Source organism: Mytilus galloprovincialis, chromosome 6, assembly GCF_965363235.1.
Source record: "Mytilus galloprovincialis chromosome 6, xbMytGall1.hap1.1, whole genome shotgun sequence".
NCBI classification, from domain to species: Eukaryota; Metazoa; Mollusca; class Bivalvia; order Mytilida; family Mytilidae; genus Mytilus; species Mytilus galloprovincialis.
In genome coordinates this window covers 56352762-56424850 of record NC_134843.1, presented here as the reverse complement: position 1 = coordinate 56424850, position 72089 = coordinate 56352762, and the positions used below count along the sequence as shown (strand labels likewise).

Below are 72089 nucleotides of genomic sequence, written 5' to 3'. Positions count from 1 at the left end.
TGGTCTTCTATTTTAATTTTAGTTTCTTTTATATATTTTGGATAGATAAAGGAAGATGTGGTATGAGTGCCAATGAGACAACTCTCTATCCAAGTCACAATTTATAAAAGTAAACCATTATAGGTGACTGGTCAAGGTACGGTCTTTAACACGTAGCTTAGGCTAACAACAAACAGCAAGCTATAAAGGATCCCCAAAATTACTAGTGTAAAACCATTCAAACCGGAAAACCAACGGCCTAATCTATATAAAAAATGAGAAACGAGAAACACTTAGAAGTTTAGTATGACGTCCATTATCGCTGAACTAGTACATATTTTTGTTTATGGGCCAGCTGAAGCGCGCCTTTGAGTGCGAGATTTTCTTGCTGTATTGAAGAACCAAATATATATGAGAAACAAACCTTATAAAACATGCGCGTCTTATAATTATTTTGTACATTAAATACATTTAAACTATACCTTTATTATCGTATCTAAAAAATAGACCCATTCTGAGATATATAAAATTGACCAATAAACCATGAAAATAAAGTCAAGGTCAGACAAATATATATACATTACAATCATTCCATCAAACAAATAAAGTTCACTTATTCCTTATAGTATCTGAAAAACAGACCAAACAAGAATCAAATAACACGAACCATGAATATAAAATCAAGGTCAGATTAATATTACTGAAAGATAGACAATTACACCATACAAACATTCTGTACATCAAATATATCTAGCTAAATGCTTATAGTATCCGATAAATACACCAAAACACAAAAAAATTACTTTGCCGGACCGCCTTACCCTGAAAATGAGGTCAAGGTCAGATGACACCTGTCAAGTTGACATTTCATACAACCAAATATAGAAGAACTAGTGCATTTGGTATCTGAGATTTCGTCTAAACCACGAACATTTAACCTCGTTGAATGATCAATAAAATGAGTTCATGGTCAAGTGAAAACTGTTGTACTAATTTTGGGCGCACACCATATCATATTGTGCGCACAGTATGTTTAAGTTGTGCGCACGAAATATTTAAATTGTGCGGACAATATATTTAAATTGTACGCACAATATATTATTTCGTGCGCACAATATATTATTTTGTGCGCACAATATATTTAAGTTGTGCGCACAATATATTTAAAGTGTACGCACAATATATTATTTTGTGCACACAATATAATTAAGTTGTGCGCACAATATATTTTTTTGTGCGCACAGTATATTTTATTTTCTTTGCATGTCCCTAGTGGGGCTCCGTAATTGCAATAATTTTGGAATATTTAATAATATTCAAACTGACAGAGGAAAAAGGCATAATTCATGTACTTTTTATATAAATTTTGCGGTCGCATATTGGTATCAGGTCGTCGTTGTCGTCGTCAGCGTCGTCCGAAGAAATTTGGTTTCCGGACAATAACTTTAGTATAAGTAAATATATTTTATTTATTAAATCTATGAAATTTTAACACAAGGTTTATACATGTAACCACTAAAGAAAGGTTGAAATTGATTTAGGGGGTTATGGTTCTAACAGTTTATGAATAAGGGGCCAAAAAGGGACCTAAATAAGCATTTTTTTCTAGTTTCAAGACAATAACTTGTGGAAGGGTGTATGGATTTCTCTGAAATTATACTACAATGACAAAGGGATGGTTAGGATTGACTTTTAGGGGTCATAGCTCAAACCGTATAGAAATTAGGGGCTTAAAGGGGAAAACAAGGGTGTCCTGGTTATTTTGATGGAAAATAACATTAATTTAGTACAATGTTAAGTTTGGATTACCTCCGTTACACTAATTTTAAATTATGTATAAAGAAATGTTGTATTGTCATGAGGTGATTAGCTGTCAATTTATTTTTAGAAGTTACTATTTTAAACATGCTGATTAAAAAGGGGGTAAACATTTTTTTGGGGGGGATGTTCAAATTACAACAGCATATTGTATTGCACATAAGTAAAAAAAAAGGTGGTAAATTTATTTATTTTTATTTTTTGGGGGTGGGGGCAATTCGCAACATCATAGTGTATTGCACAAAAGCAAAACATGGAATATAAATTCAAATCATATAACCAATTCAAAGTTCTTTGACTACAGTTATTCTTTGTCAGAAACCTATTATGCGTCAAATATTTAATAACAATCTAAATCAGACCTGTATCATGCCCGAATATTGTATCCATTTTTGCCCGAATTGTTTAGGGATTGACCTCTGAGGTCGTATCCAGCTGCGCTTGGCGAAGCAATTCATGTAACCATTTTGACTGTAATAAATAAGTCAGTTGGAATTTTCTTTTAAATTGTTTTAATTTCATCATGAAATATTTATAATATTATCAAAATTCACAATTATCAAAACATCCTATGTTGCAAAAATATATAAATCATCATATATAGAAAGCACCATGCATTTAGAATACAATTATTCTATGTTGCATCCTTTACAGAGAGTTGACTGAAAATGGACAGCAAAGTGTAGAATTCAGTATAAACTTATTTTGAAATGTAACAAATAAATACTAATATAGCAGAATGTTTTTCATGTTTTTCTCTCAAATACATGGGTTATAGAATAAATTTATTACGTTCTGGTCCGAATATGGCCTCTCATTGCCCTTGTCAGAATTTAAAGGGAAAAAGAGGAAAATTGGTTTTTTTTTCGTTTTTTATTCTGCTCTCAGTTATAGAAAGATTCCAATAGAGGTACAGAAGGACTTATTGGGGTTGCATAGGTTTCTGTCGAGCTATAATGGTATCTCTATGATGTCTCAAGAAAAAAAGATTGTTTCCAGTTTGTTTTTGATTCTGAGAAAAAAAAATATGCTTGTTTCCCCCTCAGCTGCCACTATATGTAATGCTAAAATTGAAAGAAAAAATTGTTTTCGACTTTTCGCGAAGAAAATCAAATAGTTGCTGCCTTATAAAAATAAAAAAAAAAAAAAAAAACAGTTAGAATCATATTTTATGTTTTGTATATATTTTGAACTTAATCCTGTTAAAATTAACGTTCCTGCTATAGTTCATGTTTTGACACTATATGCACAGTTTCCAAGCAGAAGTTTTAAATATGTTGATCTATAAAGAATTATATTAGTTCAGTAAAATATCTGCATTTACTGTTAGAATTAGAATATCCACATTTTGAAGCTTTTCATTTGAGATTAGTTTTAAGAGGTTAATGAAGAATTAAGGCACATTGCCTAAAACAGACCTTGCCAATTACTCCTCACATTTTACTTCAAATTTATAATATTAAGCTAGATATGAATAGTGCGCATGATGCTACTATATGGTGTTTACTTTTACATGTCTTTTTTCTTATGTTTAGAAAATCTAATTTGGTTCCAGATCCGTTTCTACTTTTGATCAAAATAAAGCCCCAGTCCCACTAGACCACGATCGCACCACGCTCACCGCGATCTAAATTAAATTCAGATTGTGGTGAGGTCACGGTATGAGCGGCATGAAAATGTAAATTTTCGTTGCTTTCACGATGATACTACGTCCTCATTACGCTTCTACAACGATCCCGCTACAATTATAACACGTTCTCACCGCGCTTATTCTGCGACCTTACTACGCTTATCAAGATCTTTCTACGCTCATCACGTTTTCACTACGACCATACCACGAGTTATCTGATTGCAACACGATCTTACCACGCTTCTACTGCGATTATAGCACGTTCTTACCACGATTACACTACGTTCAAACCGCGATCTTACTTCGTTCTCAGCAATAACGTCAACATCGTGTTCCATATCAAAACAGTATCATTCCTTCAGTTCTATTTCTGATTAATACGTAGATTTCCCGACAAAAATACAGTCATGACACCAAAATCTACTAGAACACGTGGGAGTGGTGTTAGGGTTGATGTAGAGGCAGATGGAGCTCTGATAGTAACGAATCTTGATCAAGTAGAGATGTCGGACCGACCAATCCGACCTAAATTACAACCTATTGCTGGTCCATAAAGCTGAAATGACGATTTTAGTGAACGATAGCAGATATGAAACAGATGTGTCAATAGATATAGGAAGATGTGGTATGAGTGCCAATGAGACAACTCTCAATCCAAGTAACAATTTTTAAAAGTAACAACTATAGACAAAGATACGGCCTTCAACACGGAGTCTTGGCTTACACCGAACAGCAAGATATAAAAGGCCCCAAAAATTACTAGTGTAAAACCATTCAAACTGGAAAACCAACGGTCTAATCTATATGAAAACAAGAAGCATGGTTGAGCCGTTAGAGAAAATGGATAAGAAGTCCCAGTTATATACAGACAAACAAAACCTGGAAAGAATTAATATATTTTATGGGAAAATGACAATGAGAATAATGGTCGTAGTATGAACGTAGTCAGGTCGTGAGAAGAGCGTGATGAGGACGGCAAGGGCGTGCTAGAATCGTACTATGGTGGTGAACAGCGTGGTATAGTCGTACTGGAAGCGTAGTTTGGTCGCGGTGAGAACGTGATGGTCGTAGTGAGGTTCCCATAACGTCGCAATGAGATCGTAGCGCAGTTTCTCCGAATAGAATCACGCTTTCGCCATGCTCTCACTACGATGGTACAGCGACCTTTGCGATCTTACTACGATCTTAGTGCGCTCTCACTACGCTTCTACTACGACCTGATTTCGCCACGACCGCACCACGATTGTTTTGAACATGTTCAAAGTTTGCCACGCTCATCACGATCTTGAAGACCTCACCACGACTGTGATACGACATTACTACGATCATCAAAATTTGCATTTTTTTACAGATCGTAGTGCGATCGTGGCCTAGTGGGACTGGGGTATTATAAGCAGCTTTGTTGGGATAGTATTATTTTCGATTTTAAGCGTAAGTTATTATTGATAAGTGTTAAATGGTCGAAAACCATTCAGTTTGGTGAGAGAGAATTATTGATACCTCTATTCTCAATACCAGATTCTCCATTGTGTCCCGTTTAAGCTTTTTTGAATATGAAGTCTTTAGTTTGTACTTCTGATAAGAGTCCAGCTTATTGTTTTATGAAAAAAAAATTATGTGTTCCTGTCACGTATAGACAATTTCAGACAATATTGAAACAGCTAATTACTGAGATTGCTTTAGATGCGTCTTCATATTCTACACATAGTCTTAGGCGAGGGGGTGCTAGCTGGGCTTTTGCAGCCGAAGTACCTACTGAATTAATTCAATAGTACGGAAATTGGAAAAGCGATGCTTACAAGAGATATTTAAAATTTTCATTAGACGATAAGATTTCAGTAGCAGAAAAGATGACAGCACATATTTCTGATGTTTTACTACAAATTTTACAGGGAGTTTCTTAGAAAAAAGGGCGACCATTGTGTCAGCGTCTATTACTAAATATGTTAGTGGAATAGATGGGTGTACAACTCAGGCCTTTCCTGGTGCCACTATTGGTCGTCTTACTGAATTAATTTCATCTGGGAAAGCAGATTTAATTTCATTAGATTTCGTTATAGTACATGTTGGTACTAATAATATTTCTTCGTCTTAATCCGTAAATACTACTATGTCATATTTCGGAGATTTAATTCAGTTTAATTAGTTTTAAAAGAAGACATTTGCTAAGTTGATATTTACTTCTATTCTTCCTAGACCAGATGATCACATGAAAATTGGAGCTAAAGTTAATAAAGTTAATACTGAGTTAAAAAGATTGTGTAAAAGAAATAATTTATTATATTGTAATTTGTATAGGAGTTTCTTACTCGATAATATTCCAGATTCTTTCTTATTTGCTCCGAGAGCTGGGCTTCATTTAAATTTTGCTGGTACAGAACTTTTCAGAAAAAGATAATCAATATTATTAAGCATCAGAGTATATAAATTGTAATGTGTTACAATTGTGTTATTATTTACTTCATACATGTATATTGTTTATTATAATTATTAGGTCTTTCCACTTTTCTGTGGAAAGACCTATTGTTTTTCTTCTGATTATTTTTTTTTCTTCCGCCTAATTTTGTTCTTGCGATAAATATTTGTTTCGCAATATGTCGCTTAGATATTTGGTATATGATATCGAACAGTTTACGCGCTTTTGAAATTTACCCTGCGTAACCGAATACTTTTCTTTGTAGGAGTTATCTCCTCAAACACTGTTTTCCTTGTGTCCACGACTCCTTCGCAACCGTAAAAGATTACGACAAATTTATTTTATAAAATTGCTCGTTATATCCTTGGCATGATTTGTCCAATTTCGACCGAAGCAATATGAACGCTCCATATGAGAGTTATTTCCCCTTTTGTATTTGAAATTTTGAAATGTATTTTAAACTGGAACACCATAAGTGATAGAGACCTAGGATCTTTTGATTTGAGGTCCTTGGTCCAAAAAAATTAAAATTAGGTCAAGGTCAAAGGTCAAGGTCATATTCTAATTAGGCTTATTTCCACTCATTTCCAGAAACCGTATAAGATATCGACAAATTATTTTGACTAAATTGTTAGTTGCGACATGTCGTAACTTAATAATTTAAGTTGAAAGGGTGCGTAGACAATGAATAGGAGTTTTTGCCCCTATCATATCTAAAATTATGTGTAAAGTGATATAACTTATTAACTATACATATTAGAGACCTAGGGTCTTTTGATTTGAGATCCTCAGTTTGTGACCTTGAAATTGAGGTCAAGATCATAGGTTAATTTGACGTTCTAGATTTTGACCGTTGCTTTAAATTCATATCTATACATCATAAAGCCATATGAACTGACATTTTAGACTGATTTTTAATATTTTAATATAGATATTAACTGGTGGAAAGACCTTCAATTGTTCTCTGAACAATTGGTTTTTAATTCTTTTTTTTCTCTTTTCAGAGAACTTGCATCCTGAATATGATGTTGATTTTCCTCTAACTACTCAGGATCTACATATATATGGAGTTGGTTTGCTGTTTTGTCCTTTCATTATCTATACACATTGTGAAAGGATGGAGCTTATTTGAAGAGAGAAGAAAGAGTGATAATAGTGTGTCTGATTTTTATCATGATTAACTGTTTTGATAGTTATTATTTTATCTTTATTTTTTTGGCGGCCTTGCAGGCTTGGCGGATGTTTGCCAAAAAAATTGGTTATATATTTTATGTTTATGTATTTTCATTTGTGTATTTAATTATCTATGGTATATTGTGCTTTGTAATATATTGAAAAAATATTTATACCAGGCAATACAAATTATACCTATTGACTTCCTTTTATTTCACCCACTTGATAATTCAAAAAGAATTTCTTGTTTATCAAAATCCGTTGATTTGAAATATTATATCACGTTCGTCTTAATAATCAAGCTTAATATTTCTTGATTTTGTTTTATATATCACTAGAGTAATATAAAGTATTTCTGGTTTAAAGAAAATCATTAACTAGAACTAGAGAATTTAACATAAAATATTTAGTGATGCGTCTAGACAATAAAGAAAGTTGTTGTTCGCGTATAACAGTATAGTTTATGTATGAATTCTAGAATTAACTGTACCCTTGATAGTCTGGATGAAGTTATAATGTTTACAGATAAGAATACAAGATTGATCGATTATTGAGTCTTTTGTGCTTTACGACTGGATCGCAAATATTTCATGCATATTCAGGGCAATATCAAATAAATAAAAATTTAATCGGGGCCTTTTATAGCTGATTATGAGGTATGGGCTTGGCTTATTGTTGAAGGCCGTACGGTGACCTATAGTTGTTAATGTCTGTGTCATTTTGGTCTTTTGTGGATAGTTGTCTCATTGGCAATCATACCACATCTTCTTTTTTATAGGTTCTTTCAATTGGATTGACCTAGAAGAAGTGATTAGAACTGCTATGGTAAATGAGGATATGTTGAATTTTGGAGATATAATTGCACACGCACAGACAAACATAAAAGACAATTGTAATGTATATTTCTATAATGTAATTTGTTTTGGTATGTATTAACGCATTAACTGGCGGAATAAAAAAATAAATTATGATAACTGAGCTATTTTCCCTTTTATTTATCCCACTTATTTCATCCCGAAATTTGGAGGAGGTTTGTCGGTCGCTCAGTCTTATTTTTCTTGTGTTGAGGCCTGTTTTTATTCTAATTTTGATAGACGTATTACACTTGTAAAATGCAACTTATCTATTGTTACTTAAATTCAAACAAGTTTCTGCATAGTTTTGAGGAATAATTTAAAACATTAATTATTCAACTTGCATGACACCAGAGGTTAATTCGGGGACAGACCTCCATGTAGGGTCTTTCAGAAAAAACTTGAAGCTAAGTTTCCAAAGGTGTACTCACGTCTATTGGTCCCTTTGTGTCTTCAGCTTAAACACACATGCACTTTAATACATTGCCATGATACCACAGGAATAGAACCAAATACTTTAAAAGATAATTGTAGTCCATCCTTTTATCGAATGAAAAAACTGTATCAACGTATATTGCTCAAAATTCGTCAACAGTGATGTACATGTTGGATGTCCATTGGAATGACATGAAAAAGGTTAATATTCGTTCTTTGTCCCAAATATGTAGAACTATTTGCCGCTGTACGTAACTACAACATTTCAATCAATCAATGAATTGATAAATCATTGAATTTACACAAATTCAGAAATAATTTAATTTTTCTTCATATTGTATCAAAGCAATTTACTAAATGGATTTGAACATGTCATGATTTTCTTCATTATAAAAAGCAATCTTAATTAACGTCAGATCTACGGTAATGCTATATTAACTTTTCAAGTTTCTTTTGGAACGTACATGTATTATCCATTTCCAACTATTGCTTCTAGAAAACAGATAATAAAATTGGGTGGATTTCTCCAAGAGAGATATGATGATGATTTCTTTCATGCATGCAATCACTGAGACGGAGAAATGCGATATAAAACAGGTTCAAAAGATAATTACAAAGTGATGTTTCTAGTACAATCGAGTTTTCTTTTATATACAGTTTGTTTTTATTTGTTTTTCTTGAGCTGAAAGTAAACATACTTAATAAAATGATTGTTCAATTATTATTATAGTATTAGGTGTCTCTTATTCCATCTACATAATACCTGCTTAAATACAACATCGTTCTTATATAACTATATCCTTGTATCCATTTGTATAGCCGACACTGACTATTATTTTATTTACCCTGTGCAAGAGGGTCTTGAAGGGCAGTGGCGGATCCAGAACTTTCCCTAAGGGGGGCCCGCTGACTGACCTAAAGGGGGGGGAGGGCACCAGTCATGCTTCAGTGATTTCCTATATAATCAAGCAAATTTTTCCCACGAAAGGGGGGCCTGGATCCGCCTATGAAGGGGGAGTTTTTATTTCTTGTATCTTTTTAAACTCTTTTTTGAACTCTCTATATCATTGCACATTATTCTCTTTTGTCTATATTTCAGATTATTTTCTATTTCCTTTTGCACTCACTTATTCTGCATTCTTTAATGTTATCTCTCTATTCTTTATTGGTCGGTTAATTATTATTTTTTTCTTTATTATTCTGTCCATTATTGAATTAAAATTTAATTATGAAAACCCCATACAGATCCTCATTTGAGCACTCAGTATTCACCTCAAAAGCTTACAAAACTTTTTAACAGACTATTAAGGGATATAGTTACGATACTGTTGTCCGGTCATTAAAGATTGCATATTTTGGCTTTAATACTGATTCACTTATAGGGTCTTTGTTTCGGAACTAAACACATCTTTTTTTACAGTTGTTGGCATGACACGGTTTATGTTCTTCTCATATATTTTATGATAGTATGATACTAAAGCCCTAACGAGAGGGATTGTGCTTGATATTCATATGATGAAGACATAATCTTTCAATCAGTTTAATTCAGGTCTGGAGCTGGCATGTCAGTTAACTGCTTGTAGTCTGTTGTTATTTGTGTATTAATGCCATTTTTATTTATTCTCTTTTGTTACATCGGACTCGGACTTCTCTTGAACTGAACTGAGCGTATTGTTATGCGTTTACATTTCTACCTTGGCTAGAGGCATAGGGGAGGGTTGAGATCTCATAAACATGTTTAACCCTGCCTCAATTTTGCGCCTGTCCCAAGTCAGGAGCATCTGGCCTTTGTTAGTCTTGTATGATTTTTAATTTTAGTTTCTTGTGTATAATACGGAGTTTAGTATGACGTCCATTATCACTGTACTTGTATACATATTTTTTAGGAGCCAGCTGAGGGACACCTTACAGGTGCGGGAATTCTCGCTACATTGAAGATCCATTGGTGGCCTCGGCTGTTGTCAGCTCTATGGTCGGGTTGTTGTCGCTTTGACACAAGCCCCATTTCCTTTCTCAATTTTATTCACAACCACGCGTAAATATTCCATTCCTTGGCAATTTTAAAATGATGGAAATAAAGACAGATTTTCAAGGCTTGGATTGTAACCTGTTTCATTTTGAAGAATCACTTGCTGCAATTGTTGTTTTTTTTTTTTATCATTTCTGAATCAATTTGCTTATTTCGGGGTAAACCGAATAATCCAGTCACTATAATTGCTAGTAAAAAGAAACAGAGAGAAGAGCACCTGTCAAGTACTCTTTTTATAACCTTCATCACGTACGGTCTTAACAGAAAGTGTGGAAAGCTAAACATATACATGTAGTTTATCCACGATTTTAAGCAACGCAAATTGTATTAAATTTTGTATCTTTAAAAAAATATATATATTATATAAAAAGCAGTCACGTATATAACAATATTGTGAATTAAAATCATCAGTGTATAGGGTGATTGCCACTTTCTCGGCTCGGCAATGAAGCCTTAAAACAACTCCTTAGGGTCCGTATGTGGCCACGTCAATGGCAATTGTTTTGTCACTATCTTAAAATACCATAATTTTGCAGTTGCAGCCCAAATTTCACATCCATCATTCCAATTGACCTACATGTACCGTGTTAAAGTACCTATTGTTTTGGTTGTTTCTTTGTTTTTGTTTTTATATGTTTTAAAATACCGGTACATACTGTAAGTATTGTTGAGAGCGGATTCTTTTTATTTCACTGCAATGAATTTGCACATTGAGATGCTTCTATTTCTGTTTACATGTCTTAATTTCACTTGAACTTGGCTTCACAGTATATAAGGTTATCCTACTTGATGGCATCAAACGGGCATTAAAAGGATATCTGAGTGTTTGAATATGACTGTAATTATCTGTAAATGATAGTCAGTCTTATAATGCATTACTAATAAATCTCTTTGCCTCTCAAAGTCTAAGATATCGATAGCCTGATGATTTCCGTTTCCCGTTATACTATTTGTTTTTCTTTGCTAATTTGACAGTCTTTGTCAAAATTATTTGAAATATTACTAAGTTCGATGTTCTTGTCTATTGTCATCAGAAAATGGGATGATATCTTTCAGCTGACATTATCAGTGTCTGGTACAAAATCACGTCTTTTATCATAGATTATAAAGTTCAATAAAGTAAACACAAGAAATGTCTTTTTTGATATTTGATTATAAACTCGTTTATTATGGGTTTAACACAACATTGTGATTTTTTTTTAAACTTTTCATGATGTTGCTACGTGAGAAGTATTTAGAGAAGCAGTATCCGACACAAGAATCACAATTAAAAAAATAAAAGTACTTATACAGTTAGAATTTTATAATTGTATAAATTATACATGTAATGCGTTTAGATATTTTTCATAATTGAATGTCTATTTTGAAGTGTTTCTTGTGTTCCTCAAATAAAGGATGAATGTATTTACTGAATAGTCTTTAACGTCCAGTGGTAAATATTACACATACACCTTGACTAAAACATTCTGAATATGAACACACTGAGGTTGATCCTTTCGCACTAGTTTACAAGGTAACATTATATAAAATGATTTGCATATCACCCTACCAAACATGCTATTCCGAGTTTGAGACAACTCTTACTCCTTAATGTCGCATGAGCGGGGAAATAATACCAATTGTAAAGTTCCTTTTGAATGACATGATCGGGACTTGATCCAACTGATTTCAAGAAACTAGCACAGCAACTGATATCAATAATAAATTTATTGGTTGGTGTTGCAATGTAGGTAACCATGGTTGAAAGGATAGAAGTTTAAAAAAAGGGTGCACTGATCGAAACATACACAAATTTTGACCATCTACGGACCATTTCAAGAGGGTAGTGGAATGAGACCGTAAACTTATCGCGGGAGTCTCTATCTTCCACCACGAGTCTGAAGTTATTTATAATTGTAAAAAAAACGTCAACTCGTTGCGTATCTCTATAATGGCCAATGCGGACACCTAAAGATTTCTCACCAAGGGGTGTCTTGCATATTGGATTGGCCCGGGTTACCATAAGTATTCTACATTCATTTTAAGCTATGAGGTAATAAAGAATCTTCAATTGAAAGAATTGCAAATAGTAAAACGTGTTTAAAGTTATATATAATTGAGGCCTTCATTTCAATTGGCAAGAGAACATGGCCAATTAAGTCAAACTTATCGCTATCAAAACGGAGAAGAAATTTTAAATTTGTAGTCATTCTGTTGAATGTATCAATTTCCAAAATCGTTTCAGAAGTTGCAATAATTAAAATCATTTTAATATCTCGAAGCGAGAAATTGACAGCCAGCAATAAATGAAGGAAGAATTTGTCAATTAACTGTACAAAGTTTGTCTGTTGAATCAATCGGGTTAAAGCAACCTTGATAACTGTAATGTCGTTGATTTAAAACACAATTAGGATAAGGACAAAGAGGTATCGAAAATAGATATACAATATTAGGTCAATGTCATGAAAGTATAAACTTGTTTGTATGAGGCTGAAAAACTTGGAAAGGGCGAGGTTCTACCGAGGCCTTCCCCTAGTTTTGTGCCGAGTACAAAAAAGTTTATATTTCTATTACATTGACCCAATATTGTTTTTATACTGCAACTTGAATTAATACATTGATAACTTTTGAAATCGTAACACAAATGTCAAACGTATTTTTCATCCCCTAATGGACCTCTGATGTAGAGAAAGTGTTCCATGATGAAATTGACATTATACATGTTATACAAAAAGTAGCTATGTTACTATATTTAGGAAATAAACACAACTAGTTGCAGTATAAAGTACTAATACTGTTCATTATCTTCATTTACGTTTAAATAATTACTTTTCAATTTTTATTAAATTAATTTTCACATTTAAACGTTAATTATGAAATTAATTATCCGAGTGATGGCCCGTTTATAAAAGATAAGACGAGTAACAGTCTATACTCATGCAGCTATTCCTTTTATTTCTACTTGTATCAAATTCATTACAATTCTAATGTTAATGAAACATGTCTTTGAATTTTTGAAAAACTAAGGTCGATGCTGGTGGAGATTTATTTCCCAGAGGGTATCAGCAGCCCAGTAGTAAGCATTTTTTGTGCTAAAATGAATTATCATTTATATGGTAATATTTATAAATTAACTGTTTACAAAATTTAGAATTTTTGAAAAACTAAGGCTTTTCTACCTCAGTTATAGATTACCGTAGCTGTATTTGGCATAACTTTTAGGAATGTTGGTCCTTAATGCTCTTCAACTTCGTACTTTATTTGGCTTTTTAAACTTTTTTGGATTCGAGCGTCACTGATGAGTCTTTTGTAGACGGAACGCACGTCTGGCGTATATACAAAATTTAGTCCTGGTATCTATGATGAGTTTATTAACTTAACTGTATAGAACACAATCTTTATAACATCTACAAATCTTCAGTATTTCCACCTAGATGAAATAGTAATATGGTTTTCTTACGAAAGGATCACATGAATACAGTATGTAACGAGAGGTCTAGACTTAGAATCTGATACGTCTTTTCTAGGCATGCAATGAAGATATTAAGCAAATATTACCATGGACATGTTTGTTCTTTAAAATTACAAAGACAAATATCATATCTGATTAATCACATTAGAGTGTAACCAATGTAATCATCTTGCATGTTGTGTAGATGACATTCTGTATTATTTTTACTTTGAGATAGATAATAGATTGCAGCTTATTGACTGTAAAGTTTCAACCATTATAAGCATAGTGTCACGATGTTTGTACTATGTAAATGCGATATGAATATACTGCTAGACCAACTGTCAAACTATCAGTGGATGTCACTAAAAGATAATGTGTTTTTCATTCATTGTATTGCAAGTACGTTTTCTCGTTTGAATTGTTTTACATTTTTTTATTTCGAGGTTTGTTGGTTTTTGAAGGCCGTATTGTGACATGGAGTCTCATTTGATATCATAGACATCTTTTTATTTCTATATCAAACTTAGAAACGTTGTATCGACACCAGTCTTTCTGCTGAATGCAGCGATCTTGAGAGAGAAGCCACAGAAACCATTACTTATTCATGCTAATTGAATCAGACGTAAGACTTATTGTGAAAATGAAATATGTGTCAAAGACGTGTTAAACCAACTTACATATTAAAATGTAGATATAAGTATATACGAATGGTTAAAAAAATATATAACCAGACTGTACAAGTGATTGAATGTATACTGAACTTCATCAGATATGTTTCAGAGTTCATATATACACGGGGGTAATGATATTGTTTACACAAAAGAGTCAATGACCATAACTGTTGAAAATAAGAATTTTGTTATTTACAACTCTTGTTAACACCCAGATAAGTGGAACATTTTTAATCATCTGGAAAACTTCTAAGAACGCGAAAATGTCCGTCTTTCTAGCTGGTGAAATATATGCATTTTGTTTATACATACATGTACAAAAAATGTACTATGTATTGATATTCTACTACAGTAATATCATATCACACAGTAACATATGGTTACACGAAAGGTTATATCGTTCATATTTCATATAAGTCAATATTCAAAATAGTTTTGTTGACAATTTTAAGGTGTCATATACCAAAATGTTTGTTGTTCGTGTTTTTAAACAATTCTTGAAAAGATTTAATATTATTTTCCTTCATTCGATCAGTAATAGAAACAATTTATATCATATTCAAATGAGCAGAAATAGTTCGTAGTACTATTAACAAATTTAAAAAATCTTATACAAGTAGATATTTCCAAATAAATGGTTTTTTTTGTTTAACTGTCATACCTTTTTAACTTATTTATCCGTTTTAAATTATATATTCTTATGGACTTCACGCTTATAATATCGACTGTTTTGGCAATACAAACTGATCATCTTGATACTGTCATAGAAGCTGAACAAAGAAAAGCTGAAAATTCCCTCTTTACGATTTTCAAACAATAGTGTGTAAAGTGGAAATTAAAAGAAAAATTCACAAAAACTGAAACTATCACTTTAAGACAATTTAACGAAAGTGTTGAAGTTGTCGATCAATATTCTTATCTAAGTATATTTAATTTTTAACTATTACGGGCGATTTACAAAGACCACAGTCCGACAAGACAGTATGCTCTATTTATCACAACATTCGTAATAAATTCCAACCAATCGACATGCAAATGAAAGCTTTTCGACCCACTTGTTTTAACCATAATTACATATGGCAGTGAATTAGTGCATTAGAAAAGCTTATTCTACAATTTTGGAATTCTAAGGATCGATAGTTTACGTTCAATAACGTTCAATTATATATAGGTCAATGTAGAAAATAAAACTTTTTTAACATAAAACTATGAATCGTCGAGCTTAGATATAATCCCTACATGTATGGCCATGTTATTACCTGATCAATATCGTCCAAGACAGAAAGGTTAAAAACTTTTATACAAAGAACCAAAATATTGTCCTCCATCTTAAATATATAGAAATATATTGGAAACAGTGTCGTCAGGTCACAAAAGACGCTTTTCACCGTCTTGTGAAAAATTGTTGTGAACGGGAAAAATCTGATAAAACATTTTCTTGATTTTTATTTAACCTAAATGTATGGATGTTTTGATTATTCAAATATCACATTTTGAAAATAATCCAGAAAAAAAGTAGATCTACATAATACACTAATTTCAAGAATAAGAAATGAACTTCGAGAATTTTAACAGCAATTTGTGTTTGTATCGGCCGACAAAGCAGACCTCAATGTGGTGGTGGTATGCCATAAATACTACACGGCGTTCTAAAGAAGGAAATTTTGAATTCATCTGTATTCAAGTCCTTGCGCTTCACAGAGAGTCATATAATAAACAAAAATAGTATAACCAAGTCACAGCTCAGGCAGGGCTTGCTTTTTAACATTAAAATGTCATAACTAGAGTTTTCTGCCTGTGATTAGAACATCCTTATTATTTAGAATAATTCATACTTTTGCAAACAGTAAATTTTATAAAATGATTATATGATAGATATACATGATAAAACTGAAGTGTTGACTAACTACAGAATAAAAACGTATACATTACATAAAACTACACACAAAAAACAGAAAAAAAGATCGTCTCATTTTGGTTTATAGTATATGTTCTACAACTAATCTTTTAGTGCTTTTCACCAATACCTTCACTACTATATGTGTACTACCAAACGACTTATCATAATCGCTTGTAATGAACTATATGAAAATAGTTAACTAAAAAAATCTTTGGATATTTTAAATATAATACGTGCTTTTGATGGTCCTTTTTGTTGTTGACAGTTTTGACTTTTTAACTTATTACACTACACTTCCACACAAGCTTTAAATAAACTTTTTCTACTTAAAAAAATGGTCGTTTGGTAAATAAATTTACTGAAATTTAAACTCATTTAAAGCCTTCTTCTATATGTTGATTTTCTGTTAAAAATATCGACAATGCAATATTCTATAAGGAGTCCTTGTACGGCTAAAACTATACAACATTTACTTTTGAAAAAAAATATGTCCTAGAATGGTAAGTTCATATGCACTACTATTTGTTTCAAAGAGCAAAATAAAGGGCTGTGTAGCATATTTTCGACATGAACTTAATAAACGTCAATTCTGTACTACCACTATGTTGTCTTTAGGGATTACACATATTTCAATTTGACAGCAATTCATGTGTATATATACTGGTGAGATGATTTCTGGGAACCGGTACATTAATAAAGCTAAATATCTATGAATATTATATATCTTCTGAAATAAAGCATGGTTTGTGAAACAGCTGTATTTACAAAGTGCATCCTGTACTAACATTTTTTTTTCAAATAAGAAACTCTTAACAACGCGTTTGTTCACAATCATAGTCGTTTATCAGAATCATAGCCTAAAAGAACCTACTGCATTTGCTCGAACTTTTCTTTTACAGTACGTTGTACACCCCCACCCTGTATCAATTTTGTAAAGAATTTATAAAAAGACTCAAATTGATGTCAGCTTACCATATGAGTATGTTTTCTTGTATGAATGCCTATAACCTGTATGAAACTATTCTGATAATACATTGAAATTACTTAAAAATACTAAAAAATGTAAGATTAAGAAGTTATTCATAACAACATTCAAGATTATGTAAAGTATCCAATCCTACCTCTGTCTCCAGCCCACATCTTACTGAATGGTTATTGATCGTAAAAGATCACAATTTCTGCCTCAAGTGGTCAGTGAATAATTCTTGTCGCAATAATATTGTCTCATAATTTGAATACATCCAATGTAAACTGTAATAACTATTCTGTCCTAGATACTTCTGATTTACACTCCACATTAAAATTACCGACAGAAGGGAAATTTTTTTGTTAACTATTGTTAATTTTCCTTTTTTTGTTTGGATGGCGATGTTCCTTATGCACCATCTTACGGTGGTGATATTTTACAACTCGTTCGCTATGCCTGTGTCTGTTGTCGCGTTTTAGATTTAACATGTTTAAAGAACTTAATATATGTATTACTTGCAAATTATTAGGTCTGGGATGTTAATACCACAAATTGCTTAAAATATTTAGATATGAAGATTTTTGATTTTGTAGTTTGGTTGTACCTATAGAAATCTTATTTCAAACGGTAAAGCACATTTTACTTTTATGGAGATGTTGTTAACCGTGCTAAAACGATCCTGGTGAACTAATCATCCTTTAAATGAACTTATTTTGGAAGATAACCAATTCACACTGTAGTATTTGCATATGATTAGTATTTACTTAATATATAGTTTTATTTGTAATTCTGATCGGATAATGTTTTATGTTTTCCCGTTTGTACTTTCAACTCCATGTTTTATTTTTTATTTATATGTAAAAGTGAAAATAATTTATCACCCCGTTCATTTATATGATTTTAGTTTAAAGCAACTATGTGCTCATGATTTATTTGTTTTACACAGTTTGGTTTAGAAGAAAACCCGACATAGTAATATATTACAATTAATCACACAATCACTAACACAATTGAATATCAGTATTATTGTAATTGTTATAAAATATATCAAATAACATGGATAAGACAATAACAAACTTGCACATTCCCAATTTCCGTTCTCAATTTTATTGATCTCGATTTATATCCATTTTTTTTTTTAGAAATTTACCATACTGATTTTTAATCAATTTTAGGAAGTCGTTGTTATTCTACGGTGAACATGTCGAAAAGTACTATTATATTGTATTATTATGAAACTCTGTACCGAGTGTACTTGCATTTATTTGAACTGTATTCCTGCCATGTAACGTTGTCATATTAGCGGTATTTTTAACTTTGCCATCGAGGTTCGGCTAGCCGTAAAATCAGTTTCAACCCACCATTTTTTTCATAAAATATCCTGTACCAAATCGGGAATATGACGCGTAGTTGTAGCATAGTAGTTAGTTTCTATTTATGTTGCACTTTAGTTTTTCTGTTGTCTAGTTGTTTTCCTCTTATAACTGATATCCTCCCTCGGTTTTAGTTTAGAACCCGGATATGTTATCTGTCAAGCGATTTAAGACTTTTAAACAGTGGTTTACTACTGTTGCCTTTCTAATGGTTCTGATATTTATCAGTAAATTAAAAGTATACTATATATTAATGTGGTATACATATGCACTTTCTTGGATCTTTAATCTGTCGAAAACTGTTTATTGGCACTGCACAAGGTCACGTATTTCTCTGACAGTTAATGATGTCTTTGTATGACATCCATTGGATATTGAATGTGTATTGATGGATGAGTAAGACTTAGATGTATATTTTTTTACTAGTAGTTAGGGCTTTGATATAGCTTGAACTCTCAGATTTGAACTTAGTGTTCCTCCGTGTTACGTACATGTATCCCGCCACGTCCACTCTGTGATATTGTAAGATTTATTTCTATTAGTTCAGCCTTTTTCATAGTTCGCTTTTATATTGTACTGTTACACCATTGTCCCAGGTTAGGGGCTGGGGAGTCAGCTTTCATGTTTAATCTCGTCACATGATGTATGTATGTTCCTGTCCTAAGTTAGAAGCCTGTAATTCAATGGTTGTCGTTTGTTGCTGTGTTACACTTTTGTTTTTCGTTCATTTTATTTGTACATTTATTAGGTTGTCTGATTTCTCGTTTGAACTATTTTTTACATTAGGGATTTCGGGGCCCTTTATAGTTGACAATGCAGTATGGGCTCAATGTTGAATTTTTGAAGACAGTACCAATACGGTGATCTGTACTATTTATACTATAGGTGGCACAATAATATTTGCATTCCGGAATTTAGGTTGCTCTTTTGTGTTCCCTACTTAGGTCAATGTATCTAAACAGTGTGATTGGACAAAAAATACAGTATCAACTGAACATACTTTCCCAATCTGAGGGATGAATCAGGTGTAGAAAAATATGAAATAATTTTACATACAGATGAAAATGAATTTTTGAGAATTTTTTTTAATTTTGTATTCACTGCACCATAAAAGACCTAAAAGCACTAGTGGCCATAGGTTTTTAAAAATAGCAAAAAAAGTAAACGGTCATGATACATATTCAAATTAATTTCTGAATAGTAAAATAAAAGTCCTTCAGTTAACTGTGAATGTAGAATTTCTTGCAGTGTTAGAAACTGGTGAAAATTCTAAAATGGCTATCATTATCCTTTATGGACCAGAAAATACTACCGTGCCACCTATAAAAGTACATGTCTTAAAAATGATTATTGTGATTATTTAGTATTTAGCAAAAGCTTACATGATATGATATGATAGTTTGTATACTATTTATTGTTATCATATATGAGAATATATATAAAATTCTTTCTGTTCAGATTTCTTTAATGAAATTAAAAATATATCTGTCTTCTACAGGCTGCTTGTTTCCCTCTCATCCATTTAATGGACGACAGTTCGAGGCCTATAAGAAAAAAAAGCAGTAAACATTAGTTTATCTGAATATATTCCATTCTAAAAAAAAATGACATCTTTATCAGAGGAAATTTAAGACAGTTGTCAGAAAAATAACTATCAAAGATAACAAACGTTTCTATACTTCAAGATCAGTTTATATATATGATTATTGATATAAATATTTAGCTCAACTTTCACTAAACACATTAGAAACAACTAACAATTGGGCAACACGAGTTCTATTGAAATCCGAGTCTAATATCATATGTACCAAATTGCTTCAATAGTAGCACAATGTAGAATAAATCAATGGCATTCAATGATTGAATACATTATTTGATGTAGTAATCGAAATAAGTATCAAAAGAGGGACGAAAGATACCAGAAGGACAGTCATAAATCAAAAACAAACTGACAATGCCTGGCTAAAAATGAAAAAGACAAGCAGACAAACAATAGAACACATGACACAACATGGAAAACTAAAGAATAAGCACCACGAACCCCACCAAAAACTAGGGGTGATCGCAAATGCTCCGGAAGGGTAAGCAGATCCTGCTCCACATGAAGCACCCGTCGTGTTGCTAATGTTATAACAAACCCGGTAAATAGTCTAATTCGGTAGGTCACATTCATGAAAGGGAAGGGAATTGTAGTTACGACGTAAGGAACATATCCGATATCATTTGTTAAACGGTATTCCTTAACGGTCAACCAACTCGTAATGACGTCCGTAAAATTTTCGAAGGTATGATTTCAACTTCACCATTTGGAACTCATGGTTTAATAGCTTCTTTGTGAGCAGCAACCCTTTATCAAGAAAATCATAATAGGAAATGCAAGCACGGATATCGTATCAATTGGGATACATATACCCCGTATGCGGGTGATGCTGGAATGTTGCTACTTAAAAATGGAAAGTTCACAATTTGAAATCATCTCTTTTGTTGTAAAGTTTTGTTTTCAACCGACCCTGTAAGTCAAGATATAAAGCCGACTTAACTGTATATGTTGTATCCTTTATCTCTAGTTCTATGGGATAGATGCGTTCAACATAGTCACCAAATGTTTGATTATTTAGTGAAAGACCGTCATCTATATAGCGGAAAGTAGAGTTAAAGGATATTGCTAACTTCTTATCTTTCTTCATAAGAAGTTCCTGTATTAAATCAGGTTCATAATGATAAAGAAACAAGTCGGTAAGAAGAGGGGCACAATTGGTTCTCATTGGAATGCCGAGAGTCTGTTGAAACATATGTCCTGCGAACGTAAAAAATATGCTGTCGATCAAAAAATCAAGCATCTTGATAATGTCTTAGAGAATCAACTTATTATCACTACGACAATAGATTCACAACAATTCTTTGTAATTAACGCCGTGAAAACTGAAGTTCATTATCTCAACTTAACCCTTTCGCAAAGAGAACATACTGGAAGAGAGATGGGGAGATTCGGCAAACATATATCTGAACTTGTCTAAATTAATTCACAATTTAAATGTGAGATACTTTAGATTTTTTAAAATAACGGTGTTTTGAATATGATTGAGAATTAATCTCAATCCTAGCAGAAGACCAAATATTCAACTGTAGAAATGAAAATAAGAAATGTCTTGTATAATTATAAACTTACATGTGAACATTCACAAATATAACCCATTTGATATATATGACAGTGAGCATCATTCCAATCATATTCAACTTCTGACCAAAAATGAACACAGTCTTCATTCGTAGAATTGCTCGGTTCGCCTAGATGCCAGTGAGAATAACTAACTGCCGAAGAGTCATCAACCCATCTCAAGTCACCTTCTTTTTTAAAGTCTGACAATCCCATCCAAGAGCCAAGTTTGTGTTTAACCGATTCTGTTTCAACGACAACAAACACATAGTATAGTAAAAAGTGTCAGTTTATAATTGGATAAGTATGTATCCAAATCAAAATGACATTACAAGTAAGCATGGTACGATTGACATCATCAGTAAGGCGACGCTGTTATTTCCAAAAAAAAATGTTGAGTTTTGAATTTGAATTTATAATAATAATAATAATAATAATAATAATAATAATAATAATAATAATAATAATAATAACAATAATAATAATAATAATAATAATAATGATTATAATGATTATGTTTTTATTATGATTTTTGAATAATACTGTAAGATTTGAGTAACGTTCATATTTAGTAACAGAAATATAAGGAACAATTGATAATTCACCAAATAAAATCTTTAAAACATAATCTAAAGTGTAGTTGACACACTAAATGCATTGTACCTATCGTGGATGTTTAACAAGGTGGATGAAAATATTATTTTTTTATACATTTAACAATTTTGTTATTCACTGATTTTGACACAGCCTTTTTCAACTTTTGATCTTCAGTGCTGTACAACTTTGTTTCCTTTTTTTGCTTTCGATCTTTTATATCTGGGTGTCACTGGTGAGTCTTGTGTGGACGAGGCGCGTTTTTGACGTATTGAATTTTAAACCTGATGCTTTTTGTTATTCATTAATCATGTGTTTCTTTGTTTAATACGTTCTCCTATTTATTTGTATTGTAGTCCTGTAATATTATGTTGTCATTTCAATGTTATATTTAACATTGCCATTAACGTGCGAGGTTTGGCATGCCACAAAACCAGGTTCAACCCACCATTTTTTCCTTTAAAAATGTCCTGTACCAAGTTAGAAATATGGCCATTGTTATATTATTGTTCGTTTCTGTGTGTGTTACATTTTAACGTTGCGTCGTTTGTTTTCTCTTATTTTTGAGTGTAATTTCACATTGCGATAAGACGTGTCACGGTACTTGTCTATCCCAAATTCATGTATTTGGTTTTGATGTTATATTTGTTATTCTCGTGGGATTTTGTCTGATGCTTGGTCCGTTTCTGTGTGTGTTACATTTTAGTGTTGGGTCGTTGTTCTCCTCTTATATTTAATGCGTTTCCCTCGGTTTTAGTTTGTTATCCCGATTTTGTTTTTTGTCCATGGATTTATGAGTTTTGAACAACGGTATACTACTGTTGCCTTTATTTATGTGATGAATCAATATCTTTATGCCAGAAGGTTAGCATTCTTTCATATCAAAATTAGTAATGTACTATTAGACCAATTGATTAGATTTTTAAAATCTTAAAAATTATTAACACATTCTTTTTCTCCCATTCGAATACATATGCACCAAACATATGACAACGTCAGTGTGAGTTATCATAAGTAAAATATACTTACTTTTAAGCATGGTAACAACCCATGAGTTTTCTGCTGAATCTGTAATTTTCACAAGGTATCCTCCCATATTTTGACATTGTTTCTGGAACGACAGTATAAGAACATTATACACTGGACAATAGCAAAACATTACAATCATTACTTCAAATGTCTACTTTTGACCTTTCAATGATTTCTTCAATCTATCTGCATACCTTTAAAGAATATTAGTTACATTACAAAGTATTGACAGAACATGCGAAAAAGGAACATAGGACGTGAAAAAAATTACAACCATTGCATTACCAAAGCCCGCAGTAGTAATTACAGTGATGTGTTTAAAACTCCTTAATCATGTTAATATACCGGAAACTACACACTATAAATAACCCTGCAGAGTTCGGTTGTTTATATCTAAAGCTATCTAAACGTATTTAAGACAAATTAAATCGTTTACCACAAATCTTGCATGTGGGTCTTAGGTAGTGGCACTTTGAACCAGTTCTTCCTATATACAAATAACAGAGAAGTATTGAGCCAACACCTGCTGGATCATCGAAAAGCTCTTGGTTCCATTGAATTTACAAGAAGAACGGAAATTTGTGGATCATTACCTTTGTAAGTCTAAATAAAAGAGACCTACCGCAGCATCATGCCAATTTTTACCATCAGGTGAAAAAAAGTAGCAGTGAGTTTTGTATTTTGTCCAACCGGCAGGACATTTTGCAGTGCATTCACCAGAGGCTGTAAAATCACATATATAATGTAAAACACAAGAACTGTTCTCAATGTTAAAATGAAAAATTCGCTAAGTTATTTGTTTCACTTTCGACTGTTCACGAAGTACTTTTTTAATAAGTGATTTTAACAAACACTTCACAAATTGAAAATCTATCTCGTTAGAATCTACACTATCACATTTCCATTTCATTTTAGTAAAGATCGTTCAATATTTTATATTTAATAGTTGTCAAATTGTTACAAACTGGATCTCCAGGATGTTTGCTACTTTGTTTCAAAAGAGCAAGTTTAAAAAAACAAACTTGTATGAATCATTGATAGTATATGAATGAAGTTACTAAAAACGCAGAAGAAAATGAAATGTCCGTAAGCTTGTTTTTGAAATATATATATTGCCAATGAACATTTGGCGGGAAATAATTCTCTCTAGATTTGTCATGTATTTAACATTGGCATCTTTTATCCGTTCAAATGAAATGGATGTAAGCAATCGCAGCATGTATAGACAATCGTGCAGTCTGTAAAATCAGAAAACCAATATCTTAATGTTTGCTATAAAAGGCATTGACATTCAAAATAACCGTAAGCATTGCACTAATACAAATGTTCGATATTAAACATTTCTTGTCTCTATTAATCTTTTTGCAGTTCCAAGTTTAAAAAGTTTAAATTTACCTTTAAGCTTTTTTTCTATGGACTGAAGCATCCTAGAGATCATTGATTTCTCATCGGATATATCACATGGATTTGAAAAAATCACAGAAATACAGCACATGAGCAGAATTGCAGAAAGGAACATCCTGTAAAAACTAATCATAATCATAAAAAAAATGATATATCAATGATCTTAGTCTGATTTACGTTGTCATTGGTCCTTTCCTTAACAGACGGAGGGACAAATAATTTCAATCGCACAACATTTCCCAAACTGTTTAATGTAAGAATTGTATTAATCAAAGTTTTTACAAAAGTGATTTATTTTGATATATTTGTATTTAATGATTTGATGAAAGTTGACACAGAACCTGTAGATTCAATTAAAATTAATACAGTAAAACGATATAACGGTTGAATGGGAACTTTATAAAACTAATATTTGGTTTTATTTCTGAAAGCATGTTTTATTGAATCACAAAGAAATAAGGAACGCAAGTATATTTGAAAATATTTCTGTTTTGATATCGATTATAGTGATTGTATAATGTTCTTACGTCTGTATACTACAAAAGATATGTAAAGATGTCTCTTATGATATTTTTAATTGAAATAAAATTAAATAAAAATAACATTTTACCAAATCATACGTCATTTACGAAAGTATATACAAAATATAACAAACCTTTTTGGTATTTGATGTAAAGTTAAAAAGCTGCTTCTGAATATTGGTGTATGATATACGAACAATGTAACCTTATTGTGTATATCTTCTGCATCAACCTGTTACTATACGTTCATGTATTGTATTACGGTAGTAAAGTGTACAATATCTGAAAACGACTGTTTCCCTTGAATTTGCAATTTTTTACTTTTTGACTGATCCAATATCCTGATTTTGATTTTAGTAGTAAGATTATTTTATTTCAACTATATTTTCCCTGAATATTATGACTCCGAGATCATTAACTGTGAATGTGTTCTGTATAAGGTTTGCAGTTTAAAAAAATAATCAAAATGCATGAGACATCCATTGTGTTTTCTTTGCACAAACCTATAAATAGGAATCATATATCATGTAAACAAAATGCGTACGCTTCATCTGCACTAGATAATTGTTCGCAGTGGCTTTATTTTGAAGTTACATAGAAGATTTACACCTTTATTATTTTTTTTTTGATAATTCGAGTTTCATGCTAAGAATAATTACTCTCTTGAAATTATCATTCATGTATTATGTGTATCATACGATGTTTATTTACATGTACTTGCATAGATGTTTTATTTAGCGCTCGTAATATTTTATTAGTTAGAATATATTACTAAGCTTTCTATTCTTTAGACCATCAATTTCGTCTAAAATTTGTCAAGGAAACAGCATTCCAACGATTCGAGCTACATAAAACAACCATGTAAAACAAATAAAATTGTGTTTGTTTGAAGTAAGAACTGAATTGGTACCAACAAATAGGTTAGATGTCATATGAGGACAGATATCAAACAAAAATATACCAAACAAACACCGAGACTCTTTTCATGTACTTGTGAACTAAGATCTTCTAAACATTTTTTAGGGAGCCTACCATGAAAGATGGATACATAAAATTTTCGTTTGAGTTATATTAGTTGTAAAATTATAGCTGCATTGTATTAAGTATATTCGAAAAGATTTATAAAAAAATAGGGAAATGATGATTTCTATAAATAGCAAAAAAGAAAAAAAAAAAACAATTTACCATGAAACAAACAAACTTACAGGTGCATTTTTGTCATTTAACAACAATTTGACATTCAGATGTTTTTTTCTATCATTGCAAGGAAAGATAATTTATTTTAGGTCCGAGACCACAATTGTCGTCCCTTGATTTACGAATATAGTCCCTAGTGTTGACACTGGGTTACTTGGCTATATTTTTCTTACCCCTTCCAAATTTATTTTTCCATGTTTGATGCCTCAAATTGGAAGTAGGGGGTGAAATTACACTGTAAAAAAACTTGGGTCCATAAATTTAAAGAAAAGTAGTGATTTGGTCCAGTTAAAAATTGTTAAAAATTAGCACTTAGGGAGCTGTCAAAAGATTTCAAGACGCCCTAAACATAAAATTGTCCATATTTTGAGTTAGAGGAGATGAAGTTTTCTAAAATTTTGATATAATTTGTCCCAAAAGTAGTACAACATACTTTAAAAATTTCATTTAGAAAGTGGAGGTGGGATTTTTTTTTTTATTTTCATTTATATTCTAAAAGAAATGCTCTACGCATTAATGGTGGACTCGGACCATTATGAGACAAAGATGAATCAATATTTAATAAATATTCTAAGCGTTATGATAATTTCAATCATCTTGTAGCTCTACAGGCGCTGAATTAGAATACCAAATCATGAAATGAAAATAATAATATTAGTAAGGTTGACCGAACCTGGTATTTTTTATCCGTGCATTATTTAAAACACGCAATTACAAAATACTCCACGCTGAATCTGAACGGGAAGTTCCTCCACAAATAGCAATATCAAAAGCTCAAAAACCTCAAACGAATGGAAACAACATTAGTATTCCTCATTTGGCACAGACATTTCACTATGTAGAAAGTGTAGATTTAACATAATTTGACAGCTAGACGACGGGTGCCACATGTAGAGCAGGATCAGCTTACCCTTTCGGAGCTACTGAGATTACCACCAGGATTTGATGGGGTTCGTGTTGCTTAGTCTTTAGTTGTTTATGTTGTGTCTTGTGTACTGTTATTTTTCTGTTTGTCTTTTTATGTTTTAGCCATGGCGTTGTCCGTTTATTTTCGATATATATGTTTGAATGTCCCTCTGGAATCTTTCGCTCCTCTTTCACTGGTAAGAGAGTTGCCTAAATTCATTTATATTTACAACAATGTTTGAGTAACACAAACAAACATACAGAATGTCAAAAAATTGGGGTACAGCAGTCACTCATGTGTTATAATCTTAATCACTATAAACATGAAACAATGAAACATATATGTCAACAAGCTAAATTGTATGTTGTCACTCTTTAGACAAAGCATTGGCAATAGTTTTAATTGTTGCGAAACCTTTGACAACTTATGTGTTTAAATGTCCAACGGGTCAATGAATGGCTTTATGTTATCTGTATTTAGCATTAAAAATTTGATGCAATTCCTACAGCAGGATAAAAGGGAATATCCCACCCCCATGTATATGTTTGTGTATGTTTCGAGAAAAAATAAGTACAAAATGGAAATTGTTCCCACTTATCAACATCAAATAACCTTCGTAAAGACAAAATGATATGTATTCTTACACATTTATGTAGTTTATGTGTAAAAAAATATACCCGGTAAAGTCGCATAAAAAAGAGAGACAGATAGAGCACAAGGTAAGGATGAATATATTTTGTCAGTTTAAATTCCTATCCAAATGTATTGAAAGATATCATAACAAACAGTTTATTGTTGAAGGCCGTACGGTGACCTAGAGTTGTTAAAGTCTGTGTCATTTTGGTCTCTTGTGGACAGTTGTCTCATTTGCAATCATACCACATCTTCTTTTTATATTAAACATTTGAATTGACAAAGGTATGTATAGATTGGTTTGATAATCATGATGAGATAGACGTTATTATGTCCCAATATAGAAACTCTAACTTCTAAGTTTTATGTAATTAAGTATAATAAAACGTCATTTATTCTTATTCAATGTCTAATTTTATATACAAGAAAAATGAATTCGACAAAAATGTCTTTGGTTTCGCCAAAATTAATTTTAACCACAGTGTTTGACAAGTATAATTTCAAATTAGATAAGACAAACAAGAATGTTTTAGGAAGGTACCTGCACTATATTTGTTTCGTCAAAAAAACTATTTATATCGTCGTATGTACCGATGTTTATTTAATACTAATAAAATCAAATCTTTGTGAAACAAATGTATGTACACGTCATATAATCCGTACCAGTAACATGAGTAAAATTTTCAAAAATAGTGATATTTCTATGTAGTAATAGTTTTAACTAGGATTAATTGTAATAATTTTATATATTATTCCTTTCATAATGATTTAAAATTTTAGAGATAACCGGGATTATGTTAGGGCCTTACCGAACCGACGCATAGTTTGGGTCTCAATTGAGCGTTTAATAAGGCAAACGCAATCTCTTCTAGCGAAATTATTTCACGCAGGTTGTTACGATAATTTATCTAAATCTTTACTAAATTAGTTTGACACTATCACGTAAACTTTGATGCTCACATTGTAGTATGTATTACGTACAATATGATAACACAAATACCTAAAGAATGCTAAAAACTGCAATAACGACAGATTATATAAAAAAAGAAGATTAAAATGACATATAAATCAACAGCTATAGGTCACCGTTCATCCGTCAACAATAAACAAAGCCCATACCGCATCGTCAGCTCAAAAGACCACGAATGACCAAGTAAAACAATTCAAACGAGAAAACTAACGGCCTTATTTATAGATTCATCCGAAAAATCTCTTTTATACCAAAATATGTTTGAAAAGAACGGACATAGGGTAAACATAAATTCGTTTAAGCATGTTAGATAAAAAAAAACGTATAGTATGTACTTAACAGTAACATCTCTTCTTTTTGGTTTTAATATACAGAGGACTCAAACACATTTGTATAATTTAAAACTTATGCGCACATTTAATCCACTTAGCCTCATCAGCTTACGTCCTACCAAAACTGTTATTTGTTATCATATATGAGAATAAATACAAAATTATTTCTGTTCAGATTTCTTTAATGAAATTAAAAGCATATCTGTCTTCTACTGGCTGTTTGCTTTCCTCTCATCCCTTGGACGGACGACAGTTCGAGGCCTATAAGAAAAGAAGGAATAAACATAAATGTGTCTGAATATATTTCATTCTAAAATAAAAATTTGACATCTTTATCGGAGGAAATTTAAGACAGTTGTCTCGTAAAATGACTATCAAAGATAATAAACCTTTATATACTTTGCAAAATCAAGTCAGTATATTATCCTTAAAGTTTAAAAACTATTTGTATTGCAGTTTGCATCACGACTGATATTTCTTTTCAATGTTTGACTGTATGGTCCCTTGTTTAGAATTTACTTCAACAGGAGTAATTTGACAATAATATAGATATAAACACGACGATTTTCTGAATGATTCGAAAACGGGTCAGTTTATTATATGATTATTAATCTAAATATTGAGCCAAACAACAATCTACAAAACGCTGTAGAGAAAATTAAAGATTGGACAACATGAGCTCTATCGAAATTCGAGCCTGATCTCATATTTGGCAAATTGCTTCAATAGTAGCGCAAGGTAGCACACATCAAGATAAATTCAATGATTAGTTACATTCGTTGATGCAATAATCGAAATAAGTATCAAATTATTATTACGACAATAGATAAACAACGCCGTGAAAAAACATGACTTCATTAAGTTCGTTATCTAAATTTAACCCTTTTGCAAAGAGGGCATGCTGGAAGAGTGATGTTTAAATTCGGCAAACATATATCAGACATGTCTTGTCTAAATAAACTCACAACTTACATATTGGATATTTTATACAATAAGAAATACATAACTGTAGATATGAAAATTAGAACGGTCGTGTACAATTATAAACTTACATCTGAACATTCACATATATAACCCATTTGGTCTATACTGCAAATTGCATCATTCCATTCATAATTTGCTGCTGACCAAAAATGACCACAGTCTTCATTACTAGCATTGTCTGGGTTTCCTCGTCTCCAGTTAGAATAACTGACTGGTGAAGAGTCATTAACCCATCTCCAGTCTCCTTCATTCTTAAAGTCTGCCATTCCCATCCAATAGCCATGTTTGTGTTTAACTGATTCTGTTTTGCCATTAATAAACACACACATATATAATTTATAAAGGGCCACTCAAAACGATCTCACAAGTAAACATGCTACGACAAACAAACATCAATAACACGACGATGTTATTTATAGCTGTGTAATCTGATTTTCAAACAATACATATGTTTTCAAAATGATATTTGGCCTGTTTTATTTAGATTCAAACTAGTTGTTGGTTTAAAATAACCTGAAACATGTTTACCTTAACCCATTAACCTGTTAAAAAAACGCAACGGTTAAAGAAAAAGTTTAAGCTAAAAACAATTCTTAACAATGAAATATATCTTAAAATGTAATGTTCACGCATTGTAGTAAATATAATGGAATTTGATGCGACTGTCATACAAGAGAGAATTTTAGAGCTTAAAAAACAGGTCCGGATGCCATTTTTCTATAATTACTGTAGGCTTTTTTCAAAGCTCTAGCATTTTTTTTCTAGTTGCATAGTTCCCCTTTATTATATGCATATAGATTTGAGCAAAAGGCTTTGAAATCAATCCTTGTTGATGTTAGCATGTATTTTTGTTATATTTCTGAACTCAAAGAACTTGCGTTAGAATACATAAATTATGGCAAAGTACCGTTGTTAATTCCGTTTATTATACCTCAGTTATCATTTTCTATATATTTATAATAAGTACACAATACTTTTTAATTTTTCAAATTGCAAGCGTTGAATTATTGTGCCGGTCAATAGTTTCTAATTATTGGACTCGATGAAACTTTTTGCCCGAAAGCGTCATTTTATTTTGCGGAATTTCCAATGCCACTTCGGGATTGGGGGTTTTTGAAATTACCGAGGGAGTATCGACATCGCGTTTAACCTATTGTACCTAGGGCTGACATCAGCGCAAGATGTAGCATTAATAGTTCAGAATATTTATGAATTAAATGATTCGGTTGGATTTCAGATTTTTATATAATGATAGTTGATTAATCATCGCTATTTACTGTCTGTTGTCTTTTTCAATATTGTCGGTTGTGACTGGATTTTCATGGAACAGTTCGTTTAGTGTCAGGACAACAGTTTCACAATAAACTTACTATTCCACTCATATCCAGTCAACATGTATCCAATATCACCTTGATTGAAATGAAAATATACACTCAAATTGTCCATTGAACTTGAATTTATTTAAGAAATCTTTAAAAAATATTTTCACACACTTTTTCATTTACATTTTCTCAACCTTTTTATTTTTTGTCAAGTTTCTAATACATATGTCCCAAACGTATGACAGTGGTAGTGCGATATATCATATATATAAAATATACTAACTAGTGATCATGTCAACAACCCATGAGTTTTCTTCTGAGTCTGTAATTTTCGCAAGGTATCCTCCCATAGTTTGACATTGTTTCTGGAATGATAGAAATAGCATGTTATACCCTGCAGAAAAAAACCCCAAAGCATTGAATTCATTAGCTTTAAATTTCTATTTTTGACCGTTAAGTGATTTCTGAAATCTATCCGCACACTATTTTAGAATATTTATAACATCAAAAAGTATTGACATAAAATGATATAACAAACAATAGGACTTGAACAAATGGCAACCATTGTATAGCATACATAAAAAAATCCGTGTGTACTGATTGTAGTATATGTAAACATGGTAAAATTAAAGGCTTGTTTTTAAAAAAACTCCTTTATCATCTTAATATACCAACAACCACTCACTATTTATCCAATATCCTTGCAAGGGTTATTTTTTGTTTAAATTACAAGGTACTATAAATTTAAGATTTGTGAACTAATAATTATTTTACATGTTGGTTATATGAAGTTGTACTTGTAACCAGTTCTTTCAACAGAGAAGTATTGAGCCAAATCTTGATAACTAATTGAATAGCTTTTGATTCATTTGAATTTACCAGATGAACGGAAATTTGTGGATCATCACCTCTGTAAATATAAATAAAAGAGACATACCGCAGCATCATGCCAATTTTTACCATCAGGTGAAAAAAAGTAGCAGTTAGTTTTGTACTTTTTCCAACCGGCTGGACAATTCACAGGGGCAGTGCACTCACCAGATGCTGTTGAAATAAATAGATAACGTTTAAAACCAAGAACATCGCTTGATGATAAAATGAAAATTCGCTATTTAGTATGTGTTACACTTTCGGCTGTTCACGAAGTTTTTATGTGATGTTAACAAACAGTTCACAAATTTAAAACCTATCTCGTTGAAATCTACCCAACCACATTTGTTTTATTTAAACATAGATAAATGAACATTTGTTAAGAGTTGTTAAACTGGTCAAAATTGGATCTTAATTAAAATAAAATAAGGACATGAACACACATATCTTATGGTCGGCTATAAAAGGCCTCGACATTAAAAATTATTATATGCATTTCACAGGAGACTGTTAAAATTCAAATATTAAGTATTAAACATTGCTTGTCTCTTTTAATCTTTTTCCATTTGCCACAAGTAACAGTTTTAATTTACCTTTAATCTTGTTTTCTATGGACTGAAGCATGCACTGAACCATGCTGGCTATCATTGATTTTTCTGTGGATATATCACATGGATTTGTTGAACATGTTGAATCAACCATAGAAATGCAACACAGAACCAGAACTGCAGAAAGGAACATCCTGTAAAAAATAATCATTACGATCATAAAAAATAAGTAATAAATCAATGTTATCGTGTTTATAGTTTGATGTTTAGTATGGCGTTCATTATCACTGAACGAGTATATATGTTTGTTTAGGGGTCAGAGTAAGAACGCCTCCGGGTGCGGGAATTTCTCGCTGCATTGAAGACCTATTGGTGACCTTCTGCTATTGTTTGATCTATGGTCGGGTTGTTTTCTCTTTGACACATTCCCCATTTACATTCTCAATTTTATCTTAATATGATTCATTCTGTCATGGGTCCTTTCTTTAACAGATGGAAACTAATTTTGGAAGGGTAAATAATTTCCCAAAACATCTAAAAGTTTCAGAGTTGTATCAATATAAATATTAATAAAAATGCATTATTTTATTATATCTGTATAATTGTTTTTTTAAGGTTGACACAAAACCTGGGAATTTAATTTCATCTACGTTTAGAAATAAAACGATAAAACGGTTGAATGGAATCTTCATCAACCGAATATATGTTTTATTGGATCGCAACGAACTAAAGAAAGCAAGCTATTTTCAAAGTACTTTTGTCTAGATACCGATTTTAATAATTGTATAATGTTATTACGTCTGTATATTATCAGATAAATATAAAGTATTAGGTCAATGTCAGAAAAATATAAACTTTTGTATGAGGCTGACAAAATGTTTACAATTCTTTTTAATATTTTTATGATATTGACCTAATATTGTTTTTATACTGCAACTTAAATTAATACATGGATAGCTATTTCAATTGGAACACAAATTTCGAACTTATTTGTATTCCTTAATGAACTCCTGACTGTGGAAAAAGTGTTTCATGATGAAATTCACGTTGTATTAAATATAGCTGTGTTACTATATTACGAGTGGCAGCATAAATAATTATATTACATTGTATTACATTGTACTACATGTCTCTTATAATATTCATAGTTCAAATAAGATGAATTGAAATCAATTTTACGAAACCATAAAAATACAATACTGTATAAAAAAATAACAAACCTTTACGGTATTTGATGTAAAGCTGATACTGAAAAATAACTTAATAGTGGTTTATGATATAATAATAATGTAACCTTTGCGTGTATATCTTTTTCATCCAACTGTTACTTTAAGTATGGTATTACAGTGGTAAAGTGTTAAACATCTGTTACCGATTTTTTTCCGTAGAAAAAACATTTTTTAACTTTGTGACTGATCCTAGTAGAATATCGTTGGCAGCACAAGCAACTATTTTTAGTAGTCCATGTAATTGTATTTATATTGATAGTTGGAGTCTCTCCAATTTTGTGACGTTATATTGTGTATAGTTTAGGACCTCAGTGCCATACAAACTGTTTGACAAGGCGTACGTTTGCCAGAGTTTTGATGAGACGATTAGCGATATTCTTTTCTGGCACTTAGGACCATGCATAGCATGTAAAGTACCTCGGGCAATTTTTAACCGGTCTTATGTATTTATTCTTTACAGTTCTTTTAAGTCCAAAATGTTTAACATCTTTCTTTTCGTCAATTTTATTATTTCCTAGATATGCATTCAGTTCTTGTTGCATTTTTATTAACGGCGCAATTTCAAAATTTGTATGATTGTTTAATACTATATTAAGTTTTGTTCGTCATATTATCGTCTATATCTAGTAGAGCCTGAACCTCGGTCAGTTTGGCAATGTCATCCGCACAAGATGGATCAACACCATTAATGTTGCCTATTCTTGCACCTATGCTTGACCTTTCTTATGTCTCTAGGATGCTGTTTATATAGAACAGTCAATAACTCAGCACCTTGTCTGACACCTAATTCTTGAATAAATTTATCTGAAATCCTATTGTTCCGTTAAACTTTAACTTTTACATTCCTGTACATATTTCTAAGCAATAACCCCATATTTCCAGCAATTCCTTCAAGATACATTTTGTTAAATGGAATTTCGTGATGTAGTTTATCAAAAGCGTTTTGAGCGTCTAGTGTAATCAATATGAGTTCTGGTAGGGTTTCTCTGTAAAAATCTGCAGCAGCAGATACAATAAATGCAGTATCTTATGACGATGCTTATTTTGTGAAGCCTCTTAGTAAATAACTTTGAATTTTGAATAGTTTGGGTTCGAACCGGTCTTTTAGAATACCTTTTCCTAGGATAGAAAAGTTTTGGTTGTTGTAATACCTGTATAGTTCTCTGGATGTAATTTATCTTTCCCACTCTTGTTTACCAGAAAAACTACACTTTCTTTTGTTTCTTGTGGCAGATCTTTATTTTTAAATATAAGGTTCACTCAATGCACTACGTACGTTAAAAGTACTTCTGGTATTAGTTTGAAATGTGCTGCTGATAGTCCATCAGGAACACTTCTTCCTGCCCTTCTAATACATTAGTATTGTAAATTTCTATATTTGTTTCTGTTTCCATTTCTCCTATAATTTGTTTTGTATCTTTATCACTTTATGCTTTTCTGTACTTAAGTTTTGTTGACAGTTGAGATTGTCAAGTTTGTATAAATTTAAAAGAAAAAAATCCATCCATCAATTTCATTAAAAACTATAACGTCAGTTAAAATGTTAGTACATTTCCTTTGGTCCTTAAAAGTTGTGGAACAGCTTAGTGTCATTTTTAGATACCTGCATAATTGTCTCAGTTAGTATATTTCTTTTGGAAGCATTTGCACGGATTTATGCACTTCTCATTTTTTTATGTTCCTTGTTCATTCCTTTATACTTACTATTGTCGAAACTTATCATTAAAAAAGCCAACTTTGACAGTTTTGATGCTTAAAGTTGATTTATAGAGAATTTTTCACAATAAAGGTCCCTATTGTAAATTGACGTGTATGGTGATCTGTGTCCTGGCCCGTTCGTGCCCTAAAATGATGTTGTTCTCTATCTTTAGTATTTAATATTGGTTCTTTGACTGAATTGTGTAACTTTATTTTGTCTACCACAGTCCAAGTTTGTGACATCAGCTGAATTTTTAGTATTAACATTGTCTGTACTCGGCTCAGTATACCCATTTTTTTAGTACAGTAGTATAACATGTAGCTAAATTTTTTATAGTTTGGCATTTTTCAAATATTGGCAACTTGCCAGCAATATATTGTTGTACTATTTGGGCTTTTTTTTCTATTAAAAAAGAAGATGTGGTATGATTGCCAATGAGACAACTCTCAACAAGAGATCAAAATGACACAGAAATTAACAACTAAAGGTCACCGTACGGCCTTAAAAAATTTGTGTCCCTTTTGGTTCCAGTTTTTGATTACTCGGTGTATGTTGCCTTGGTTGAAAAGGTTGATTTGTTGTGTTGGATTGATAAATTGACAATCTTATTTTGATAAATTAAAGGCTGACATAACTATGTTGTTGGTTGTATAAATTTTCGTTAAAATTTCGTGCGGTTGGTATAAAAAAATGCATGCTGATGGCTATTTAGAGGAGTTATTGTCTGATAAAATTTCCTGCTTTTATGTTTATCGAATGCGCAAAATTGTGAAGAGGTTCTATATAAGCAGACTGTGTTGCAGTTGGATGGTGTAGTGTTTGTGGTAAAGTGATAAATGGCTGATGAAAGACAGGTGGTTCTGTTGTTATTGGCTGATGTAAAATAATTGTTGTATTGGGTTGTTGTTGTGATACAGATGATACTGTGCTGGTTCCCTGTTGTGTCATACAATACACGTTTGCAACCATTTCACTTACCTCTATGTGTTGTTTCATATTGAGTCCGTGGATACTGAATTTATGTTGCATTTCTATCTTTGATTTGTCTAGTTGGGATTTGATTTTAGCTGTCATTCAGGGTATAAGTTTGTTCATTCTGCTCAAACACTTTACTCTTACTGGCACTTTTATTTCCATTGAGGTTTTTTTGAAGTAGTGTGATCGTGTTTTCATAATCTTGGTTTTTCTCCTCCAGCATTATTACGGGGCTCTCTGGGATGACAACTGTTCATCTGTGTCAGTATTAACTATTTTAGTATTTCTCTTTGTTTTAGCTTTCGATAGTATTTGGTCATAGCTTCGATTTACCTCTGAGGCACTTGATTTTTTGTTGTCTCTAGTAAATATCGTTTTTATCAGTATTTCTTCACTGCGTGATTATTCTTGGTTAGATAGATTTTTTGCCTGCATTATTTTCCCCTGTTTTCCTCAGATATTTTGTCCTATTCTCAGATTGTTCATTAATCCCTTATCTTATCTATCATTTGTCTAAACAGTAATTGTCATTTCATTTCAAATATATACTTTCTGAGTACTGTTATTCGTTACAGTACTGTGAAAGTGTATTGGCTTGCCAGTATATATTATATCTATCTTGGTCGCACTATGTCAACAACTTTTTTTCTAAATTATTGTTAAACTTCTTATATTTGGTGCAAAATACCTGTTTTACCACTGTAAACATTTAATAATTATCATTCAATTCTTAAGTCAATGACAGTATCTATGCTCGTTTAGTGGTGTTATTTTTAATCCAAAAAAGGGGTATTTGTTTGAGAGCTTTACTCGTAGGACTTTATAAAAATAAGTCTAGTTTTTAAATTAGTCAAGGCTGTATGCATAAGACTCAGTTCAAACATCTACGTATCCAAATTTATTTAAATGATACAAGAAAAGAAACGTCGACATTTTGAAATCAGTATACAAAGGAGTAGGTTCAGTCAGACCCCTTTTTGGCCCAAAAAATATAGCAGGTTTACAACATTGTTAATATGTAAACTTTTAGCTATTTATTGGAAAGTTTGTTTTTACAATACAATGAATATATATCGGGTACTAACATCAATAAGTAATGCCAAATTACTGAAATCATGATATTTTAGTATTTGAGATATATTTTAGACGGTTTCCATCTTAAATGGAAGTGGCCGCATTTTTGTTCATTCTTAATATTTAAATGTATTTGATGATGATACATAACATGTATAAGTTCAGAGTTACAAAAATGTAACACGGATACGGCCACTTTCAATTTTGACAAAAACCATATGAAAATGGCATACTATGGCATATTTGATAGACTTTTCATATTTCAGCTTGAATCTGAGCATCCTAAATAACTTATTCAGTTCAAATCTTCTATTTACAATAATTGAATCGACTGAAGTAGACACTCAAGTGTTTAAAAAGTGTTCGTAATCTTTCAGCAGATGAACATGAAATGAGAGGCCTAAATCGACCCTTTCCGGGCCTACTCAAGAAAGGTGTCTATATAAAGCTCTTAGTCGTTGTGACTACAGAAATATTAGCAAACATAACAAATATATGTCATCGACTTATAGATAACTTGAAACAAAATCATTGTTGAAATTTTTTTACACCCGAAAGGCAAATTTTGAGCGCTTGACAGAGGTTAACCATTTTTTTAAATTATAGATGATAGTTCAGGCAACGATGTTACAACAACTGTTCAGCTATTACATTTAATATACAAGTACGTATTTCCGCCCAAGGCGACGTCACTGACAATACGACGTCGACAATAGACATGTACAATAGTTGGAACGTTATGTTCCCGCGATAATCTCAACATACTGGGGCCGCGAAAAAGTAAAAATTATCACAGTTTTCTAAAATTCTCAGTTGTCCATTGACAAATCGTTTCACTGATAAATAACTGTTCATCAATAAATAATATGACTTTGAAATTGTCTCGTGTTGTGTTTTTCTTTGAAATACTGAGCAAATCATATAAAAACGTAAATTACATTTACCGTTTAAATTCAATTAAAGTCACTCATGTAATAAAAATAAATCCAACTTTGCGCTAAACGTGTAATTGTTAGTGTTTGTCTGTGACATAACTGATGTATCCAATTCGGTATGGTCTCGTGGGATATTTCTTCACGGAATTTTCTGTAAGTTTTGTACTGAATTGTTCATTATTACCGGTTGTCCCATAAAATTTATGTAACGACATATGGTATTCGGATTACCATCTTTTCCTTTTTCTGCAGTTGTTAACAATTCTGATACGAGTGATGCTCGATTTCCTATGTACTGGATGATCAGGATTGTCTTTTCTTGAAGTTTCTGTGATTTCAGACACCTTCTTTCTGAATCCCCGTCCTTTCTGTTCTTGTATAATGTCTCCCTTCAACATATCTGGAATTTGAGCGAGTCTTGTAGTGATGTTTTCTGTCCTTCTCCTCGTAACGGTTAAATTTGTAGATAAATCATCAGCGTCTTGTTTCCCTGGTAGCATAGCGAAATCTTTATTTCCCCGTGCAAATAAATCAATTGATCTGTCTTGACAGGCTTTAATACATGCATCATCGTCTTTGTCTATCTCCTAACTATAACCTATTGACTCCAATTTTCGATGTCTCTCTAGATTGTATTCTACAGCAACGTGTGAAATATTAAGCGTGTTATTGTTCGACGTGACGATCTCTTTACCGTATGTAGGTCCTGAAAGCAAATATCCGATTTCACGGCTGTCGAACCGTTTCCGCGTACTACATGGTCTTCTACAATGTCCCAGTAGTGATATGCGCCTACTAGCAACGATATATCGACTGAATCTTGCTGTGTCATCGTGTGCGCTAACTTCAAACAACGTAAATATTCATATTTCGTATCAATATTCTGTCACCACAGATAGTTCTACCAGATTAGATCCAAAGATTAAATAAGACGGGTCTTCAAATAATTTCTTTATTGGACGTAATGCAGGTAAAAAGCTACAAAATACAAAGAAACACGCATTCAAGCACTTGTTTTAACAGAAAAATCGAGTTTTACAAGAAATACAAAATTTTACACAATTTCAATTATGACAGCTTTTGCGTTCCATACACAGAAAATTTCCGAGCATAACCCTTGTACAAAAATGATATAAATTTCTCAAAAAGCTTAGATTTATAATATAGACCAAGGGAAAGTTGATTAAGATAAAAAACGGGCTTACTTCATACAAAAATTATGAATTTAACACACTTAAACAATTATCAAGAGCGAAGGCTCGATTTGTCACAAATTACTGAAATTATCAATAAAAACAACTGAATCATCAAAGGTAAGTGTTCTGCAACATAAGATTATCTAAAAAATAAAGTAATTAAGTCATACATACACTATAGTTATCCACAGGAACCAAAATGTAAAGGTTTGATTTGCGTTACATGCCGTGTGTTCACAATAATAAAGGGAGATAATTAGCAAATAGTACCTATGGAGCGCAGTCCACATTTACGACAGAAGAGTTGACAGAACACTCCTCACCTGATATATATACTTTTATATCACTAATAAAAAAAAACATACATCATCAAATTTAAATGATTTTTTCTGAAATGTACTGATGTGTCATACATATTAACAATGAAAACATGAACAAGTTCAACATGTCTTCTGTTTATTCCTCATGGAGTAGCAGAACTAACTCAGATATTGGTCTTGTATACGTCAAACGCTTTCCATCCCTGAAAATCCTGACCTCGGCTTTTCGAACTTTGTTATCAAAACTTTTAATTGCGCTAATTATTATTCCAATTGGCCACTCGTATCTCGAGACACTCTGGTCTTTCATTAAAACGATATCACCTTCCGTAAGATCAGGTGTTACATTTTGCCACTTACGACGCACTTGTTGTTGCTGGAGATATTCCTTTCTCCATTTTTGCCAAAATATGTTTGCGAGATGTTGTACACAACGCCACTGTGATTTATAAAGATCTTTAATGTCATAGGGTCCAAAGCTGGACTGAATTTGATTCGTCTTTTGCGTTATCAAAGACGCTGGACTTAAAATGGTTGGAAAGTCCGGATCAGTTGATACGGGAACGATCGGTCTTGAGTTAACAATTGCACATACTTCAGCCATTAATGTTATGAAGACTTCGTGAGTCAGATGCCTTGATTGGATGTCCATCATCATGGAATCAAGGATCCGGCGAGTGACACCGATCATACGTTCCCACACTCCTCCCATGTGTGAGGAGTGTGGGGGGTTAAAGATCCAAGTTACTTTACTATTGTCCAAGAAATGCTTGATAGCTGTGTCCTCAACGTTAACGACATTTGTATTCAAATGATCTGTCGCACCCACAAAATTTGTGCCACGGTCAGATCGAATTTCCTGTACGTCTCCTCTCAGAGAAATGAATCGTCTTAGGCAGTTAATGAAAGAAGATGATGAGAGTTCTTCAATCACCTCGATGTGTATAGCTCGAGTGTAGAGGCAGGTAAAAAGCACAGCCCAGCGTTTACTGTTCGCTTGACCACCTCTGGTTTTACGTGTCAAAATGTTCCATGGACCAAATGTATCAATGCCAATAAATGTGAACGGTGGAGTAGATTGTAGTCTATCGTAAGGAAGATCAGACATTAACTGCTATATTTTCCACGTAATTTCCTACATCGAAAACACTTGTAGATGATAGATGCGATTAGACGTTTTTCTTCTACAATCCAGTATCCAGCTGAACGAAGAGCTCCAGCTGTAAAGTGCCTTCCCTGGTGTTTCACAGATTCATGAAGATGGCGAATCAAAAGAACAGAGACGTGATGGTTTTTCGGCAAAATGATTGGATGTCTTTCTGAAAGTTCTAGTTCGGCTCTCTTAAGGCGACCACCGACTCTCAAAAGACCACTTTGGTCGATAAACGGATTCAAATTGCCAATGCTGCTGTTTCTTGGAAAGGGTTTCCTGTTTTTAATACACTCTATTTCCGAAAAGAAAGCTTCTTTTTGCACGTTTAGAATGATCATCTGTTCTGACATAAGCGTTGTCGACACTGTGTTTAAGTCGGATTTGTCATTTTGATGAAATTTCCTTGCTAGCATTTTTAAGCGGTTAATTGATTGAACCAGAGAGTTCCACTTGGAAAACCTTTCCGTCCTATGACTGAAATTAAAAACCTTGGCACGGTTCTCTATGCCGGATTTCAACGTTTTGACGTTAGCATTTTGTCTGATTTCTGAGTCATTATCGGGATCCAGCAATGGATATTTTCCATCCAAATCTCCAATTTCAAAATCACGAAGTTGAGGAGGTCCAAGAATCCACATGCTGTTATGAAAGGTTTCGGCACACACAGTTCTTGTAGCTGAGTCTGCTGGATTGAAATTGGTTCGGACGTGTGACCATTGAATTGGTTGAGTAGATTTTCGAATTCTCTCAACGCGGTTTTCGACGTACTTGTAGAAACGCTTGCCTTGGTTATGTATATAGCCTAAAACTACTTGACTGTCAGTGTAAAAGCGAGTTTGATTGACTTGGATATCTAGTTCGTCTAGAATAATTTCTGAAACTTGCACTGCCAGTACGGCGGCACACAACTCGAGTCTTGGGATTGTATGGCCGTGGGTCGGGGCCACCTTTGCCTTACCAAGAACGAATCCGACATGATAATTATTATCCATATCTTTGGTCCTTAAGTAAGCCACTGATGCAATTGCTATATATAAGTGATTGTTTCCAGTCCGACCACTTTGCAAACAGATGCCTAGGAAGTGGGTCATCCCAGTTGTATGATCCATTTGCGATTTCTCGGAGTAGCAACTTCCCTGTAACGACAATAGGAGCAACAAATCCCATAGGGTCGAATATCCCGTTTACGGTGGATAATAATCCTCGTCTGCTGAAAGGTTTCTCTTCTGGAGAAACTTTGTATGTGAATGTGTCAGTTTCTAACTCCCAATTAAGACCTAAACTTTGATGAGTAGGCAGTTCGTCAACACACAAATCAATATCTTTGAAGTTATTAGCACGGTCTTGTTGTTCAAAAGCGTCCATAACTTCCTTGCTATTAGATGCAATTTTGTGGAGGCGGAGATTACCTCCTGTTTGAAGTGATTCACGAGTTCGCTGAAGTAAATCGATAGCTTCTCTCGGTGTTGCAAGTGAGACCAAACCATCGTCTACATAGAAATTTCTATTAACAAATTCAACAATATCTGATATGTTTGTAGTTTTGTTTACTGAGGCTGCTTTTCTAAGGCAGTATGAAGCAACTGCTGGAGACGGGCAATTTCCAAATACGTGCACTCTTATTTGGTACTCAACCAAATTCTTTTCAAAGTCATTGTTTTCATACCAGAAGAAACGAAGGTATTGTCTGTGTTCCTGATTAACGACGAAGCAATAAAACATAGACTCAATATCTGCTGTGACGGCTACAAGTTCCTTCCGGAATCTTAACAATACACCAAGAAGTTTATTATTCAGATCTGGTCCGGGCAGAAGTACATCATTAAGAGAAATATTTGCAAATTTAGCTGAAGAGTCGAAGACTGCTCTAATTTTGTCCGGTTTACGTGGGTGATAAACCCCAAAAATAGGTAAGTACCACCGCTCCTCTTCTTGGCTTAAAGGCGGTGCAATCTCAGCATGTTTACGCTCTAATACTTTCTCCATAAACTGGAAGAAATGTTCCTTTTTCTTCTCGTCTCTTCGAAGACTGACATCTAAGTTCATTGCTCTCTTAAATGCATGTGATCTGTTGTTTGGTAGGCGTTGCCTAGGGTAACGAAATGGTAATGGGGCTTCCCAGTTACCATCGGAATTCTGATGAACATGTTCATCCATAACCTTAAGAAATTCTTTATCTTCCATTGATAGTCCTACAGTATCATCATCTTTCTTTTTTAAGAATATTGAATTGTCGAGAGTTTCTTGTGAGTCTGACTTAGCTTGTCCGTTTAACATATCCAATTGCTGAATATTGATGTCGTTCGGGCAAGGTTCACAGATGGAAGTCCTTCCATTTGGCAATACGAAAGTCTTATTAACGATTACATTGTTCTTTGGTGGGTGAACTTTGTGTAGGCAAGACTCACCTACGACTACCCAGCCTAGTGGCAGTCTCTGAGCGTATGGAGAATTTTTCACACCAGTGCATTGTTCTAAAACGTGGTGCGCTTCTGGTAAGTCTCTTCCGATTAGAATAGAGATAGGAATATTGTCGTTGATTTCTGGTAAGTATTTCACTAATTCCTTTAAATGAGGATAGTATTTGGCCACTTCTGGCGTTGGAATTTCGTCACGAATTTGAGGAATACGATCACATTCAATAACGGTAGGTAAAGTAAGGCTAACAGTTCCATCCAACGATGTTACAACAAGGCCGTCAGTTTGCCTTCCTGATGTTTTTATGACACCTGCGCACGAAGTAAGTCTATACTCTGTAGCATCACAAGTTATATCCAAAGTATCCAGAATACTGGAGTTCACCAAGGTCTTGTTGCTTTGATCGTCTAAAATCGCATAAGATGTTAGTGTTTTGTTTGGCGAGTCTGATTTGTGAATTTTAACTTGAACTACCTTTGCGCAAGATTTTCCTGAAAATTGTTGCTTGCATATCTGCGTACATTTTGTTACCGCGTCCTGCTCGGGTATATTCTTCTCCTCACCGTGATTGACTCTGGATTTATGTTCTGTAAACCCAAGATGCATTGCTGATGCATGTGATTCGCTTCCACATGCTTCACAGGGAACCTTTTCTTTACAGTCCTTGGACTTATGATGATCTGAATTACAGCATTTAAAACAAATGTTATGTTCACGCAAGAACTTCTTGCGGTCCTCAAAAGATTTTTCTTTGAATCCGCGACAATTGTTGAGACTATGATTCGTGTTATGCAGTGGACATGTTTTACTGACTTGATTTCTTTCAGATTTAACTTCGGTTTTGTTAACTGCGATTTGAGGTCGACTATGATTGTTACGAGGTAATTTGTCCTTTTCCTTTACAGTTGTTGGAGTACTCGATGACTCATTTGGATATGAAAAACCAGGATCATTTTTCATCTTTGTCATGTCGCGCATGAATTCTACAAGGCAAGTGAATGGTGGAAATGTTACATGATGCTTTGTTTTATATCTATGAGCATGGCTTGTCCATTTCTCTTGTAGATTGTAGGGCAGTTTGCCAATAATTGGTAGGACACCTGACGACGAGTTGTAATATCCGAGCAGGGACTGATATTTTGGATCAGTCATAAGCGATTCAATTTCACATAAAATAGCCAGCAGCTCGTAAAGTTTGATATTTTCCTTGTTGGTAAGACGTGGAAATTTTGAGAGCTTTGTTTTTAGCACGGATTCTAACAATTCCGGACTCCCGTATAGTTCATCAAGCCTTTCCCAAATTTGCTGCAATGCTCGTTTAGGGTTATACGTATTAGCTGAACGAATGCTTAGAGCGTACTTGTAAGATTGCGGTCCTAACCACTTTGATAATAAATCTAACTCTTCAATGTCTGTTGTTGATAGTTCTTGCATAATTCCTTTGAATTGAGCCTTCCAGAATGAATAAGTTTCCGGTCGATCATTAAAACAGGACAGTCTAGAAATTAGCATGTCTTTCTTAAGTAGAAACTTCGTCAAATCTTGAATTTGATCATTTTGCACACTCAAGTTTTGAAATGGCGGATTAGATATCTGAATGTTGTTATCTTGCGCTACAGGACTAAAAGTTTGCGCATTAACATTAAGTGGAGCAGTAGGTTTTGACATTGGTTGATTATCGGCGTTAATAAAATTTATTTGGTCTTGAACGTATTGATTTGTCCTCTCGATTGGATTAATCAGTTTTAGCTGGTCAAGTTTTTCAAGAGTACGCAATGATGGCCCATTTATAACACTGCCTGACTCATAGACTTCTGCTTCCGCTTCCGCCACGGCTAAGTCTTGACGGCTAGCTAGAAGTTTCAAATCAGCTTCCAGCTCTAACATTTTGCGTGAGGATGCTGCCTTTATAGTCATTTCTTGTTCTTCGAGAGCAGCTTGTTCTTTCTTCAGGATGATTTCTTGCTCTGCAAAAACCAATTTTGCCTTAGCTGCTTCGGCTTTTGCTCGTTTCCTAGAAAGTGCAGACGAAGCATTTGAAACTTGAGAGTGTCGTGACGAACCCTTGGTCCGTTGTGAGGCGACTTCTAATGCCCTTTGGCGTGCATCGTCTATATGTTTGATGGTCTCCTCTATCGTTTTCTTGCATTTAGACATCGCTTCTAAATGTTCATGATATAATCGAATGCTGTCCTCAGTTCGAATGTTCGTAAGAAATTGCATGTAAGATGAGGATGTTGAACATAGTTCAGCATAAAGTTTTGAAATGTCTTTTTCAATATTTTCAATATATTCTACTGTCGTGATTGACGATCTAAAGCTTGAAATCACATTTTTTATTGTGGTCCTCTTTCTGTGTAAATCAGTGACAAAACCATCATTTGTAGCTTCAAATTCTACAGCTGCCTTTTCTGTCAGTTTTCTTATACGTAATGATTCAAAACCTTTATCCATCATGGAATGTGAGTGACATGTAGCTCTCTATTGTCAAGTTGATGATATAGTCTTTTTACTATTCTGTCACCACAGATAGTTCTACCAGATTAGATCCAAAGATTAAATAAGACGGGTCTTCAAATAATTTCTTTATTGGACGTAATGCAGGTAAAAAGCTACAAAATACAAAGAAACACGCATTCAAGCACTTGTTTTAACAGAAAAATCGAGTTTTACAAGAAATACAAAATTTTACACAATTTCAATTATGGCAGCTTTTGCGTTCCATACACAGAAAATTTCCGAGCATAACCCTTGTACAAAAATGATATAAATTTCTCAAAAAGCTTAGATTTATAATATAGACCAAGGGAAAGTTGATTAAGATAAAAAACGGGCTTACTTCATACAAAAATTATGAATTTAACACACTTAAACAATTATCAAGAGCGAAGGCTCGATTTGTCACAAATTACTGAAATTATCAATAAAAACAACTGAATCATCAAAGGTAAGTGTTCTGCAACATAAGATTATCTAAAAAATAAAGTAATTAAGTCATACATACACTATAGTTATCCACAGGAACCAAAATGTAAAGGTTTGATTTGCGTTACATGCCGTATGTTCACAATAATAAAGGGAGATAATTAGCAAATAGTACCTATGGAGCGCAGTCCACATTTACGACAGAAGAGTTGACAGAACAATCAATGTTACTCTTTTGATTCTGTAGAGGCATAGCGATGAAAGGTACTATCAGTACTTTGATCGGAATTACGTGTTCTTCATCGGTTTTCAGTTAGACTGTTGTCTTTTCTAAGTGTCTCGCGGTTTTCTCTTTACCTTCAAATGCCGATAACTGTGTAATTTCTGTTCCCTCTATCTGTAAGTGAAGTTTATTCGCTACTTCTTGCGTTAAAAACGATCTTTGCGCTCCTTCGTCAAGGAGAATATTCGTATCCATAAAGTGCTGGTTCGATCCAACTTGTGCTACGGCGGTGCTACAGTACATTTGATCGTGATTCTTTCGATTTTGAATACAAAATGGTAGTATCTTGTTCCGTTGTATGACTATCATTTACGAGATGAACGTTTGTCGAATTCAAAGATGGTGGTCTTGGCGGGTTTGGCGGGTTTAGCGGGTTGCTGCTCTAGTTATCATTTGCGCGGAAACTCGTATGCGTTGAAGTATTACCTCCATTTCTATCGCTTTATTCATTACCTGGTTTTATGCCGTTTGTTTTATGGGCATTACATAAGCGTGTATGGTGTTTTCTGTTACGATATCTACATGTATTTTCAGATTTACATTCGTTAAGTCTGTGGTTACCAAGGCAGTTAAAGCATAACTTATCTCGTTTAACTATGAGCATACGGGAATATTTTACTGCAATGGGTGGGTACATGTATTTCATGGCAAAAAACACAAGGTCTTGTCTCAATATTCTTGTAAGGTTTGTTAACGTTTTGTTTCGAATTCGGCAACTTCGCTCCGGCAAAGTAATCTGATGTTGTGGGCAAAAAGTGTGACGACTCTATCTCTTGTCTTGCGTCCATTATATTGATCTCATCTGAAACGCTTTTATGGAGGTCCCGTAATACCCAAGTTTTTGTTCTATGTTCTCGAGCGAGATGTTGTCTGACTTCACCGGGTAATTTGTTCATAATAATGGAAACAAGAAGAATGCCGTATGTTTCCTGAGTCTGACCCAAAGCTTCGAATCCCCTGACGCAACTTTCCATTTTATCGTAAAAGCTTCGTAGGCTTGTGAGTTGATTTCTAGGCGAAGGGATTTCTAATAATGCCTGCATGTATGCATTTATGATTTTGTCTTGTTGACCGAACCTCTCTTTTAGCAAATTTACGGCTTCATCGTAGTTTACATTTGTAAGTGCGAAACCTGTAATTGATTCTAATGCTTCATGTTCCAGCTGTGCTTTCAAGTAATTGAATTTTTGTACATTTGTAAGTGACAAGTTAAGGTGTACGGCCGACTCATATGAGTCCCAGAAAGTTTGCCATTCTAAGATGTTGCCTGAGAATATTGGAAGCGAAAGTTTGGGTAGGCGGTGACTACTAGGTGACGAAAATGTACTTTGCTTTGTGTTGAACGTGTGACTGGCTTGTACAGACGGGTTCTCAAACGACTGTGCGTTGTGTAGGTTGGCTATGTTGTGTGTTTGAATAAACGGTGTAGTTTCTGGATTTTAAATATTCATCTGAATCTATTATCTCATTTTCCTGATTTTCTGGTTCTTAAAAACTTAAGAATTTGTTCGTTTAAGTCCTCAAACAATGTTTTTTTTGCAATAATTTTCCGAGTGTTGCAATGACTTCTTCTTCATCGAAATTCGTATTTTCCTTGACTTCATCTAATCTTCGGGATAATCTGGTAACAGCGCTTCTGTTCCCCGTTCGGACTGATTTCAATTTTACGAGATCCATTGGTCAAGGCACCATAAATATAGATGATAGTTCAGGCAACGATATTACAACAACTGTTCAGCCATTACATTTAATATACAAGTACGTATTTCCGCCCAAGGCGACGTCACTGACAATACCACGTCGACAATAGACATGTACAATAGTTGGAACGTTATGTTTCCGCGATAATCTCAACAAAACTATTATAAACAAATCCCCTTAATCTCCATTAGTAGATGAGGCAATAGTACAAAAAAAACTTCAAAGGAATTAAAATCAGAACTTAAAAATGTCCGAATCACAGACTACTTAAAGCCAGACATTTATGGCATTACTAAATAGTGGTACGACGAACAAACTTCAAATAACGATATCTCATCCCTTACAGTCTAGGGTTTGTTGAAGAAAATCATCAATTTGAAAATGATTCAGAAAATGAAACATAATAAAGTGGTTCACAAAGTATAGAGTTACAATCGCTATGTAAATATTGATTACATTAGAATAAGGTGCTGTAAAGGAATTGCAGATTTTTAATTTGTTACCCCAGATAAAGCTAAGATCAAACACTTCTAAGGGATACACATAAAAATCAATAAATCAGATAAAAACAATATAGGAGATACACAGTGTTATTAGAATAAGAACAACCTTGCCCGAAGCAGAGCTACGTGTATGTTAACGGATATTACAAGTTAGAGACACTCATGCATTCAGTCAATTCACAGGCGCATTATCGTACATTATGTGTCTCAATTACAAATTATTTTATTTGAAGTGCTAATTATGTTCTTAAATGATTAAATTAAATAAAGTGTCTCCAAATTTACCAACTGCAAGAATAACTGTAATCATGAAATATTTCCATGGAAAAACACTCGTTGAAATATTGTTCTATTTAAAGAAAAAGACCTACCTGTGCACCTGAAAAAGTATTATAGCATGGAAATATAATTCTTGAATGCATCTAAGGTTTCAGAATATCAAAAACTTAACTGGATTTTGCTATTCATATTTTTTTTTTCATTTTTGCAGAAGGTGTAAAAAAACTGAGTTAAGAAAGAAATTTGAGAATATCCCCAAATATAAAAGATATTGTCAGTTGTATTAATTTAAATGGACAATAGACTTCTGAATAAAATAGGTAATGCAAACTGTATTACTAACTGGATGGACCGCATCAAATGAAACTACAATGTATAATGTTTGTTTATTTTGCTATCTTCTGCAGACTGAAAAAACTGAACATAAGAAATCCAGGTAAGTTTTTAATTATTACTAAAACATAAGCTAAATATAAAGTTTTCATATATAGGTCCAGACATGCCTTTAATTTTCCTAAATTCGTCAGTTTGTCTGCACTTGGAGTATGTTTTGTGTTGTAAACACGGTCACATTAATAAATGCCTTAACAATACTTAATTTGAAATCTTTCGAATCGTCTATGAAGAACTATACTGGGGATTTCCAATTTATCTTCTATTTCAGGGAATTTGTTAAGTCGAATTGTGATAACGCAAAATAAATCTAAACGTGAAATAAACTTCAACTCAATTTGAACATTGGGATTGAAAGAGGAAAGGAAAACATTGTCACGTGATCAATACTTGGGTCTACTCGAAAATCACACTACTGTAAGCAGCACGACAATAACTTTAAACATTTGATTTCCAAAATATATGGATTCAAAAATTTAATTCGAGACAATATCCATGCATACTTTTTTTCTCGATAAAAGCATGTTATTCACTATAAATCATGATAGAGGAACAGGTGTTGTTTTAAGATTTGTCCAGTTGGAGGAATTACGAAGCGCTACTGCTGACACATAATTCATAGTTGATTAGTTATACAGATTTAATATCTCCAAACATCGTAGTACATAACTGGTAATGGTATTAGTGTTCAACCTTTTCAATTGTACAACTTAAAAACTGCAGAATGAATATTTTGTCTTGTTAAAAACTTGTTTCAAGTTAGATACAAAACACAAGAAATAAAAGAAATAGGCGGTCTGACAACAACAAGCCCTATAGTTTACTGTACTGGTAGTCAGTTAAAGAGACTCGGCTATCGGTTCGGGCATTTACCTGTCTACTCGTGCATAAAACAATTATACAGCAACGATTGTCACTAGCCTGTTTTTTGTACCTATGTTCATTATAATTCGAACTGAAAAATTAGTCGTAAACATCATTTCACATAACAACATGATTGATTAAATGTTTGCCTAACTCCCAAGCAAAAGAAAATAATTCATGCTTTTTTAGAACGAAAACAAATTAAAAAGTAAATCAAGAAAGCAGATTGGAAAAGCATTGCTTTAACCGGAATAAAGGAACCACACAAATGATAGTGTGTTAATGCAAGGAAGTTTTTAATGTGCATAGACCATATGTCTTAGGCATCGTATTCAAATCTGTCTTGGTTGAGTGAAACACTCATTCACGAAATAACGTATCCAAGCTCATTTTAAAACTGTGTCGGAAAATCAAGGATATCCTGCCATTTGCAGTTTTTGATACTGGCGGACGTCTCCGAAAATGTTCGGATAGAGAAACAAAAAAAAAAAAAGGAAACGCACAAGGTAAATCTCTAAAACGTAAAATAACAAAAATATCGAAATCCGAGGAATATTCAAAACAGAACGTCCGTAGTCAACTGGCAAAATCAAAATCTCAAACACATCAAACGAATGGATAACTACTGTCATAGTCCTGTTTTGGTATAGGCATTTCTTATGTAGAAAATGGTGAATTAAACCTGGTTTTATAGCTTGTTTAACATCTCACTTGCTTGACAGTTGACTAATTCATTATATTGACAACGATGTGTGAACCAGATATAAGAAAAAGAAAATGTCACAAATAGGAATATAGCATGATTGTGTTATAATCTTAATCCCTATAAAAACAAACAAATATGTAACATAGATCCTAAAAAGTGAAAGTTAGGTAAATGTTGATTGAATCTAAAACACAAAGGCTTTGAAGCAAATTTTAAATTGGTTACCTTAGATGAAGCTTAGTTGAAAGATTAACCAAGGGATATTCAAACGAAATCAGGTAAAACAATATAGGAGGTGCACAATGGTATTAGAATATACTTATTCAGAACAGGTTAAATATGCATATTCAAGTATGCTGTTGATGTTACCGGACAACTTACCTTACTAGTTTGGTCTCTTGTTATTGTGTTTATGAAAGTCTGTTATGTTCATTTTTAAGATGAAAGTGTTTTTATATAAAATTTCAATCCTAGTACTACGCTGCAAATGATGGTGGAGTTTTCACTCCCGGCGGGTATCACAAGCCTAATAGTCAGCATTTATCATTGTTTGTGTGTTGACATGAATTATCATTGATATGGTCATAATTATAAATTAACTGATTTTTTTAAATTTTTAGTCCTCAATTTCTTCAACTTCGTACATTATTTGGCCTTTTTAATCTTTTAAGACGAAACGCGCATCTGGCGCAAATATAAAACTTGAATTTTGGTATCTATGATGGGTTTATTTGCATGAGTCTTATAGGAATTTGTTTAAAATATAATCAACATGTATCAAAATGTTCCTTTAAAGAGAATAAAAATGTGCATAGGTAAAAGAGCGACGAAAGATACCAGAGGGACAGTCAAAACATAAATCGACAATAAACTGACAACGCCATGGCTAAAAATGAAAAGGACAAACAGACAAACAATAGTACACATAACACAAAATAAAAAACTAAAGAATAAACAACACGAACCCCACCAAAAACTAGGGGTGATCTCAGGTGCTCCGGAAGGGTAAGCAGATCCTGCTCCACATGTGGCACCCGTCGTGTTGCTTATGAGATAACAAATCGGGTAAATAGTCTAATTCGGTAGGTCACATTTATGAAAGGGAAGGGGACTGTAGTTAAGACGTAAGGAACATATCCGATATCATTTGTGAAACGGTTATTCCATAACGGTCAACCAACTCGTGATGGGGTCCGTAAAATTTACGAAGAGATAATTTGAACTTTATCATTTGGAACTTTTGATTTGATAGCTTCCTTGTGAGCAACAACCCTCTATAAAGAAAATCATGATAGGAATTGCAAGCACGGGAATATCGTATCAATTGGGAGATATATGCACCGTATGCAGGTGCTGCTGGAATGTTGCTACTTAGAAATGGAAAGTTCACAATTGGAAAGCTGAAATCATCTCTTTTGTCGTAAAGTTTTGTTTTTCAATCGACCCTCATTGTCAATCTCTAGATGCAAGTCAAGATATGAGGCCGACTTAACTGTATCTGTTGTATCCTGTATCTCTAGTTCAATGGGATAAGATACATTCAACATAATCAATAAATTTTTAATTATTTAGTGAAAAAACATCATCTATATAGCGGAAAGTAGAGTTAAAGGATATTGCTTATTTCTTATCTTTCTTCCTAAGAAGTTCCTGTATGAAGTCAGCCTCATAATAATAAAGAAACAAGTAGGCAAGAAGAGGGGTACAATTCGTTCCCATTGGTACATAGGTAATATCAGAAAAAAATCGAAAGTAAAAAAAAAACCAGACATCTCATTTACGATTTTTTCTTTGCACAAACCCAAATTGAAAAAAATAGATCCTTGCTCTTCTTCTGGGCTACACATTTTCCACGTGAGACTAATTTTAAGTCACAAAGAAGATACCAACGATCTGATTTTTCGTCAATATTCAAGTATAATGCTTCGCACATGTACGATGTCAGTTTTTTACGTGCATCCGTGCTAGATATGAAGTCCGGAATATTGATTGGTTTAGTTGTGGAAGTATCTAGACAATTTATGGAATAAAAGTACGGTTTACAATAAGAACAGATAGAAAATGTACCATACAAATACTAAGACTTTCTACAGGTAAATAATTAGCGCAAGAATGTAATGAATTTACACTTTAAATTACATTTTTAAATTATGGAACAACAATTTGAAATTCGGGAGTTTTTTTCTGCCTTGGTGTTGTAAATTCTCCATTTCGTTCATTTCAATTTCACATGATAGTTTATTGATATTTTTTAGGTCAAATTCTTACTTTAAACCAATCGGACAGTTGCATTTTAAACAGGAACCTTTTAATTTGACTTTTTAACAATTATATTTTCTGTAATATAATTGATAAACACATAGATGCCAGGCTAAACACTGTGTATAATAGACACTGGTCCTCTGGAAAAATATTATAATTATAATATTTGAAAGCTGATGCAAATCTAGTCGTATGAGTCTTCCATGAGACTTTCCTTTATGCAAAGCATAAAGCTGAGAGGATTAAAACGACGTTAATTAATCAAGGTACGGGTATAGTCCTATAATATATAATCTGGAAGCAATAGTTTATATCATTTTGTTTCATTCTAAAAAATGAAAGTACCAATACAAATATCGTTGATTGAATTATAATGCCAAGTCATACGGTATGTTATAAAACTCAGTCTGTTGTACTGTTAAAACTAAGTTCTAAACATAGAAACTACTATAATATATAATCTGGAAGCAATAGTTTATATCATTTTGTTTCATTCTAAAAAATGAAAGTACCAATACAAATATCGTTGATTGAATTATAATGCCAAGTCATACGGTATGTTATAAAACTCAGTCTGTTGTACTGTTAAAACTAAGTTCTAAACATAGAAACTACTATAATGATATAACATCGTGACATATATTATTCTTCCAAGTGAAAATATGAATTATTTATAAAAGACAATGTATAAAATATGGTGTAATTTTGTAAATCTAACATCGAGCTGCACCAAACATTCTGTAATATTGTTAAATCATTGTTACTTGTTTCGGGCGTAAGGAAAACCTTAGTTGGATTGTTTTTGAGCAAACAATTGATAAAACATGGGTTAATCCAAGTACAGCTCGTCCTTTAACTTTAAAAGTGCATCGGAGGATACCAAGACCTTGCTGATAAGTTTTTTTGTGTGTGTGGGGGGAGGGGGGTGTTCTAAATTGAGCTTACTAAGAAATGAAAGAGGTAGGAACAACTTATTCTAGTGCATTTATTTCTAATACAGGACAATAAAGGGGCACTAGCTACGAGATACATTCGCACAAGAAACATATTATCTATTTATATTTATATTTATATCGTGTTATGTGACAGTCGGTTGTTTTCGGGATTTTCTCGATAGTTAATTAGATGACGTTTAGACTAAAATACATACGAAACGAAGCTACATATTATCGAACCCATGCCCTCTAAATGGTTTATTTTAGAGCTTTTATTATTTGGATAAGTGTTTTACATTGTTATCAATCTAAAGTGAGAATTTCAGTCAAGTCGGTGAACATGGATTTGACAGCTACAATGTAGTGCCCCTTTACAAGTAGATCGGCTTACTTTAAATGAATCACAAATGTAAGTAATCAAAAATATCGTAATAACAAACATGATTTTGAACTATATCATTTACCTTTGACGTCACTTTTGTAGCGTATCCAGTCGGTGACAATGCAGGGCTCTTTTGTGTTGTTTTATGTGCTGTACTATTTTGTTTTACGTCGTGTTCGTTTTTATTCGGTGTTGACATGAACATCAATTATAGGGTCATTTTTTTTATAAATTTACAGTTTGCAAAAGAAGAATTATTCTAAATGATAAGGATTTTCTTATCCCAGGCATAGATAACCTAAGCCGTATTTTGCACAACTTTTGAGAATTTTGGGTCATCAATGTTCTTCAACTTTGTACTTGTTTGGCTTTCTTTTTCTATTTTGAACTGAGTGTCACTGGTGAGTCTTATGTAGACAAAACGCATGTATGTTGTTTTAAATACATGTACCTTTGATAACTATTAGCATGTAGAAATGTCCTTTTGTAATGTTTATTTGTGTATTTCTCTGTCCTGAATGTTCTTGCATTTATTGGTACTGTAGTCCTGTCATGTAATGTCGTCAATTTAGTGTTATATTTGGCTAGCCGTTTTTTCATAAAAAAATGTCCTGTACAAAGTCAAGAAAAGGGCAGCTGTTATCTTAAAGTTCATTTCTGTGTGTGTTGCATTGTCGTTTTGTTTTTTTGTTGCACTTCAGTGTTTCTGATGTTTCGTTGTTTTCCTCTTAAATTCGGTGTGTTTACCTCAGTGTTAGTTTGTAACCCGGATTTGTTTTCTCTCAATTGATTTATGAATTTCGAACAGCTGTATACTACTGGCGCCTTTATTTATATTATTGCCAAGGATTTGCTCCTGTTGGTTGACTACTTGTGCTTTTAGTTTTAATTTGTGCTGAATGTGTTCATCGCAACCTCCTTCAGGTTTAACATTTTTAAACACTAATGAACATGGCTTTTTTGCATGTTCTCAATGCAGTTTTGTCACAAACGAATTCAAGTTATGACCCTTTATCCTGATATTGCAAAGATTTGATAGAAAACGCTTGGCATATTGAACTTAGATATTAAGGTCTATATTCCAATCCAAAAACGTAGAAAGAGAATTGACATTAAGGAACAAGGTTTATTTTCTTTTATGTATTTTTTTTATAATTTGTAAACGTCGTTAAACGTGGTAATTACATAACAGTATGTTCGACGTCGTTGCTAAGGGACGATAGTGTGATCATTTGTGGTTAAGATCAAGATTTCATTATTTAATTATATGTTATAATTGTTTGACATTTAGTACGGAATCAGCATATTTTTGTAACCTACAACCTTACAGAAACTTTCCGCTGACCTATTTCAGGTTGCACTTTGTAAATACAGCTGTTTCGCATACCACGCCTCTTTTGGGAAGATATATAATATTCATACAAAATTAAGTTTGTTTACGAACTGGTTCCCAGTTATGATATCTAGTATGTTTAATCTCACAGACACATAACTTGGTAATGTAACCAGTGAATATGCAGATATGTGGTAATCCTAAAGTCAAGGTAAGGGTAGTTAATTAAGAAATTTAGTGTTAGTTTCAACTCTGAGAAGCTAAGTTAGGGGTATATAGAAATTGAAAATGTGCCGCACAGTCCTATATTTTGACCTTTGAAAACATTTGAAGTGCATATGAACTTTCCATTCTAGGATATATTTTTTTTCAAAATTTCATAGTAAAAGTGGTACAGTTTAGGTCGTAAAAGGAGTTCCTATGGGAAATTGCATTGTGGATATTTACAGAAATGCAACCTTCACGGGTATTTTAATTTTATAGCGTCATCATGCTGATCTGTTAAAAAATGGCACATATTTTGTTAAAATATTCACATTTGTGTTTGTAAGTACACTGTGAATGCTTTTGAGAATAAATTAAAAAAAGTCCTTCTATATGGATTTGTTTTTAATGAAACTAATAGTATAATCGTTCTTCCACTGACTTATAGTTTCTCTCATCCATTGATCGGGCGGCAGTTCGATCCCTATAGAAAAAGAAGAATAATAATGATATGTATTTATACATTTTTATTCTCAATTAAGTGCAATTTCATTGTGAGTAGTATTTCTTTTAAATATTTGACTTGATGGTCAAGTGTTTAGACTATTTCCGCATATCTAACGAGTCATACATGAATGATCCATTTTGAAATGATTAAAATTCACTTCAGTTTATATTGATAATTATTAAACAGAACATTCAGTATTTTCAAAAGTGTGTGAGAATTATGAACATGAACTTTTTAAATTACACTCCTTCTTGCAAACGCCACAAATTTACTGCATTAAATAACATTCATTGTTAAGCATCATGAAAATTGACTTCATAATTTCCCAGAATTTTGAATGATTTTAAGACCTTGAAAAATGGCAGCAAAATGTTATTAAACACCATAAAAAGATAAAGAGAAAAAATGGTATAAGCACCATAAAAATTTACTGCATAAAATTACATTCTATGTTATCAGTACCATAAAAAGTGAAAACACAGGAAGAGACAGACGACACCACAATTTGAAGAAAACAGATACAACCAAATCCATAAAAAATGACTAAAGGACAAACAATAGTTTTCATAACAAATAACCGGAAAAATCGAACCCTGCCGTCATCCGAAAGTTAGGTAGTTCATAATCAATTGTTAAACTGGTTTACTAGTAGCACCTCTCAGTCATCACAAGAAAAGTATTAAATTAAATGATAACTCGCATTTGATGATGTCATAATCAAGATTAAAAGTATAGGCGCCTGGCTACGATAATTATAAAAGTTAATGTCATTGCTATTAACAGCATAAACAAAATGACAGCAATATTGTTTGTTTACCATTTCTCAAACCAAACTTAAGGTGAGAGTTTTGGAAGAGTAATAGAAAATTTAGTTAAAACATTTCACCGATTTATTGTCTAGAAAAATAATAATTGAAACGTAGGATATTTAATAAAAAAAACCAAATACGTTTATAACGCTGATTTAAATATGTATTGGGCTAAAGTGATATGATAGTGAACCAAACAGTTCTAGCCATGAGATAGACAATAAAGAAATATAGAAATAAGACTTTGTTATATTATAATAAACTTACATGTGAACACTCACAGATGTATCCCATTCTATCTAAGTTGCATCGTGCATCATTCCATCTATAGTGATGGGCTGACCAAAAATGGCCACAGTCTTCACCTCCATGCATATTGTCTGGCTGGCCAGGATACCACTGAGAATAGCGAATCTTAGAAGAGTCATGAACCCATCTCCAGTCTCCTTCTTTCTTAAAGTCTGCCATACCCATCCAAGAACCATAATGGTGCTTAACCGATTCTGTTTCCCGGAATATAAATAATCACAAATTATTATAGTAAAACTTGTAAGTTTATAAACATACAATCATGTGTAGCTCTGTGTAATAATGCAAATCATAAGGAACTAGCAATGTATGCATACTGAAATCTGCAATAACACGATACTTGAATATACATCAATATGATATGTCTTACAATTTTTTTTAATCAATAAAAACTTTTTCATAATTACAAAACCACCACATGATTTGTACTGTGGGTTTGGGTTTATTTACGTTCATTTATGTGTTTTTAAGTTAAATGTGTTTTCTATTTCGCCAAACTAGTGAACATGTACATAATTGTTTTTTGGCCAACTGAAACCGAACTCTAGGTGCAACATTTTCTGGGAGACCTTTTAGTATCCTTCGGCCGTTTTCTGTAATATTAAAAAAGGAGATGTGGCATGATTACACAACTATCCACCAAAATGTCATATGAAATGTGAATATAAGCAATGCAATTAAAGGCAACCGTATAACCTTTAAGAGTGAAAATAAAAAATCGTAAAGCCGGCAATGAAAGCAACGACATGAAAAAATTTGAAACAAACACGCGAGACAACCAATGAAATATATATAGGCTCCTGACATTGAATATATTGAGTTTGACCATTCACTATGATTCATATCAGTACAGGAATAAGCCTGTTATTGAAGGGACACAATTGTTGCCCATAGCAATACCTACAATCGGTCGATAAACTATATTGCCAAAACGTAGAATAAATGTTTTCAAGGAGAACATAAAATTGAGAATGGAAATGGGGAATGTGCCAAAGAGACAACAACCCGACCATAGAAAAAAACAACAGCAGAAGTTCACCAACAGGTCTTCAATGTAGCGAGAAATTCCCGTACCCGGAGGCGTCCTTCAGCTGGCCCATAAACAAATATATACTAGTTAAGTGATAATGAACGCCATACTAATTTCCAAATTGTACACAAGAAACTAAAATTAAAATAATACAAGACTAACAAAGGCCAGAGGCTCCTGACTTGGGACAGGCGCAAAACGGCGGCGGGGTTAAACATGTTTGTGAGATCTCAACCCTCCCCCTATACATCTAGCCAATGTAGAAAAGTAAACGCATAACAATACGTACATTAAAATTCAGTTCAAGAGAAGTCTAAGTCTGATGTCAGAAGATGTAACCAAATGTATGGCTTAGACCTTTGTATCACACCTTCTGTGAGTATATCTAGTATATATTATATGCGTTACAGAAAAGACATTTGGAATCAGATTTATCAACCGTCCATTCAGTTGAATAAGAAAACGTTTGATAAGATTGTGAGGAAGTGTAGTAAAAATAAATTGAAATTGAAAACTGTCAAACAAATCAAAATGACCATCAAAAGCACACGTAATTTATCTTAAACATATTTTGAATTGCATTTTGATAAGCAACCTATACTACCTTTGCTATTTTCCCCTTTCAAATCGCTATTTTTTTTTTATTTACCTTCATTAAAATTATTGACTTTTTTCTTTTCTTTGTTTTTGCAATAAAAATGTGTTCATTCTTATCATAAGTTTTAACATATACTTACTAGTGACCATGTCAACAACCCACGAGTTTTCTGCTGAATCTGTAATCTTCACGAGGTAACCTCTCATTGTTTTACATTGTTCCTGGAATGACAGAAATATAATGGTTTACCCTAGACAATAGCACAGCATGAACATTATTATTACTTTAAAACATAGATCGCAAATTCTGGTCTTTTTGGTACAGCATCAATCTTATATATCTGAACAAAATTCATGAACAGTAACTATTCAGTAAAATGATGAGAAATAAGAATTGAAATAAATTGACCACCGTTACATGAGTACTCTATGTTAACTCAATCAGTGTAGTTAAGATTGACATCTTCAAACAATAAAATATAGGAATAAGTAACATGGTAAAGGCTGTATAAATTATATTCAGATTTCATCGGACGTTCTCCCTATTACAATTATAAAATATACAAACAATGTAATCAAGGTAACCAAATGTTCTGCAATATAGGGAATAAGCTGTAACATTCGAACATTTCCCGCTTTTAAATTTTATTCAAAGTAAGAAGTTACATACAGCAGCATCATGCCATGTTTTTGCGTCAGGTGAAAAAAAGTAGCAGTGGTTCTTGTATTTCTTCCAACCGGCTGGACATTCTTCTGAGTTAGAAGTGCACTTGCATGGATTGTCTGTTGAATAAATATATTCACATGCATTCATAGGTTAATACGAGAAGAACACCACTGTGCCAGTTTCAAGAGGGGTTGAGTTTTTACAAATATGCTTAACCCGGCCACGTGATTATTGTGACTGTTTCATGTCTAGAGCATATAGTTCAATGGTTATTGTTGGTTGATATATGTCATTTTCGTGTTTTACACAAATTGATTTGTTGCAAATTCAGCTGTTAGGTTACCCGTTTAAATTGTTTTACATTTTTTTATGTCGAAGCCTTGAACAACAGACTATATAGTTTGTTTTTCTCTCATCAAAACCGCACGATTACCTTATATTGCGTATGATTGTATACAAAATTTTAGCGCAAGTACAAACAAAAATCATTGTCAAGTACATTGGCATATATTCTTATTGTAGACGACATGTTATAGTAGTTGATAAAAACAATAAGCATTTAAGTGATGTATACGAACGTTAAAAACACTAAAAACAACTTTTTAGTTGAACACTTCCTAAAAAATCCCCTCTCCCAAAAAAAAAAAAAAAAAATTAATAAAAATAAATTAGAAATAAAACAACATTGAATTTCGTTATTTAATCATAATAAGTGTTTATAGTGTTAACAACACTTCATCGAACGCAAGTCATCTCATGAATATTATTGACGGCTCATGAATATTGTTGAAGGCTGGCTTAATGGATATAAGCCGGCTGTTATCGATGGCTTAATTAGCACTAGTGTTATTTACAGTAAGTATAATAAATTATGATTCTTCAACTTTGTGCAAACAGAAACTCTGCTGGTTTTTGTTTAACATGTTAAATGTTGTCGAGTCCAAAAATATTTAAATCATAAATATAAATTTACCGTTCATCTTGTTTTCGAAGGATTCGAGTAATGATCGCATTTCAGATATCATCGCTTTCTCTTTGGATCTGTCACATGTTTTTGACTCGATTATAGAAATACAACACAGAACCAGAATTACAGACAAGAACATCCTGTAAAAACTAACCACTTACATGTATGTACATAAATGCAAATTAGGGAATATATATTATATATATATACATATGCACTATCGTAAACCAACATTTTTACAAACATAACTTATTTGTTTGAGGTCTGAGTGATATTGTAATGAAATAGAATTATATCTTTTCTGAAAATTTCTAACTAATTTAAAAAAAAAAAAATTTGAATTTCTATTACTGATATCAAAATATTCAGAAGTGTGCTTCATATACAAATATTGTTAATCTTAAAAGATAACCGCAGATTGTCACATAACAGTAAATTCATCTCTTCTAAGACTGGTAGTAGGTGAAACAAGTAAAAGAAAAATGTTTTAAAATTGCAAAGCTTGTTGAAAAAGTTGAAAATTGTATTGGATATTATGTTCCGGGGTTCTTTGCGGTTTAGATACGGACTAGCCTTAATTACAGTACTTGATTAAAGTAATCGCTTTTTGCAGTGGCAAATATTTCATACATTCGAGAACCAATTAGATCATTTTCCAATACCAGAGATAATATTTAACGTTCCGTAAAGATATTCTGACAATGGTATTTTATGTTTAAGTAGAGAATGTGGTATGTTTGCCAATGCGAAAACTCTACATTAGAGATGAAGTGGCGTAGAAGTTTAACCATATGGTCATGTGTCATCACATAAGGCTTTCAACAAAAGTTGATTGATTTAATTGTTGGTTGCTTAACGTCCAGTGGCAAATATTTCATGCATTTTCTGGACGAGAACAAGTTACAATTATACATACAATAGTTGGGTCTTTTAATAGAGAACATCCAGGTTAAAGTTCGGGGAAATTTTAACAGCCACTGGAAAATGAGGGTATATTGAACCGGGACAGAAATTTTGCCTTGCAACTGGCCACTTACAGACCCCTCAAGGAATTATTGCAAGGGATCTGACCGTGTAGAGAGCGTGACACTCTCTCAACATGCACGATGTTTTAGATTTATAACGTCCCCATTTTGACCGGACTTGGCTGTAAACTTGTACAAATATACATTACGCACAGCCAAATGGACGCCCCACTTTTGCAAATCGGAAGAAGATCACCTTAAGGGTGCTTTCAACAATGAGAAATTCTCCTACCGCAAAGCATACTATAAAAGGCATCGAAAACCAAATGTAAAATAATTCCAAATAGGGAGTTAATAGCGTGATGTATATAAAACAACAAACGAAAACAAATATGATATATAGCAGCAAACAACAAGCATTTATGCCGAAACCTGATTTTTTTTAAAAAGAAAGAGATTCGAATTTTTATACTTCTAAAAGATATACATATATAGATAAATAATTAAAATAAAATGAATATGTTTTATAATAAATATAAAAAAGAAGATGTGGTATGATTGCCAATGAGACAACTATCCACAAAAAACCAAAATGACACAGACATTAACAACTATAGGTCACCGTACGACCTTCAACAATGAGCAAAGCCCATACCGCATAGTCAGCTATAAAAGGCCCCGATAAGACAATGCAAAACAATTCAAACGAGAAAACTAACGGCCTTATTTATGTAAAAAAATGAACGAAAAACAAATATGTACATGTAACACATAAACAAACGACAACCACTGAATTACAGGCTCCTGACTTGGGACAGGCACATACATAGATAATGTGGCGGGGTTAAACATGTTAGCGAGATCTCAACCCTCCCCCTAACCTGGGACAGTGGTATAACAGTACAACATAAGAACGAACTATAAAAATCAGTTGGACAAAAATACAAGTGGAACATAATAAAACATGTTTTATCGCCTGTCATAAATTTTAATTGATTGGTCTTTATTCTTAACGTGCATGTGGTAAAAACGCCGGTAACAATGAAATTGAACCAATGACGCAACGTTATTTTCATTTTTGGATTAAGAACAATTAAGAAATCAATCATTTTTGGGTTAAGAACAATTAAGATACCAATAATTATACTTCAGAATCAATTAAGAGCAATTTGTTTTAGATGAGTTACACATTTTAAGGAATCGAACAAGGAAGTACAAATATGTGTCCTAATTTTCGTTTATTATTCTTATTCAATAAAATAAAATTAAATAGAAAATTAAAAAAATTGAATAAGTACTAAGTAAAAGTTGTATAACATACCTTATAAGCATAATAAGACCTAAAACAATACCAAAACAATACTGCTTTCTGAGTAATTTACTATGAAATAGGAATAAAGTTACCTTTTCCTGGTTACTTAATATTTAACATTCATTGGTCCACATGTGACCATATTGTGTTACGGGATATACATTGTAATACATGTATATCAAAATCCGATACTTTCGATTGTTTTGTTTTTTGACCTTGGTTGCGTTTTCTTTCTTTCTTTTCTGATATTTTAAAGAACTTCCGCTTTTAACTTTAGATAAAAGAGGTCAAGCTAATTTTCTCCGCGCAGACCGACTGTAAGTAGTGTGATGTCCGACGGGCGTCCGGAGGAAAACAGGTACACATAATTTGTGTAATCGAGTTTTCCTTCAGTTTTCAACCCAGGTCCCCGAAAGTTTCATAGATTGCTCAGGACGTCGTACACCTGCTATTTTAGAATTCTTCGTATAAGTTTTTTTTTCTCAATTTCACAGACCTGGGAACTTATTCAGAAAAAATATAAAAAGGTAGTAACGATAAAGTGTTGTGTACTAATCAACTCCTAATGATTTCTGCCCAATCCCCTGAAGTAGAAAAAAATGTGTTGTATGATTGCCAATGAATCATCTCTTCACAAGAAACATTAACAACTACAACGTATTAATAATAGGTCAAAATACGGCCTTCGAAAATGATCAAAACACATACCACATAGTCAGCATTAAAAAGGCACCGAAATAACAAATGTAAAACAATTCAAACGAGAAAACTAAATGCCTAATTTACAATGTATGTACAAAATAATGAACGAAAAAATCAAATATGGAACACAGCAACAAACGAAAACAACTGATCGCGCGAATCCCCCCCCCCCCCCCCCAAAAAAAATATCATGATCCTGACTTCGGACAGGCATATACAGATTGGTCTGGGCTAAACATGTTAGCGGGCATCCAACCCTCCTAATTCTATGACAGGGGTGCCTCACATAGAGGTAAACAATATTCCCCGCCCAAATAGAATGAAATTCAAAACAATGTGGCTGTGGTCATTGATTGACACATTAAATTCATCCATTGACTGGGACAATTTACGTGAACGTTTGTATGTAACGACCACTGCTCACTATGTACTTTTTAAAGACACTTAAACTATGGGGTCACCAAAGGTTCTCAACACCTTAATAAAGTAAATCGAAAAATTATCAGAAATAACACGATGTTTTGATTGATATCAATTATATAAATCAAAACATAAAGGCTATTCCTGATTAATTTTTCGAATTATTTTATAATTAAAGGCGTTAAGAAACCTTTGGTGACATCACAGTTTAAGTGTCTATCGAAGGTACGTCGTGAACACTGGTCATTACAGACAAACGTTCACGTAAATTGTCCCAGTCAATGGATGAATTTAATGTGTCAATCAATGGCCACAGCCACACTGTTTTGAATTTCATTCTATAAAATTTGAAATATTTTGGTTTGGTTCCTGGAACTGCAGATTTCAAAAACAACTTAATAACATGATACATTCCCAAATTACATATAGTCCTATCTCACTATTGCACGATTATATCCTATACAACTCCAGTCTAGTTTGTGCATTTGCATATCTATAATATATTAATATATGATAACTTTAAAGCAGTTGACTTTCACCAAACTGTGCAAGAAATATCATTTACAAGATTTACTGAAACCGTGATGTTAGCAGAGGCCAAAAACTCCTCGTATACATTTTAATAAGTTAACATACTAGTAAATCAGTATTGCACTATCGTATGCATACACTTATCGCAAGCAAAAGTTCCGCGGGAACAATTTTGATACACACATTCACATACTTATCATGCAGTATCACTTATAAATGTAATAGAAAACAAACTGGTTTTAGCTCTTGCGAATACTTTTACTTTGAAAACCGTTTTATATCATTGTAAGAAAACTTTCGCTAGTAACCGAGAAACTTTATAATTGTTTTGCACGTTCTACATCTTGTCAATATTTGTCATGTAACCAGAAAATTAATACCAATTGACAAATAGAGGTATTCAACACCACTGCTGGCGGTCTGCTGTAATATGATATGGGCTGCCAACTTTTGCGTTTCCTGTTTTCCATTTTATGTACACAACGAACAGATTAAGATAACAACATACATTTCAATGCTGCTAGGTGTCTTTATCAAATACTTAGTAATATTAATTGACCGGAAATACTAATATCTGTGATATTAAACTTATAATTTTTAACGCATTCTGATTACAATAAAGGGCTTGTGTCAACGTTTCGCTCTACAAGGATCTGATAACGCTCCAGTCTACGTTTTGTTTTAGGTCCATTCGGGTCCCTCATATTTTTTTGTTATGATACACACCTTCAAAAATTTATTGGTTTATCTATAATACTAAAATTACGAGGTCCAATTTGTCAACCGTCATCACGTAAAAACGACGAATCAAAGAATTCAACTTTATATACAACTAATATAGTACAAAGGTGTACGTAGATTAAAAATTACACCACTCCAGGCTCTTTTGTTTTCCACGTAATTAATATTGCCAATAATTAGGAAGTTCCGGGTCGAGTCCGATACCGATACCAAAAGTATAATCACCTGTTACCTATTACCTTATCTGTACGTTCCGCATCTGACAGGCGCACCACCAAACGGTGTATTCAGGATTAATATGCTATATACACGGGTCATAATCACAGGGTCAGGGGTCGAAATTGGCGCTGGTCCGGTTTGTATCGGACCAGTAGAGTTTGTCAGCTGGTGGTCCGGCGGACCAGTAGAAATTTTTCGTTAAACTCACTGATTGCGGCTATCTCGGTTTGTTTACAAAATAATAAACCTGAGAAATCAGTTTTTAGGGTACTGGGGGTACTATTTTAAAAATCTCAGGTGAGCGCACTACACAACAACACAAAATGTGGAAATTTTTAAATGGAGTTAAAACGCCGGGCAAAACAAATTAATTAATTTATTAAGCGACATTCAAAAGGAAGATTTTTCAACTGACAAAAGGAAACATGAATAGAAAATATCCCGGGAAAAAGATCTCGAATGGTTAAATTTTAAAGTCGATCGTAATGTTATGCATTATAAAACATGTGAACAATTTGCAGTGACAGACCTAGATGAGAAATGTATTTTTGTAATGGGATCTTCAAATTTTAAGTCTTTTCCTAATACCCCCATGTCCGATGATATACCAGTTTTAAACAATATTATAATAACCGAAGAGGAAGTGTTTGATCACTCGTCTTTGTTAGATGTCACTAAAGCGACGGGCCCTGATGAAATTAGCGGTAGGCTTCTGAAGTATGCTGCTCGAGAGTTAAGTAGGCCCCTTGCTCAGCTTTTCAATAAATCTATACGTGAAGCTGTGTATCCAGAAACCTGGAAATTAGCAAGCGTTATACCAGTTTTCAAAAGTGGTGATAGAGAACTTGTCTCAAACTATAGACCGATATCACTTTTGTCGATCATTGGTAAGAGTGTGGAACGTTGTGTTTTTAAACATTTCTTTAACTTTTTAACAGAACATAAAATAATAACATGTGCCCAGTCAGGTTTCATGCCTGGAGATTCTACAATTAACCAACTCTTACACATAACAGATTTATTTGGCAAAGCTCTTGACGCAGGAAAAGAGATTCGTGTTGTCTTTTTTTTTTATATAAGTCGTGCTTTCGATCGAGTCTGGCATGAAGGTCTAATTTATAAACTTAAAAGTATTGGTATAAGAGGAAACCTATTAAAGTGGTTTATGAGCTATTTATCAAATCGAAAACAAAACGTTGTTATTTCAGGTCAATCCTCGGATACTTTTGGTGTAAATGCTGGCGTCCCTCAAGGATCAATATTAGGCCCCTTACTTTTTTTAGTATATATAAATGACATTGTAATCGACATAGACTGTATGTAATATAAAAATATATGCTGACGATACTTCCCTTTTCATAGTAGTTGAAAATGAATATGCAGCAGCGAGCAAACTTAATTCTGATATAGAGACTATCAACAATTGGTCAGTCCAATGGCTAGTAAATTTTAATGCAAAAAAGACTGAAGCTATGACAATTTCCAAGAAATCAGTAAAACCCCATCATCCACCTCTTTATATGAATGATGATATGATTTCAGAAGTAGAAAGCCATACACACCTTGGTTTAATTTTTCATGAGGATGGTTCATGGCATTTTCATGTCAATAAAATAATTGAAAAGATAACACCAAGATTAAATTTATTTCGTGCCTTGAAATTCAAATTGAAAAGAAAGTATTAACAAACTATATATTTCAGTTTTATCCGACCTTTATTTGAATATACAGATATCATTTGGGACAACATTTCAGACTATTTAAGTGATAAACTAGAAAGTATGCAACTTGAAGCGGCTAGGATAGTAACTGGTGGTACTAAGTTATCGTCCATAAATAAATTATACGACGAAACAGGATGGGAGTTACTATCAGAAAGACGTAAAAAACACAAAATTATAAAATTTCATGAAATGTTTCATAACAAAACCCCTGATTATTTAAGCGATATTATCCCTCAACAATTGTTTAATATTCATAATTATGACACAAGACGAACGAATGACACGCAACATATAAAGTGTAGAACTGCATTTTACCAGAAATCTTTTCTTCCCTCAGTTATTCGATCCTGGAATGCTATTCCGGACGATATCAGACTAAGTCCATCTAAGTTTACACTTAAACGTTACCTTAATCAAAATGTAAGTAAAATACCAAATTATTATTTTTATGGAGACAGGAAAGGACAAATACTTCATGCCAGACTTCGGTTGAATTGTAGTAATCTGAACGAACATTTATTTAAGAGAAATCTTATAGAAAGTAAAAACTGTACCTGTGGTAGAATCGAGAGCAGTAAGCATTTTCTTCTCGAGTGTAATAATTACTCCCTTGTTCGAAAACGTACGATAGAAAAAAATCCGTTCCCATACAATATAGAAACACTCCTATTTGGCTGCAATAACCTCAATCAAGAGGAAAATCTACTCGTGTTTAAACAAGTACAACAATTTTTGGTAGATTCGAAGCGTTTTGGCTTATAGTCCTTCGTGCATGATTAGGATCGTAACTGGGTGAGACAGTCTTGACAAAGTCCTGTAAACACACTCCGCCGCCGGTACATATATATATAGGAAAGATCTGACGAAAAAAAAATCAACTTTTTTATTTGCAGTTATTTCCCTTTATTTTTTTTCTTCAGGGAGACGGATTAATATAAGGGAAACCTTGTTTCCGAATCCCTTTGTAATATTGTATCACTGTATTTATATGTGTATGTCATGTACATGATTTTTTGAAATAAAATATGTTTAAAGTAAAGTAAATTTTAAGTAAGACTTTGTACTTGCTCATGAACAAACAGAACAGCACAAAAATCTACTGGAATAAAGAAGAGGAAAGCAGCTGAGGAAAATAAAACTAAACCTCTGTCATACTTTTTAGTGGTTATCAAATGAATGTCACTTTTGCAGGACCAGTAAATTTTGAGACGGACCAATAGATTTTAAGTCCACTGGTCCGGTTGGCCAGTACACTAAAAAGCTTAAATTCGACCCCTGCACAGGGTTGACACTACTAAATTGTCAAATTGTCAAATTGTTACCTATTGTAGTATTTTAATCCGTAAGACTTTCTAAGATAACAATACGAATACTAAAATTCTGGACTGAAAATAAGTTTCAATTTGTTAGCTGGCATGACGTAAAACAGCGAATCAAAGAATTCAACTTTATTTATAACTAATATAGGACAATGCTGTTGATTAAAAAATACTCCATTCCCAGGACCTTTTGTTTTCCAAATAATTAATATTACCAATAATTGATAAGTTCCAGTTCGACGGGTTCAAACAGAAAGATTTGAAAGCAGAGCAAATTGAGTATCTTATAATCGGCATGACTTTATCAGATGACAGTACTAATACTATTATAAGGCTTGCGCATAGTTATATACTTTAATTCAGTCACGGACCCGCGATATCATGGGTGTGTTCTAGTATAATTTAAAAATTAAACAGAACAGAAAAGAAGTGTTGTCATATTTTTGTATTCTGATAATGCAAGAGTAAAGTTTTGCTACGGATAACCACAATGGTCCTGACTAATTCGGATAAAAACAATATAATTATACGGTGCACAATTTTAATGAATTGTAAACATTCTGAGAAATTTTAACAAAACCAATCTCGATGTTCGGTTAGAGCGAAGGGAAATAGAATAGGGATGAATGAACGAATGTACAAATGAACAGGCAAATGAGCGGCTGAACACCAATACCGCTATATGCATTGCCCGCTTTAAAAAAGGGGGTAATATGATAAATCCATTTATTGCTTTATACTTTATTGTGCTTTTTTTTCAAATGAACATTTTCTACTCCAGCTTCTCGACTGAGAATTATTACATTATAGAACAAGAGTTGCGATCGTAAATTTTCTCTTAATTCGTGTTCCAATTAAGCAGCTTATGTATAGTTAATATAACAAGAACGTTGCAAGTTTATTATTTTTTTCTAAAACAAAATAATACGTTGAACTTAGAGTTAATGTTGACTTTATATGGATTAGGCTTTGCTTTGAACACTTTCTTACATGGGGAAAACTAAAACACGTACTTAAAAAAAAGATTCAGATGTATTGAACAGAAGATATAATTGTAGATATGTATCCATAATTTTAAAGTGCACAGCAACTGTTAATGATTAATAAAAGTAAACCAAATGCGTTAATGATCAACGGCATGTAATAGTCAAAATTGTGACTGAGTGCAGAAATATGAAGAACGATAGCTATAAATAGATAGATCTAGTACAGCAACCGACATGCGTCAATAGTTAAGTACAGATACATGTGTCAATGATTTAGTACAGTAACCACATGCGTCAATGATTAAGTACAATACCACATGCTTTAATGATTAAGTATAGTAACCACATGATCATGCACATGCGTCAATGATTTAGTATAGATACAATAACCAGCAGGCGTTAACGATTTTGTAATGTAACCACAAACGCCAATGATAAAGTACAGTAACCACATGCGTCAATGATTAAGTACAGTAACCACATGCGTCAATGATTAAGTATAGTAACCACATGCGTCAATGATTTAGTACAGTAACCACATGCGTCAATGATTTAGTATAGATACAATAACCAGCATGCGTTAACGATTTTGTAATGTAACCACATACGTCAATGATTAAGTACAGTAACCACATGCGTCAATGATTAAGTACAGTAACCACATGTGTCAACGATTAAGTACAGTAACCGCATGCGTCAATTATTAAGTACAGTAACCACATGCGTCAATGATTTAGTATAGATACAATAACCAGCATGCGTTAACGATTTTGTAATGTAACCATATACGCCAATGATTAAGTACAGTAACCACATGCGTCAATGATTAAGTACAGTAACCACATGCGTCAATTATTAAGTACAGATATAATAACCAGCATGCGTTACCGATTTTGTTATGTAACCATAAACGTCAATGGTTTAGCACAGTAACATACATGCGTTAATGAGTAAGTACAGTAACCACATGCTTCAATGATCAAGTACAGTAACCACATGCGTCAATAATTTAGGACAGTAACCACGTACGCCAATGATTAAGTACAGTAACCACATACGTCAATGATTCAGAACAGTAACCACATGCGTCAATGATTAAGTACAGTAATCACATGCGTCAATGATTAAGTACAGTAACCACATGCGTCAATGATTAAGTACAGTAACCACATGCGTCAATTATTAAGTACAGTAACCACATGTGTCAATGATTTAGTACAGATACAATAACCAGCATGCGTTAACGATTTTGTTATGTAACCGACATGCGTCAATGGTTTAGCACAGTAACATGCGTCAATGATTAAGTACAGTAACCAATAGGCATCATGTGTCGATGACAATTGAAATTTTGTGCCGAGTAACGCA

At 33.0% G+C, this 72089-nt stretch overlaps 3 protein-coding genes and 1 long non-coding RNA gene across 4 annotated transcripts; all 4 read right to left on the bottom strand.

The window, feature by feature from the left end:
• Nucleotides 1-20071: 20071 nt before the first annotated feature.
• LOC143078215 (perlucin-like protein) lies at nucleotides 20072-25632 on the bottom strand. The gene is made up of 6 exons (XM_076253146.1): nucleotides 25518-25632; nucleotides 24854-24987; nucleotides 24081-24181; nucleotides 23459-23540; nucleotides 21848-22080; nucleotides 20072-20222 (listed from the first exon to the last, which is right to left on the bottom strand). Exons 2-6 carry the CDS (start codon nucleotides 24975-24977, stop codon nucleotides 20193-20195), a joined length of 570 nt encoding a protein of 189 aa, XP_076109261.1. The 5' UTR covers nucleotides 24978-24987; nucleotides 25518-25632; the 3' UTR covers nucleotides 20072-20192.
• Nucleotides 25633-29583: 3951 nt separating this feature from the next.
• LOC143078214 (perlucin-like protein) lies at nucleotides 29584-34395 on the bottom strand. The gene is made up of 6 exons (XM_076253145.1): nucleotides 34367-34395; nucleotides 33192-33340; nucleotides 32666-32772; nucleotides 32012-32093; nucleotides 30475-30707; nucleotides 29584-29683 (listed from the first exon to the last, which is right to left on the bottom strand). The coding sequence occupies exons 2-6, from the start codon at nucleotides 33337-33339 to the stop codon at nucleotides 29654-29656; spliced, it is 600 nt and encodes a 199-aa protein (XP_076109260.1). The 5' UTR covers nucleotide 33340; nucleotides 34367-34395; the 3' UTR covers nucleotides 29584-29653.
• A 12168-nt stretch (nucleotides 34396-46563) lies between these two features.
• Nucleotides 46564-47290, bottom strand: LOC143079929 (uncharacterized). Its single transcript, XR_012979551.1, has 2 exons — nucleotides 47150-47290; nucleotides 46564-46757 (listed from the first exon to the last, which is right to left on the bottom strand). It is a non-coding gene; the product is annotated as an uncharacterized LOC143079929 (long non-coding RNA).
• Nucleotides 47291-57302: 10012 nt separating this feature from the next.
• Nucleotides 57303-64172, bottom strand: LOC143078219 (perlucin-like protein). The gene is made up of 6 exons (XM_076253148.1): nucleotides 64089-64172; nucleotides 61809-61942; nucleotides 60839-60951; nucleotides 60309-60390; nucleotides 58500-58735; nucleotides 57303-57399 (listed from the first exon to the last, which is right to left on the bottom strand). The coding sequence occupies exons 1-6, from the start codon at nucleotides 64097-64099 to the stop codon at nucleotides 57370-57372; spliced, it is 606 nt and encodes a 201-aa protein (XP_076109263.1). The 5' UTR covers nucleotides 64100-64172; the 3' UTR covers nucleotides 57303-57369.
• Between the last annotated feature and the right edge of the window lie 7917 nt (nucleotides 64173-72089).

Bases quoted from the DNA above. Each gene is read 5' to 3' on its own strand.
- LOC143078214 (XM_076253145.1), bottom strand. From the start codon at position 33,339: ATGTTCCTTTCTGCAGTTCTGGTTCTGTGTTGCATTTCTATGGTTGAT. The intron at 32,773-33,191 runs GTAAATTAAAAC...TTATTTCAACAG, and splicing joins CATAGAAAACAAGATTAAAG to CATCTGGTGAGTGCACTGCC. The intron at 29,684-30,474 runs GTAAGTTTATAA...CTTTTCTTATAG, and splicing joins ATATATGTGAATGTTCAGAT to GCCTCGAACTGTCGTCCGTC.
- LOC143078215 (XM_076253146.1), bottom strand. From the start codon at position 24,977: ATGTTCCTTTCTGCAATTCTGCTCATGTGCTGTATTTCTGTGATTTTT. The intron at 23,541-24,080 runs GTAGGTCTCTTT...CTGTCGTTCCAG, and splicing joins AAAATTGGCATGATGCTGCG to AAACAATGTCAAAATATGGG. The intron at 22,081-23,458 runs GTAAGTATATTT...TCGTTGAAACAG, and splicing joins GGTTGTTACCATGCTTAAAA to AATCGGTTAAACACAAACTT.
- LOC143078219 (XM_076253148.1), bottom strand. The intron at 60,391-60,838 runs GTATGTAACTTC...CTGTCATTCCAG, and splicing joins AAACATGGCATGATGCTGCT to GAACAATGTAAAACAATGAG. The intron at 57,400-58,499 runs GTAAGTTTATTA...CTTTTTCTATAG, and splicing joins ACATCTGTGAGTGTTCACAT to GGATCGAACTGCCGCCCGAT.